The sequence below is a fragment of the Lepisma saccharinum genome, unplaced genomic scaffold (assembly GCF_977018435.1).
Source record: "Lepisma saccharinum unplaced genomic scaffold, izLepSacc3.1 HAP1_SCAFFOLD_459, whole genome shotgun sequence".
Taxonomy (NCBI): Eukaryota; Metazoa; Arthropoda; class Insecta; order Zygentoma; family Lepismatidae; genus Lepisma; species Lepisma saccharinum.
In genome coordinates this window covers 164066-236154 of record NW_028143154.1, presented here as the reverse complement: position 1 = coordinate 236154, position 72089 = coordinate 164066, and the positions used below count along the sequence as shown (strand labels likewise).

At 30.0% G+C, this 72089-nt stretch overlaps 5 pseudogenes; 4 read left to right on the top strand and 1 right to left on the bottom strand.

Annotated features, from left to right (window-relative positions):
* Positions 1–9781: 9781 nt before the first annotated feature.
* LOC145982874 (NADH-ubiquinone oxidoreductase chain 5-like) lies at positions 9782–11141 on the top strand (annotated as a pseudogene).
* Positions 11142–37433: 26292 nt separating this feature from the next.
* On the top strand, positions 37434–38935 carry LOC145982873 (NADH-ubiquinone oxidoreductase chain 5 pseudogene; annotated as a pseudogene).
* A 13736-nt stretch (positions 38936–52671) lies between these two features.
* On the top strand, positions 52672–54172 carry LOC145982872 (NADH-ubiquinone oxidoreductase chain 5 pseudogene; annotated as a pseudogene).
* A 12952-nt stretch (positions 54173–67124) lies between these two features.
* LOC145982871 (NADH-ubiquinone oxidoreductase chain 5 pseudogene) lies at positions 67125–69411 on the top strand (annotated as a pseudogene).
* Positions 69412–70470: 1059 nt separating this feature from the next.
* Positions 70471–71240, bottom strand: LOC145982875 (cytochrome c oxidase subunit 3 pseudogene; annotated as a pseudogene).
* Between the last annotated feature and the right edge of the window lie 849 nt (positions 71241–72089).

The window sequence follows — 72089 nt, the reverse complement described above, 5'->3', positions numbered from 1 at the left end:
TGCGTTCCATACGTGGTGGTTTTGTCACGTTTCTTCGCTTCGTACAACATACACTTTTACAGGAACGGCTTCTTGCATCCTCCTGGGACCTTGCTCTAGCTAAACAAAAAATATATTTGTTTAGCATAATCGATGGTTAATTATTCCTGCCGAACAAGGATTTTATTGCGTCCATACGCTTTCTATTTGTAATATACTAAGTATTGAAATGTTTTCTTACTACACATTTAAAATCTCTTTTGTTGCTCCCGAGCGCCAAGCTTAGAATTTAAAGAAGAAATGTACATTTTCATAGTGCACGGAAGTTCGACATTCAGAAAGAAAGAAGGTCTAGTGGAAAACATTTCAAAACTTCCAAAAGGTACAGCAGTAATGAAAAGAGCACTCTTGTATGGAAGCCAAAAAAACCACAAGGTAGATTTCATAAGATACCTAGCAATCAGTAACACACAAACTGAATTTTTAATATTAATGTCCTCATTATTAACGAACCTTATTTATTCTCACCACGCAATGGGTAAAATATCTGGTGCTTTATCCCACTTTCCGGAAAAAAATATTTTGTGTTTCGAGAAATTCGCGTACCCACTTCAAAACCCATTTTCTATACAGACCAAGCCAGAGATGATTTACTGCAAAATGTTAAATTATTATGCTTTTCAGAGGCTGAAAAGCGTTTTAATTATGACATTTTAACTATGGGATTAATAGTTGATTTTTCGAGAATACGCAAGAACTCGTTCGAAACTCATTTTCTCTACAGAGCTAGTCAGAGATGATTTTCTTTAAAACGTTGAAATATTAAGCTTTACAGAGCCTGAAAAGCGTTTTCATTAATACATTTGGACTATGGAATGAATATTTGATTTTTAGAGAAATAAGCGTTCAATGCTGGTACAGGTTTGAAACTTATTTCCTCTACAGGCCTAGCTAGTGATGATTTTCATTAAAATGTTGAATTATTAAGCTTTTCAGAGCCTGAAAAGCGTTTTAATTCTGACATTTCTACTATAGGATCAAAACTTAATTTTTTGAGAAATTCGCGTTCAATGCTAATACTCACTAAGACTCATTTTCTATACAGACCAAGCCAGAGATGATTTACTTTAAAATGATAAATTATTATGTTTTTCAGATCCTAAAAAGCGTTTTAATTAAGACCATTGGACTATAGGATTAGTATCTGATTTTTCGTGATATACGCGTTCAAAGCTAGTACTCGTTTGAAACTCATTTTCCCTACAGACCTAACCTGAGATGATTTTCTTTAAAATGTTGAATTATTAAGCTTTTCAGAGGCTGAAAAGCGTTATAATTCTGACATTTAGACTATAGGATCAAAACTTGATTTTTCGAGAAATTTGAGTTCAATTTTAAAACTCACGTGAGACTCATTTCTATACAGACCAAGCCAGAAATGATTTTCTTTAAAATGTTGAATTATTATGCTTTTCAGAGGTTGAAAAGCGTTTTAATTAAGACATTTGGACTTTAAAATGAATAGTTGATTTTTCGAGAAATACGCTTTTAATGTTAGTACTCGTTCGAATTTCATTTTCTCTACAGAGCTAGTCAGAGATGATTTTCTTTAAAATGATGAATTATTAAGCTTTATAGAGCCTGAAAAGCGTTTTAATTATGACATTTGGACTATGGAATGAATATTTGATTTTTCGAGAAATTCGCTTTAAATGATAATTTTCGTTTGAAACTCATTTTCTCTTCAGACCATGCCAGAGATGATTTTTTAATAATTTTGAATTATTATGCATTTCATAGTCAGAAAAGCGTTTTAATTCTGACATTTTGTTTATGGGATTATTAGTTGATTTTACCAGAAATACGCGTTCAATGCTACTACTCGTTTAAAACTCATTTTTTCTACAGACCAAGCAAGAGATGATTTTCTTTAAAATGTTGAATTAAAATGCTTTTCAGAGCGTGTAAAGCGTTTTAATTAAGACATTTGGACTATAGAATGAATAGTTGATTTCTGTAGAAATACGCGTACAATGCTGGTACACGTTCGAAACTCATTTTCTCTACAGACCTAGCCAGAAATGATTTTCATTAAAATGTATTATTAAGATTTTCAGAGCCTGAGAAGTCTTTTAATTCTGACATTTCGACTATAGGATCAAAACTTGAGTTTTCGAGAAATTCGCGTACAATGCTATTACTAGTTTGAAACTCTTTTTCTCTACAGACCAAGCCAGAGATGATTTTCTTTCAATTGTTACCTCTTCCCTGAGACACGAAATTTATAAGAAAAGGGCGTGTAACTAGGTAATCTATAAATAAAATCTTCTATATGATTACTTTCTATTAAGCCCTTTTTTTTGTACCGTCACGGAAAACCCGGAAATATATATAAACCTTTACTTCTTGGCTGAGGCTCGAAGTTCAAAATAAATTTTTGGATGAAATCCTATCGACTGCGTGAGGTTTGTATCTAAGCAAACTTTAAATAAAATCTCCTACATGATTATTTTCTCTTAAGCTTATTTTCGATTTAGGACCATCACGGAAAACCCGGGAAATATATTTTAGTTCTTACTTCTTCGCTGAGACACGAAGTTCAAATGAAACTATGGACGAAATCTTATCGAGTATGTAAGGTTTGTATCTAGCGAATTTTTAAATAAAATCATCTATGTGATTACCTTCTATTAAGTCCGTTTTTTTATTTTTGTACCACCAGGGAAAATCCGGGAAATATTTATCAATTCTTACTTATTCTTTGAAAGAAAATTGAAAGAAAATCATCTCTGGCTTGGTCTGTAGAGAAAAAGAATTTCAAACGAGTATTAGCATTGAACGCGAATTTCTCGAAAACTCAAGTTTTGATCCTATAGTCGAAATGTCAGAATTAATGAAAATCATTTCTGGCTAGGTCTGTAGAGAAAATGAGTTTCAATCGTGTACCAGCATTGTACGCGTATTTCTACAAAAATCAACTATTCATTCTATGGTCCAAATGTCATAATTAAAACGCTTTTCACGGTCTGAAAAGCATATTAATTCAACATTTTAAAGAAAATATTCTTTGGCTTGGTCTGTAGAAAAAATGAGTTTCGAACGAGAACTAGCATTGAACGCGTATTTCTTACTTCCTCGCTGAATCACGAAGTTCACACGAAATTATGGACCAAATCTTATCGACTGTGTAAGGGTTGTATCTAGGCAATCCATAAATAAAATCTCCTATATGACTACTTTCTCTTAAGCTCATTTTCAATTTTTGTACCATCACGGAAAACCAGGGAAATATATTTTAAATATATATAGGAGATTTTATTTATGGATTGCCTAGATACAACCCTTACACAGTCGATAAGATTTGGTCCATAATTTCGTGTGAACTTCGTGATTCAGCGAGGAAGTAAGAATTTAAAAATATTTCCAGGGTTTTCCCTGAATGTACGTACAAAAATAAAAAACGGACTTAATAGAAAGTAATCATATAAATGATTATATTTAAAGATTACCTAGATACAAACCTCACACACTCGATATTGGTCCATAGTTTCTTATGAATTCTATGTCTCAGCCAAGAAGTAAGAATTTAAAAAAATTCAAGAGTTTTCCCTGATGTACAAAAATAAAGTACGGGTTTAATAGAAAGTAATCATATAGAAGATTTTATTTAAAGACTAACTAACCCTTAACACTCAACAATATTTTGTCCATAGTTTCTTCTGAACCTCGTGTCTCAGCGAAGAAATAAGAATTAAGAAATATTTCCCGTGTTTTGTTGACGGTACAAAAAAACGGGCTTCATAGTAAGTAATTGTGTAGAAGATTGTATTTAAGTATTACTTAGATACAAACTCCACACATTCGATAATATCTGGTAAATAATTTCTTGTGAACTGCGTATCGTAACGAGGAAGTAAAAGTTAAAAAAACATATTTACCGCATTTTCCGCCACCTTACAAAGATTGAAAATAGGCTTAATATAAAGTAATCATATAGGATACTTTATTTATAGATTACTTATATACGAACCTCGGATACTCGATAAGATTTCGTCCATAGTTTCTTGTGAACTTTGTGTCTCAGCGAAGAAGTGATATTTAAGACATATTTCACGGGTTTTCCGTGATGGTACAAAAATAAAAATCGTGCTTAATAGAAAGTAATCACATAGAAGATTATATTTAAAGATTACTTAGATACAAATCTCTCACACTCGATAATATTTGGTGCATAGTTTCTTGTGAATTTCGTGTATCAACGCGGACGTAAGAATTATAATTTCCCTAGTTTTCCCTGATTTACCAAAATAAAATACGGGCTTAAAAGAAAGTAATCATAGAGAAGATTTTATTCAAAGATTAACTGGATACAAACCCTACACACTAGATAAAATTTGGTTCATAGTTTCTTGTGAAATTCGTGTTTCAGCGAGGAAGTAAGAACAAAAATATATTTCCCGGGTATTCCTTGATGGTACAAAAATTAAAAATGTTCTGAATTGAGACTAACCATATAGGAGATATTATATAATAATTCCTCGATACAAATCTCACACATTCGATAATGTGTTTCTTATGAATTCTATGTCTCAGCCAAGAAGTGAAAATTTAAAAAAAATTCCCGAGTTTTCCCTGATGTACAAAAATAAAGTACGGGTTTAATAGAAAGTAATCATCTAGAAGATTTTATTTAAAGACTAACTGGATACAAACCCTACACACTCAACAATATTTTGTCCATAGTTTCTTGTGAACTTCGTATCTGAGCGAGGACATAAGAATTATAAAATATTTCCCTGAATTTATCTAACGGTACAAAAATAAAAAAACGGGCTCAATAGAAATTAATCACATAGAAGATTTTATTTATAAATTACCTCGTTACAGGTCATACACACTCGATAAGATATGGTCGAGTTTCTTAATATTTTCAAAGAATAAGTAAGAATTGATAAATATTTCCCGGATTTTCCCTGGTGGTACAAAAATAAAAAAACGGACTTAATAGAAGGTAATCACATAGATGATTTTATTTAAAAATTCACTAGATACAAACCTTACATACTCGATAAGATTTCGTCCATAGTTTCATTTGAACTTCGTGTCTCAGCGAAGAAGTAAGAACTAAAATATATTTCCCGGGTTTTCCGTGATGGTCCAAATTCGAAAATAAGCTTAAGAGAAAATAATCATGTAGGAGATTTTATTTAATGTTTGCTTAGATACAAACCTCACGCAGTCGATAGGATTTCATCCTAAATTTCTTTTGAACTTCGAGCCTCGGCCAAGAGGTAAAGGTTTAAATATATTTCCGGGTTTTCCGTGACGGTACAAAAAAACGGGCTTAATAAAAAGTAATCATATAGAAGATTATATTTATAGATTACCTAGTTACAGGCCCTTTTCTTATAAATTTCGTGTCTCAGGGAAGAGGTAACAATTGAAAGAAAATCATCTCTGGCTTGGTCTGTAGAGAAAAAGAATTTCAAACGAGTATTAGCATTGAACGCGAATTTCTCGAAAACTCAAGTTTTGATCCTATAGTCGAAATGTCAGAATTAATGAAAATCATTTCTGGCTAGGTCTGTAGAGAAAATGAGTTTCAAACGTGTACCAGCATTGTACGCGTATTTCTACAAAAATCAACTATTCATTCTATGGTCCAAATGTCATAATTAAAACGCTTTTCACGGTCTGAAAAGCATATTAATTCAACATTTTAAAGAAAATCTTCTTTGGCTTGGTCTGTAGAAAAAATGAGTTTCGAACGAGAACTAGCATTGAACGCGTATTTCTTACTTTCTCGCTGAATCACGAAGTTCACACGAAATTATGGACCAAATCTTATCGACTGTGTAAGGGTTGTATCTAGGCAATCCATAAATAAAATCTCCTATATGACTACTTTCTCTTAAGCTCATTTTCAATTTTTGTACCATCACGGAAAACCAGGGAAATATATTTTAAATATATATAGGAGATTTTATTTATGGATTGCCTAGATACAACCCTTACACAGTCGATAAGATTTGGTCCATAATTTCGTGTGAACTTCGTGATTCAGCGAGGAAGTAAGAATTTAAAAATATTTCCAGGGTTTTCCCTGAATGTACGTACAAAAATAAAAAACGGACTTAATAGAAAGTAATCATATAAATGATTATATTTAAAGATTACCTAGATACAAACCTCACACACTCGATATTGGTCCATAGTTTCTTATGAATTCTATGTCTCAGCCAAGAAGTAAGAATTTTAAAAAAATTCAAGAGTTTTCCCTGATGTACAAAAATAAAGTACGGGTTTAATAGAAAGTAATCATATAGAAGATTTTATTTAAAGACTAACTAACCCTTAACACTCAACAATATTTTGTCCATAGTTTCTTCTGAACCTCGTGTCTCAGCGAAGAAATAAGAATTAAGAAATATTTCCCGTGTTTTGTTGACGGTACAAAAAAACGGGCTTCATAGTAAGTAATTGTGTAGAAGATTTTATTTAAGTATTACTTAGATACAAACTCCACACATTCGATAATATCTGGTAAATAATTTCTTGTGAACTGCGTATCGTAACGAGGAAGTAAAAGTTAAAAAAACATATTTACCGCATTTTCCGCCACCTTACAAAGATTGAAAATAGGCTTAATATAAAGTAATCATATAGGATACTTTATTTATAGATTACTTATATACGAACCTCGGATACTCGATAAGATTTCGTCCATAGTTTCTTGTGAACTTTGTGTCTCAGCGAAGAAGTGATATTTAAGACATATTTCACGGGTTTTCCGTGATGGTACAAAAATAAAAATCGTGCTTAATAGAAAGTAATCACATAGAAGATTATATTTAAAGATTACTTAGATACAAATCTCACACACTCGATAATATTTGGTGCATAGTTTCTTGTGAATTTCGTGTATCAACGCGGACGTAAGAATTATAAAATATTTCATTAGTTTTCCCTGATTTACCAAAATAAAATACGGGCTTAAAAGAAAGTAATCATAGAGAAGATTTTTTTCAAAGATTAACTGGATACAAACGCTACACACTAGATAAAATTTGGTTCATTGTTTCTTGTGAAATTCGTGTTTCAGCGAGGAAGTAAGAACAAAAATATATTTCCCGGGTATTCCTTGATGGTACAAAAATTAAAAATGTTCTGAATTGAGACTAACCATATAGGAGATATTATATAATAATTCCTCGATACAAATCTCACACATTCGATAATGTGTTTCTTATGAATTCTATGTCTCAGCCAAGAAGTGAAAATTTAAAAAAAATTCCCGAGTTTTCCCTGATGTACAAAAATAAAGTACGGGTTTAATAGAAAGTAATCATCTAGAAGATTTTATTTAAAGACTAACTGGATACAAACCCTACACACTCAACAATATTTTGTCCATAGTTTCTTGTGAACTTCGTATCTGAGCGAGGACATAAGAATTATAAAATATTTCCCTGAATTTATCTAACGGTACAAAAATAAAAAAACGGGCTCAATAGAAATTAATCACATAGAAGATTTTATTTATAAATTACCTCGTTACAGGTCATACACACTCGATAAGATATGGTCGAGTTTCTTAATATTTTCAAAGAATAAGTAAGAATTGATAAATATTTCCCGGATTTTCCCTGGTGGTACAAAAATAAAAAAACGGACTTAATAGAAGGTAATCACATAGATGATTTTATTTAAAAATTCACTAGATACAAACCTTACATACTCGATAAGATTTCGTCCATAGTTTCATTTGAACTTCGTGTCTCAGCGAAGAAGTAAGAACTAAAATATATTTCCCGGGTTTTCCGTGATGGTCCAAATTCGAAAATAAGCTTAAGAGAAAATAATCATGTAGGAGATTTATAATATTATTAGTGCTAATAGTAATATAACAGTAATTAGTATTAATTGTATTTTAATATCAAGGGGTAGTTTAATAAAAATATTGGCTTTGGGAGCTAATGATGATGTAATTATATCTTCCTTGATGTTTTTAGAATTATTAATTCATTAATGATTTACAAGACCATTGTTTTTATTAAACTATAAAAACTTATGTTAAGAGTATTATTTATATTATTTATTTTATTTACTAGATTTTTATGCTTTATTTCTCAACGTAGGCACTTATTAGTAACTCTATTAAGACTTGAATTTATTGTGTTATCCTTATATTTATATATAACTTATTATTTTATTAATAATCAGGAAGAAGCTTATTTTTGTTTATTATTTATTTCGTTTTGTGTATGTGAGGGGGCTCTTGGTCTATCTGTTATAGTATCAGTTACACGTACTCATGGTAATGATTATTTTAATTCTTTTGTATTATTGAAATGTTAAAATATATTTTTTTATTTTATATTTTTAATCCTTTTGAGATTTAATAGTTCTTTATGAATGGTGGTTCAAATTTCTATTATTTTTGGTTGTTTTTGTTTTTATTAATAGTATGATTTGGTATCGGAGTATGGGGGGCTGGTTATTTTATTGGCTTAGATGTGATGTCTTACTCTTTAATTTTGCTTAGCATTTGAATTATTTTTTTAATAATAGTGGCTAGAAATAGTATTATATCTATTTATTTTTATCCTTGTAGATTTATATTTTTGTTAATTATTTTATTATTATTGTTAATATTAACTTTTATAAGAATAATTTTTTTTTATTTTATTTGTTTTTTGAGGGATCATTAGTACCTACTTTATTTTTAATTTTAGGGTGAGGGTATCAGCCAGAACGAGTACAAGCGGGGGTATATTGACTTTTTTATACATTACTTGCTTCTTTACCTCTTTTGGTTGGTATTTTTATGTTAAATTATAAGGTGGGGGGTTTATATATATATATATATTTAGATATATTAATATTGATATATTAGAATGGTGTTTGCCTTTTTAGTAAAAATACCTATATTTTTGGTTCATTTGTGATTACCTAGGGCTCATGTTGAGGCTCCAGTTAGTGGGTCTATGATTTTGGCTGGGATTTTATTAAAGCTCGGAGGGTATGGGATTTTGCGAATTATTTCTTGTATTGAGAGATTAGCTGTTAAATATAATATTTTTTGATTTGGTATTAGCATTGTTGGAATTTGAATAATTAGTCTTGTTTGTATACGTCAAATTGATTTAAAGGCTTTGGTTGCATATTCATCTGTAGCACATATAGGTCTTGTTTTGATGGGGATTATAACTATAGGGGCATGAGGAATAAATGGTAGTCTTACTTTAATAGTAGCACATGGTCTTTGTTCTTCTGGAATATTTTGTCTAGTAAATATTACTTATGAACGATTAGGTAGTCGTAGTATATTAATTAATAGGGGGATAATTAGTTATATTCCTAGATTATCTTTATGATGATTTATATTGAGAATTACTAATATAGCTGCCCCCCTTCTATTAATCTGTTGGGTGAAATTAGTCTATTAAATAGAATTATTGGGTGATCCTACTTTAGTTTTGTAGGTGTTGCATTACTCTCCTTTTTAAGTGCTGGTTATACTTTATATTTATATTCTTACACTCAACATGGAATATACTACTCTGGTGTATTTTCTTGCTGAAGAAGTAACATTCGTGAATATTTATTATTATTTTGTCATTTATTTCCATTAAATTTTTTAATTGTTTTTTGTTCTCCAATATTTCATTGAATTTAAATTATTTAAGTAGTTTAAGTAGAATAGTAAGTTGTGGACTTACTGGTAGCTAAAAAGTTCTTAGATCAATGTTTTTTAATTTTTTTATTACAAGTATAGTATCAATTATTTTATAAATTGTAGAATAATTTTATTATTATTAGGGATGATATTTTTAATTAGGGATATTACAATTTTTATTGAGTGAAATATTGTTAATTTGAATAGTTCTAGTATTATCATAACAATATTATTTGATTGAATATCTTTAATTTTTATAGGATTAGTTATATATATCTCTTCTATGGTTATTAATTATAGAGGTTCTTATATAGAAGGGGATTATAATATAAATCGATTTATTATTTTAGTTTTATTATTTGTCGGGTCTATAATGTTTTTAATTATTTCTCCTAATATTATTAGAATTATTTTAGGATGGGATGGTCTAGGACTAGTTTCTTACTGCCTAGTAATTTATTATCAGAATGTTCGTTCCTATTCTGCTGGAATATTAACTGCTTTGTCTAACCGAATTGGTGATGTATTTATTTTATTATCTATTGCTTGAATATTAAATTATGGTAGCTGAAATTATATCTATTATTTATGATTAGTTTCTGACTTTGATATAATATTAATTACTAGATTTATTATTATTGCTGGGATAACAAAGAGTGCACAAATTCCATTTTCTGCATGATTGCCGGCAGCTATGGCTGCACCCACCCCAGTTTCTGCATTAGTTCATTCTTCTACTTTGGTTACTGCTGGAGTTTATTTATTAATTCGTTTTGGAGATATACTGATATATATACTGTTTTTGGTAGGATACTCTTATTACTGTCAGGGTTAACTATATTTATAGCTGGGGTTGGTGCTAATTTTGAATATGATTTGAGGAAAATTATTGCTTTATCTACATTAAGACAACTTGGGTTAATAATGTTAACATTATCTGTGGGGTTAAAGGAGTTATCATTTTTCCATTTATTGACACATGCTATATTTAAGTCTTTATTGTTTTTATGTGCCGGTGTAGTTATTCATGTAATAGGGGATGTTCAGGATATTCGTTGTATGGGGGGTCTAATTAATAAAATACCAATAACTATTTCTTGTATAATAATTTCTAGTCTTGCCTTATGTGGAATACCGTTTTTGGCTGGGTTTTATTCTAAGGATTTAATTTTGGAAATATTAAGTATATCTTCTTTTAATTTAGTAATATTTGTTTTATTATGAGTTTCTACGGGTATAACTATAGCCTATAGTTTTCGATTAAATTATTTTTTAGTTGGTAAATCTTATAGAGGTATATCATTTCAATTCTTTTCAGATGATGGGGGATGAGGCATATTTAAAGGTTATGTTAGGCCTATTATTCTTATCTATTGTAGGTGGTTCTGGGTTAATATGATTAATATTTCCTTCTGTTTTTGTTATTATTATCCCACTTAGTTTGAAAATAGGGGCAATTATATGTATTTTATTGGGAGGGTGAATTGGGTATAATATTACATCTTTCTTGTTCGAAATTTATCCATTTTTTAATAATAAAATAATATATTATTTATTAGGGGGGATATGATTTTTACCTTATTTATCCTCTGGTGGATTAATTGGTAGTTCATTTATTACTGGAGGTCTATATATTAAGGCTGTTGATTATGGATGAAGTGAACTTATGGGGGGACAGGGAGTCTATAAATATATAAGGAGTGGTTCTTTAAATATCCAATTAATACATTCTAATTATTTTAATATTTATTTTATATTTTCATTTTTAATAGTAATTTTATTAATAATTTATATGTGTTTATATAGCTTATAATAAAGCATAATATTGAAGTTATTAGGAAGGATAAAATAATTCTATAGGCATTTCTTGAACTTATTTAAAGTTCAGCTTTATCATGAAAAGATAATGTAATTTTATACTAAAGAAATAGTGTGAGAGTATTAATGGAGTTTCACCACTAAAGATGGAAGTTAGCAGCCCCCACTTAATAATATACCCCTTAACTGAGGAGATAATCCTAATTTTATTATTAACATTAATATGCCGCCTTCCTTTGGCTTCAGTCAAATAAGCAAGGGTAATATATACCAATTTATTCAGGTCGAAGCTGATTGCTTTTGCTTCTTGCTCAATAAAGTAAATTGAACTATTCAATACCTTTTGAATGCAACTCAAATATTATTATTAACTATTACTCTAGCATGCTCATTCTAGTGATCCTTGGGTTCATTCATGATATAAACCTAAAAGCAAGATTAATAGGAATAGGAGTCTAACACATATTCAATATATTAGTTTTGAATTAGTAATAATAACTGTTATTGGTAATAGTAATACAATTTCTACATCAAAAATTAGAAAAATTACTGCAATTAGAAAGAATTTTATAGAGAATGGAATTCGTGCTGAGGATTTTGGGTCAAATCCACACTCAAACGGTGATCTTTTTCTCGGTCTGTAATTATTTTTTTTGATAGTAATGTGGATAATATCATTACAATTGAGGTAATTATTATAATTAATAATGAGGTACTTATGATTATATTAATTATTTACTTTATTTTATTATAATCTTTTTAATTGGAAGTTAAGCGTACTTTAAATATACTAAGTAAATTATCTACCTCATCAGTAAATTGAAATATAAAGGAATAATCATACTACATCTACGAAATGTCAATATCAGGCTGCTGCTTCAAATCCGAAGTGATGTGTTGGTGAAAAATGGCATAAGATGTGTCGAGCTAAACATACCCCTAGGAATGTTGATCCAATAATAACATGTAACCCATGAAATCCTGTTGCTATAAAGAATGTGGATCCATATACTGCATCAGCGATAGTAAAGGGGGATTCATAATATTCATATGCCTGAAGAATAGTAAAATATATTCCTAATATTAGTGTTAATATAAGGGCTTGCGTTGTATGTGAGTGGTTTTTTTCTAATAACCCATGATGGGCTCATGTTACTGTTACTCCTGAGGCTAGTAAAATTGCTGTATTTAATAAAGGTACTTGTATTGGGTTAAATGGAGTAATTCCCCTTGGTGGTCATAATATCCCCAGTTCAATTGTTGGGGATAATCTTCTATGGAAAAATGCTCAAAAGAAGGATACAAAAAATAATACCTTTGAGATAATAAATAGAATTATGCCCCATCGTAGTCCTATTATAACTTGATTTGTATGTAATCCTTGATATGTTCCCTCTCGTGAAATATCTCGTCATCATTGAATTATTGTAAGAAGTATAGTTGTTATTCCTATTGATAATAGAATTATATTTTGTTGGTGAAATCATCTAATTATCCCTGTTGTTAATATTATTGCTCTAATAGCTCCTGTTGCTGGTCATGGGCTTTGATCTACTAGGTGATATGGGTGGTTTTGGTTTGCTGACATTGTTTATTTTGATTCTCTAGAATAAATAGCAATTAATAAGGCAAATACATAAGATTGGATAAATGCTACGGCTGTTTCTATAATAATTAATATAATTTGTGCTAAAATTAATATTGAAAGTCCAATAATTTCTAATATTGTTCCTGTATTTCCAATTATTGATATTATTAAATGTCCAACTATTATGTTTGCTGCTAGTCGCACTGATAGAGTTATTGGACGAATTAGATTTCTAATTATTTCAATACCTACTATAATTGGTATTAATAGTGCTGGCACACCTTCCGGTACTAGGTGTGCTAATATATGTTTTGTATTATTGATTCACCCAAATAATATAAATGATAATCATATTGGTAGGGCCAGGGTTAGGGTAAATACTAAGTGACTTGATCTAGTAAATACATAGGGTAGTAATCCTATTGAATTATTAAATAAGATTATTGAAAATATACTAATAAATATTAGGGTTCTTCCCTGGTGACTAATTATCCCTAAAAATGTTTTAAATTCTTCATGTAACTTTATTATTATTATGTTATATAATATAGAGGTTCGTGATTGTATTAATCAAAATGGGGCTGGGATTATTAATAATCCCAGGAATGTTCTAATTCAATTTAGTGATATATTTATAATTGATGATGTTGGATCGAATGATGAAAATAATCTTGTTATCATTTTCAGTATTTAATTTTTGGTTTTATTTTCTATTTTAAAGTTGTTACTATTTAATAATTTATTATAATTATAATAATTGATGATTATAAATAGAAAATAAATTGATATAAATATTATAAATAGAATAATTCAATTTAATGGGTATATTTGTGGAATAAAAAAGTATCTATAAAGATAATTTAGGTTTGACATTCCTATGTTATAGATTAACTAACTCTTTTCATTAGAAGTAGTTGTTATATTACTATTTTGTGGTTTAAGAGACCATTACTTACTTTTCAGTCATCTAATGATTCTTGTATAATTTTTATTAGTCAATTAATAAAAGATTTGTGAGTTGTAGTTTCAACAATAATTGGTATGAATCTATGATTAGAACCACAAATTTCTGAACATTGTCCGAAAAATAAGCCAATTCGACTAATATTTACTCCTGCCTGGTTAAGTCGTCCTGGGGTGGCATCTATTTTAATCCCTATGGATGGTATGGCTCATGAGTGTAATACATCTGCAGATGTAGTTAGTACTCGGATATCTATGTTAATTGGTAATACTGTTCGATTATCTACATCTAATAATCGAAATGAGTCTATAGATATTTCATTTGTTGGGGATATATATGAGTCAAATTCTGCCCTTATAAAATCGGAGTATTCATAACTTCAATATCATTGATGTCCAATAGTTTTAAGGGTCAATGAAGGTTGATTAATTTCATCTAATAAGTATAATAAACGTAGAGAGGGTAGGGCAATAAAAACTAGGGTAATTGCTGGTATAATTGTTCATATTGTTTCTAATGTTTGTCCTTCTAAAAGTATTCGGTTTGTTAATTTGTTATTAAATAATGATGCTATTAAGTATCCTACTAATACTGTAATTATAATTAAAATTAATATTGTGTGGTCATGGAAAAATATTATTTGTTCTATTAATGGGGAGGATCTATCTTGTAATCCTACTTGATTTCAGGTTGCCACTTTTAAGTAAGGGATATTCCTTATAATTGAAGCTCAAATTCAATGCACTTCTCTGCCACCTTAAAAATTAGTTGTTAGTAAGTAGTATTGGGAGTTCTGAATATGTATGTTCAGAGGGAGGTGACATTTGATACCATTCAATTGATGATGCTTGTAGTAGATTAAATAATGTTGGTCGGGCACTTGTATGTTATCACAGGATAAAAAAAATCAGACAAAGAATACAGTTACTCACGATTCAAGAAATATTCTGACCCTGGCATTACTTACTCTTACTCTACCACTCCAACGTATGTCTGTGCTAAACAATTACAGGCACCTATGGGGTTCGTGGGAAGATGTTCTTCGATTTTGATGTGTTCGAGAAAGAGCGAACCTGTATCCAATGATTGAAGCGTGGCAAATCCTAAATTGCGTTATTTTACGTGCCCGCGATATGTTTTGATTCGAATTTTAAGTGTAATTTGCATTTTAAGGTTCATGTTCAATACATTTCGAAATAATATATCCTCATTAACTTCAAGAGTATCGAAGAAATTCCCTTTGTTAAGGTTTCCTCAGACTCATCATCTCGAAATTCAAGTCCCTGAATAGTAAGAAACCGCGATGAATCCACAACAACTGACATTTAGTGCCGAGTTTTTTCGATCACCTTTGGTCCCAGGTTCGATACCCAGTGGAGGCACTTTAAGCTAAGTCCCGATTGACTTTTCTGTGCATAAAATGGACTTATAACACAAAATCAACCAACCAATCAAATCTTGAATCAACTTTGAATGTATTTTAATAATTAGCGTTGTCACTAACGACCACGATTAGAATAATTTGCGCGTACTACAGATGATGTCTTGTGGTCCTGAAAATATTCGTGATGTTTTAAAACCATCCACATTCAACACTTTTTCCCAGTTCTTAAAACTTTTTAAAACTTAGGTTAATCTCGACGATTATAGGACATAAATGAATGAGAAATCACCTATGCCCAGGTCGGCGCTCGAATCTTGAACGAAAGTCACATACACATAGCTATATATATATATACTAAACAAATTAATATTTGTTAATCAAGTTGGTATTATAAACAGGAAAGTGATATCATGCAGAATACACCACTTTGAAAAGGTGAAAATCGTCATATACTTATAAATGAACTCTCTTTATTATTTGATATTTAATTAACTTCAGTTGGAGGGCCCGGGAGAGGGCGAAGTGGCGCCCCCCTGCCTCCTCTGGCGTCGTCACTGCTTCCAATCCTCTAATAACTTCGCTGCTGATAGCCTCACCTTCGAAATGGAAGCTTGTGTGTCGGCGAATAATACAAAGAACTTGTGTTCACTGTCCCTCTTGCATTCAAAGTTTGCCGTTTTCCTTTTCAGCTTTTCCTGCAAAACTTCCTGTCAGCAAGCAAAGCAAATTACAGAATTTTTATTGCCCCACCCTTGCATCAACTTTCATTCCTACTTTAGGCCTGGATTTATGGCACTTACCCGCTACTGCAGGTTTGGCCCCTGAAGGAAAGGTGTCCATTGTTCAAAGCAAAACCTCTGTCAGTGGGAAGCGGCGAAAAATAGTCTCGGAAAACGCCCTGGCCGTAAACAGACTCCCGCCACCCTAACATTGCTGTCAGCTTCCCTCTGAAGTTTGATAAAACTACTTTGTGAAAATTGTTTAGTAACGATTGAAAATGTAGACAGTAGACACTACATGTATTTTGCTAATAAACTTGAAGGCTAAATTTACAGAATAAAAAGAACAGCTACAACTTTCCTTCATTTGATTCACAGAAAAGCTAATCGGAACTGGCCCCTCACTTTAAAATGGGATTCAAATCACTATGTTCCTTCACCGGTTATCGAACCCGGCACCCCTTGATTACAAGGTGAAGTGCTACCACTGTACCATCGGGGAGTCCCAATAGAACAAAGTTTCCTTCTACGACGATTATACAGAAGTTAGTGCACTTCCTTCATGTGAAATCTATTCTATATCAGGCTCAGTATTTCGTAATTACAATCCAAGGAATAGTATTCAACTTAAATAAGAAATAAATACATAAAAAAGCATTCTAAATAATCTTCAAACAGACGTAAAAAAATCGAATCCAACCACCTGTAGAATGCCTGAGGGAAACAACAAGGATTTTCTCAACAAAGACATTTCCGAAACTTCCATAACATTCTAATAATTTCGCAACACGTGCAAATAATCATGTGGTATAATCTTGTCATGGTTCCATGTAAACACGAAAATCACCAAATTACTTCTTTCCATATTTCCTGTATTTTCTCCTCCTCTTTAGCTCTCAGAAGTTCGGAGTGGGATAATGCAAGATTATTTGTCCTTAATTATCTCCTTCTCTTAGTCTTGCTTATATCTTGGACTCCTTAATAACTTTAACAACAACTCCTTATAAATTTGTACTGCCATGTTTCCTACAATGCTTTTCCTACTTCCTAATAACAATCACTTCTGTACACCCTTTGATGTAAAAATTAATTAATAAAAATAAACCATATCCGCCGGTCCGTTTATCCTTCCAACCTATGGAGCTGAGACTATTTTTACAAGATAAACCTCGGACGCAGACATTCCACGATCTTTTGGCCCCTCCTTCCTCCTTCTCTACCTGCCCTTTTACTTGATGTTATTCAGAATTGTATTAGTATAAGGAGTACTATCGTAACATAATGTTATTAACCTGGAATGAATTGAAAAACAAAAATGGGGAGTAATGCTGTGTTTCGAAAGAGTATTAAAAATAAGTTTAGGTTTTCATTCATTACTCTTTCTAGAATAGTCTTATTTCGACTTAATACACGCTTATCAAAGTTTTTAATTGAAATCCTTTATTCCAAGCAAACAACTATTTGCAACTGATAAAATTTTTGCTCTTATTTTTTTTTTCGAGACATTCGAGACGAGACGAGACTTTACAAAAGCCGTCCCGTCCCGTCTCGTATCTCGTCTCGAAAACGAGACGAGAAAGGCATTCCGTCTGGTCCCGTCTCGAATTTCAAAAGGCTTGTCCCGTCTCATGTCTCGTCTCCTTTTCGAGACGAGACAGGAGACGAGACGGGACATGTCCCGTCCCATGAGCAACACTATTTTCCGTCAAGGTACAAAAATGAAAAACGAGCAAAATAGAAAGTAATCATATAAAATATTTTATTTAAGGATTACTTAGATACAAACCTCTCACATTAGATAATATTTTGTCCATAGGTTCTTGAGAACTTCGTGTCTCAGCAAAGAAATAAGAATTATGAAATTTTTCCGAGTTTTCTGTGACCGCACAAAAAACAAAAACGGGCTTAATACAAGGAAATCGTATAGACGATTTTATTTAAGGATTACTTAGATACAAACCTCACACATTCGATAATATTTTGTCCATAGTTTCTTATGAATTTCGTGTCTCAGCGAAGAAGTAAGAATTAAAATATATTTCCCTGGATTTCCGTGATGGTACAAAAATTGAAAATGAGCTTAAGAGAAAGTAGTCATATAGGAGATTTTATTTATGGATTGCCTAGATACAACCCTTACACAGTCGATAAGATTTGGTCCATAATTTCTTGTGAACTTCGTGATTCAGCGAGGAAGTAAGAATTTAAAAATATTTCCAGGGTTTTCCCTGAATGTACGTACAAAAATAAAAAACGGACTTAATAGAAAGTAATCATATAAATGATTTTATTTAAAGATTACCTAGATACAAACGTCACACACTCGATATTGGTCCATAGTTTCTTATGAATTCTATGTCTCAGCCAAGAAGTAAGAATTTAAAAAAATTTCCCTAGTTTTCCCTGTAGTACAAAAATAAAGTACGGGTTTAATAGAAAGTAATCATATAGAAGATTTTATTTAAAGACTAACTGGATACAAACCCTACACACTCAACAATATTTTGTCCATAGTTTCTTCTGAACCTCGTGTCTCAGCGAAGAAATAAGAATTAAGAAATATTTCCCGTGTTTTTTTGACGGTACAAAAAAACGGGCTTCATAGTAAGTAATTGTGTAGAAGATTTTATTTAAGTATTACTTAGATACAAACTCCACACATTCGATAATATCTGGTAAATAATTTCTTGTGAACAGCGTATCGTAACGAGGAAGTAAAAGTTAAAAAACATATTTACCGCATTTTCCGCAACCTTACAAAGATTGAAAATAGGCTTAATATAAAGTAATCATATAGGATACTTTATTTATAGATTACTTATATACGAACCTCGGATACTCGTTAAGATTTCGTCCATAGTTTCTTGTGAACTTTGTGTCTCAGCGAAGAAGTGATATTTAAGACAGATTTCACGGGTTTTCCGTGATGGTACAAAAATAAAAATCGTGCTTAATAGAAAGTAATCACATAGAAGATTATATTTAAAGATTACTTAGATACAAATCTCTCACACTCGATAATATTTGGTGCATAGTTTCTTGTGAATTTCGTGTATCAACGCGGACGTAAGAATTATAATTTCCCTAGTTTTCCCTGATTTACCAAAATAAAATACGGGCTTAAAAGAAAGTAATCATAGAGAAGATTTTATTCAAAGATTAACTGGATACAAACCCTACACACTAGATAAAATTTGGTTCATAGTTTCTTGTGAAATTCGTGTTTCAGCGAGGAAGTAAGAACAAAAATATATTTCCCGGGTATTCCTTGATGGTACAAAAATTAAAAATGTTCTGAATTGAGACTAACCATATAGGAGATATTATATAATAATTCCTCGATACAAATCTCACACATTCGATAATGTGTTTCTTATGAATTCTATGTCTCAGCCAAGAAGTAAGAATTTAAAAAAAATTCCCAAGTTTTCCCTGATGTACAAAAATAAAGTACGGGTTTAATAGAAAGTAATCATATAGAAGATTTTATTTAAAGACTAACTGGATACAAACCCCACACACTCAACAATATTTTGTCCATAGTTTCTTGTGAACTTTGTATCTGAGCGAGGACGTAAGAATTATAAAATATTTCCCTGAATTTATCTAACGGAACAAAAATAAAAAAACTGGCTCAATAGAAATTAATCACATAGAAGATTTTATTTATAAATTACCTCGTTACAGGTCATACACACTCGATAAGATATGGTCCAGTTTCTTAATATTTTCAAAGAATAAGTAAGAATTGATAAATATTTCAAGGATTTTCCCTGGTGGTACAAAAATAAAAAAACGGACTTAGATGATTTTATTTAAAAATTCGCTAGATACAAACCTTACATAATCGATAAGATTTCGTCCATAGTTTCATTTGAACTTCGTGTCTCAGCGAAGAAGTTAGAACTAAAATATATTTCCCGGGTTTTCCGTGATGGTCCAAAATCGAAAATAAGCTTAAGAGAAAATAATCATGTAGGAGATTTTATTTAAAGTTTGCTTAGATACAAACTTCACACAGTCGATAGGATTTCATCCAAAAATTTCTTTTGAACTTCGAGCCTCAGCCAAGAAGTAAAGGTTTAAATATATTTCCGGGTTTTCCGTGACGGTACAAAAAAACGGGCTTAATAAAAAGTAATCATATAGAAGATTTTATTTATAGATTACCTAGTTACAGGCCCTTTTCTTATAAATTTCGTGTCTCAGGGAAGAGGTAACAATTGAAAGAAAATCATCTCTGGCTTGGTCTGTAGAGAAAAAGAGTTTCAAACGAGTATTAGCATTGAACGCGAATTTCTCGAAAACTCAAGTTTTGATCCTATAGTCGAAATGTCAGAATTAAAACGCTTCTCAGGCGCTGAAAAGCTTAATAAGACAACATTTTAATGAAAATCATTTCTGGCTAGGTCTGTAGAGAAAATGAGTTTCAAACGTGTACCAGCATTGTACGCGTATTTCTACAAAAATCAACTATTCATTCTATAGTCCAAATGTCATAATTAAAACACTTTTCAGGCTCTACGTAGCTTAATATTTCAACATTTTAAAGAAAATCATCTCTGACTAGCTCTGTAGAGAAAATGAGTTTCGAACGAGTACTAACATTAAAAGCGTATTTCTCGAAAAATTAACTATTCATTTTAAAGTCCAAATGTCTTAATTAAAACGCTTTACAACCTCTGAAAAGCATAATACTTCAACATTTTAAAGAAAATCATTTCTGGCTTGGTCTGTATAGAAATGAGTCTCATGTGAGTATTAACATTGAACGCAAACTTCTCGAAAAATCAAATTTTGATCCTTAGTCGAAATGTCAGAATTATAACGCTTTTCAGCCTCTGAAAAACTCAATAATTCAACATTTTAAAAAAAATCATCTCAGGTTAGGCCTGTAGAGAAAATGAGTTTCAAACGAGTACTAGCTTTGAACGAGTATATCTCGAAAAATCAGATATTAATCCTATAGTCCAAATGTCAGAATTAAAACGATTTTCAGGCTCTGAAAAGATTAATAATTCAACATTTTAATGAAAATCATCACTAGCTAGGTCTGTAGAGAAAATAAGTTTCAAACCTGTACCAGCATTGAACGCGTATTTCTCCAAAAATCAAATATTCATTCCATAGTCCAAATGTATTAATTAAAACGCTTTTCAGGCTCTGTAAAGCTTAATAATTCAACGTTTTAGAGAAAATCATCTCTGACTAGCTCTGTAGAGAAAATGAGTTTCGAACGAGTACTTGCATTGAACGCGTATTTCTCGAAAAATCAACTATTAATCCCATAGTTAAAATGTCATAATTAAAACGCTTTTCAGCCTCTGAAAAGCATAATAATTTAACATTTTGAAGTAAATCATCCCTTTTCATCCTCGTTCATAGACTTCCTGCAATATTCTTGTGCATGTGGGTTGCATCCCACCAGGTGCGACACATGTGAGGAGTTATTCTTTCCCTGTACTGCGTTATTTCTTTTCATAACAGTAAGGCTAAATTCTTGTTTTATCTGAACTTTTTTATCTGAAGGAAACAACTCTCAAGTCTCAACAATTATAATTTTTTGCTTAAATTTCCTATAATTTATACAAACAGTACCACATATCAAGTCCTTTGGTGCAACACTGTCAACAGCTAATGTCACTTTCCTCGTCCTAATAAATTTACTTCCAACCAGTGACGGCGCCAGGGAAATGTGACTGGGGGGGGCGAAAGGCTTGCAACAAAATATTGTAAGGGGGTAGTCACAATTAAAACGCCAGAAAACACTACACATTTATATATATATACATATATAATAATACTTATAATAATGACTATTAAAATAATTATAATAATAATAATAATTATTATTATTATTATTATATTCATGTATGGTGTTTTGTGTTTGTCTTTTATTTAGAGTGGACGTTTACTGCCTAAATTTACTTCTTGATTACTAGTTTATCTCCACATGATTCGTTTTAATAAAGACATTAATTCTTTTTTATTGGTAAGTTGCGTTGTCTCCAGTAGCCTATTTCAGTATTAAAAGACATTCATAATTTTATAATTCATCGTCTTTCTTGAGATGAAACTACTGATATAAATATTTAAGTTATAAGATAATAATATAAATGACGAAAAAATGCTTCGAAGAGTTTAATTTTCTTGCAAAATAAACGTGACGTTGGAAGAAATGAATCTTCTTAAGTATTAGAAACAATGTGAGGCACTTAGTGAAGTGTATTTCTCCTGTAGGAGAATTCTGCTCTGTGTGGTTTGGAGAACACATTGCCACCTTTGGTACGTCCAGGACTTGACATTTCTTCTCAATGGCAAAAATAGCCAAATGAGGCAGTTTGCATCCAGCATTCTGTTTCGAGCAAGCCTTTTCAAAGATTTTAAGGACAACCATCTTCGTAATGCTGAAGAGTTTTGGGCAAAATTTGTATTTCACCTTTCAGGGAAATGTTATCACAGGATAAAAAAAATCAGACAAAGATTACAGTTACTCACGATTCAAGAAATATTCTGACCCTGGCATTACTTACTCTTACTCTACCACTCCAACGTATGTCTGTGCTAAACAATTATAGGCACCTATGGGGTTCGTGGGAAGATGTACTTCGATTTTGATGTGTTCGAGAAAGAGCGAACCTGTATCCAATGATTGAAGCGTGGCAAATCCTAAATAGCGTTATTTTACGTGCCCGCGATATGTTTTGATTCGAATTTTAAGTGTAATTTGCATTTTAAGGTTCATGTTCAATACATTTCGAAATAATATATCCTCATTAACTTCAAGAGTATCGAAGAAATTCCCTTTGTTAAGGTTTCCTCAGACTCATCATCTCGAAATTCAAGTCCCTGAATAGTAAGAAACCGCGATGAATCCACAACAACTGACATTTAGTGCCGAGTTTTTTCGATCACCTTTGGTCCCAGGTTCGATACCCAGTGGAGGCACTTTAAGCTAAGTCCCGATTGACTTTTCTGTGCATAAAATGGACTTAAAACACAAAATCAACCAACCAATCAAATCTTGAATCAACTTTGAATGTATTTTAATAATTAGCGTTGTCACTAACGACCACGATTAGAATAATTTGCGCGTACTACAGATGATGTCTTGTGGTCCTGAAAATATTCGTGATGTTTTAAAACCATCCACATTCAACACTTTTTCCCAGTTCTTAAAACTTTTTAAAACTTAGGTTAATCTCGACGATTATAGGACATAAATGAATGAGAAATCACCTATGCCCAGGTCGGCGCTCGAATCTTGAACGAAAGTCACATACACATAGCTATATATATATATACTAAACAAATTAATATTTGTTAATCAAGTTGGTATTATAAACAGGAAAGTGATATCATGCAGAATACACCACTTTGAAAAGGTGAAAATCGTCATATACTTATAAATGAACTCTCTTTATTATTTGATATTTAATTAACTTCAGTTGGAGGGCCCGGGAGAGGGCGAAGTGGCGCCCCCCTGCCTCCTCTGGCGTCGTCACTGCTTCCAATTCTCTAATATCTTCGCTGCTGATAGCCTCACCTTCGAAATGGAAGCTTGTGTGTCGGCGAATAATACAAAGAACTTGTGTTCACTGTCCCTCTTGCATTCAAAGTTTGCCGTTTTCCTTTTCAGCTTTTCCTGCAAAACTTCCTGTCAGCAAGCAAAGCAAATTACAGAATTTTTATTGCCCCACCCTTGCATCAACTTTCATTCCTATTTTAGGTCTGGATTTATGGCACTTACCCGCTACTGCAGGTTTGCCCCCTGAAGGAACGGTGTCCATTGTTCAAAGCAAAACCTCTGTCAGTGGGAAGCGGCGAAAAATAGTCTCGGAAAACGCCCTGGCCGTAAACAGACTACCGCCACCCTAACATTGCTGTCAGCTTCCCTCTGAAGTTTGATAAAACTACTTTGTGAAAATTGTTTAGTAACGAATAAAAAGAACAGAATAAAAAGAACAGCTACAACATTCCTTCATTTGATTCACAGAAAAGCTAATCGGAACTGGACCCAGACTTTAAAATGGGATTCAAATCACTATGTTCCTTCACCGGTTATCGAAACCGGCACCCCTTGATTACAAGGTGAAGTGCTACCACTGTACCATCGGGGAGTCCCAATAGAACAAAGTTTCCTTCTACGACGATTATACAGAAGTTAGTGCACTTCCTTCACGTGAAATCTATTCTATATCAGGTTCAGTATTTCGTTATTACAATCCAAGGAATAGTATTCAACTTAAATAAGAAATAAATACATAAAAAAAGCATTCTAAATAATCTTCAAACAGACGTAAAAAAATCGAATCCAACCACCTGTAGAATGCCTGAGGGAAACAACAAGGATTTTCTCAACAAAGACATTTCCGAAACTTCCATAACATTCTAATAATTTCGCAACACGTGCAAATAATCATGTGGTAAAATCTTGTCATGGTTCCATGTAAACACTAAAATCACCAAATTACTTCTTTCCATATTTCCAGTATTTTCTCCTCCTCTTTAGCTCTCAGCAGTTCGGAGAGGGATAATGCAAGATTATTTGTCCCTAATTATCTCCTTCTCTTAGTCTTGCTTATATCTTGGACTCCTTAATAACTTTCCCAACAACTCCTTATCAATTTGTACTGCCATGTTTCCTTCAATGCTTTTCCTACTTCCTAATAACAATCACTTCTGTACACCCTTTGATGTAAAAATTAATTAATAAAAATAAACCACATCCGTCGGTCCGTTTATCCTTCCAACCTATAGAGTTGAGACTATTTTTACAAGATAAACCTCGGACGCAGACATTCCACGATCTTTTGGCCCCTCCTTCCACCTTCTCTACCTGCCCTTTTACTTGATGTTATTCTGAATTGTATTAGTATCTGGAGTAGTATCGTAACATAAAGTTATTAACCTGTAATGAATTGAAAAACAAAAATGGGGAGTATTAAAAATAAGTTTAGGATTTCATTCATTACTCTCTCTAGAATAGTCTTATTTCGACTTAATACACGCTTATCAAAGTTTCTAATTGAAATACTTTATTCCAAGCAAACAACTATTTGCAACTGATTAAATTTTTGCTTTTATTTTTTTTTTCGAGACATTCGAGACGAGACGAGACTTTTCAAAAGCCGTCCCGTCCCGTTTCGTGTCTCGTCTCGAAAACGAGACGAGAAAGGCATTCCGTCTCGTCCCGTCTCGAATTTCAAAAGGCTTGTCCCGTCTCGTGTCTCGTCTCGTTTTCGAGACGAGACAGGAGATGAGACGGGACATGTCCAGTCCCGTGAGCAACATTATTTTCCGTCAAAGTACAAAAATGAAAAACGAGCAAAATAGAAGGTAATCATATAAAATATTTTATTTAAGGATTACTTAGATACAAACCTCTCACATTAGATAACATTTTGTCCATAGGTTCTTGAGAACTTCGTGTCTCAGCAAAGAAATAAGAATTATGAAATTTTTCCGAGTTTTCTGTGACCGCACAAAAAACAAAAACGGGCTTAATACAATGAAATCGTATAGACGATTTTATTTAAGGATTACTTAGATACAAACCTTCTAAGTACAAATCATTCGATAATATTTTGTCCATAGTTTCTTATGAATTTCGTGTCTCAGCGAAGAAGTAAGAATTAAAATATATTTCCCTGGTTTTCCGTGATGGTACAAAAATTTAAAATGAGCTTAAGAGAAAGTAGTCATATAGGAGATTTTATTTATGGATTGCCTAGATACAACCCTTACACAGTCGATAAGATTTGGTCCATAATTTCTTGTGAACTTCGTGATTCAGCGAGGAAGCAAGAATTTAAAAATATTTCCAGGGTTTTCCCTGAATGTACGTACAAAAATAGAAAACGGACTTAATAGAAAGTAATCATATAAATGATTTTATTTAAAGACTACCTAGATACAAACCTCACACACTCGATATTGGTCCATAGTTTCTTATGAATTCTATGTCTCAGCCAAGAAGTAAGAATTTAAAAAAATTTCCCGAGTTTTCCCTGATGTACAAAAATAAAGTACGGGTTTAATATAAAGTAATCATATAGGATACTTTATTTATAGATTACTTATATACGAACCTCGGATACTCGATAAGATTTCGTCCATAGTTTCTTGTGAACTTTGTGTCTCAGCGAAGAAGTGATATTTAAGACATATTTCACGAGTTTTCTGTGACCGCACAAAAAACAAAAACGGGCATTAAACAAGGAAATCGTATAGACGATTTTATTTAAGGATTACTTAGATACAAACCTCACACATTCGATAATATTTTGTCCATAGTTTCTTATGAATTTCTTGTCTCAGCGAAGAAGTAAGAATTAAAATATATTTCCCTGGTTTTCCGTGATGGTACAAAAATTGAAAATGAGCTTAAGAGAAAGTAGTCATATAGGAGATTTTATTTATGGATTGCCAAGATACAACCCTTACACAGTCGATAAGATTTGGTCCATAATTTGTTGTGAACTTCGTGATTCAGCGAAGAAGTAAGAATTTAAAAATATTTCCAGGGTTTTCCCTGAATGTACGAACAAAAATAAAATACGGACTTAATAGAAAGTAATCATATAAATGATTTTATTTAAAGAATACCTAGATACAAACCTCACACACTCGATATTGGTCCATTGTTTCTTATGAATTCTACATCTCAGCCAGGAAGTAAGAATTTAAAAAAATTTCCCTGATGTACAAAAATAAAGTACGGGTTTAATAGAAAGTAATCATATAGAAGATTTTATTTAAAGACTAACTGGATACAAACCCTACACACTCAACAATATTTTGTCCATAGTTTCTTGTGAACTTCGTATCTGAGCGAGGACGTAAGAATTATAAAATATTTCCCTGAATTTATCTAACGGTATAAAAATAAAAAAAACTGGCTCAATAGAAATTAATCACATAGAAGATTTTATTTATAAATTACCTCGTTACAGGTCATACACACTCGATAAGATATGGTCCATTTTCTTAATATTTTCAAAGAATAAGTAAGAATTGATAAATATTTCCCGGATTTTCCCTGGTGGTACAAAAATAAAAAAACGGACTAAATAGAAGTTAATGACATTGATGATTTTATTTAAAAATTCGCTAGATACAAACCTTACATACTCGATAAGATTTCGTCCATAGTTTCATTAGAACTTCGTGTCTCAGCGAAGAAGTAAGAACTAAAATATATTTCCCGGGTTTTCCGTGATGGTCCAAAATCGAAAATAAGCTTAAGAGAAAATAATCATGTAGGAGATTTTATTTAAAGTTTGCTTAGATACAAACCTCACGCAGTCGATAGGATTTCATCCAAAAATTTCTTTTGAACTTCGAGCCTCAGCCAAGAAGTAAAGGTTTAAATATATTCGGATTTTCCGTGACGGTACGGAAAAACGGGCTTAATAAAAAGTAATCATATAGAAGATTTTATTTATAGATTACCTAGTTACAGGCCCTTTTCTTATAAATTTCGTGTCTCACGGAAGAAGTAACAATAGAAAAAAATCATCTCTGGCTTGGTCTGTAGAGAAAATGAGTTTCAAACGTGTACCAGCATTGTAAGCGTATTTCTACAAAAATCAACTATTCATTCTATAGTCCAAATGTCTTAATTAAAACGCTTTTCACGCTCTGAAAAGCATATTAATTCAACATTTTAAAGAAAATCATCTCTGGCTTGGTCTGTAGAAAAAATGAGTTTTGAACGAGTACTAGCTTTGAACGCGTATTTCTCGAAAAATCAACTAATAAACCCATAGATCAAATGTCACAATTAAAACGCTTTTCTGGCTCTGAAAAGCATAATAATTCAAAATTATTAAGAAAATCATCTCTGGCATAGTCTGAAGAGAAAATGAGTTTCAAACGAAAATTATCATTTAAAGCGAATTTCTCGAAAAATCAAGTTTTGATATTATAGGCGAAATGTCATAATAAAAACGCTTTTCAGGCTCTTATGATCTTAATAATTCAACATTTTAATGAAAATCATTTCTGGCTAGGAAAGTAGAAAAAATGAGTTTCAAACGTTTACCAGCATTGTACGCGTATTTCTCGAAAAATCAAATATTCATTCCATAGTCCAAATGTCATAACTAAAACACGTTTCGGGCTCTACATAGCTTAATAATTCAACATTTTAAAGAAAATCATCTCTGACTAGCTCTGTAGAGAAAGTGAGTTTCGAACGAGTACTAACATTAAAAGCGTATTTCTCGAAAAATCAACTATTCATTTTAAAGTCCAAATGTCTTAATTAAAACGCTTTTCAACCTCTGAAAAGCATAATAATTCAACATTTTAAAGAAAATCATTTCTGGCTTGGTCTGTATAGAAATGCGTCTTAGTGAGTATTAGCATTGAACGCGAATTTCTCAAAACATTAAGTTTTGATCCTATAGTAGAAATGTCAGAATTAAAACGCTTTTCAGGCTCTGTAAAGTTTAATAATTGAACGTTTTAGAGAAAATCATCTCTGACTAGCTCTGTAGAGAAAATGAGTTTCGAACGAGTACTAGCATTGAACGCGTATTTCTCGAAAAATCAACTATTAATCCCATAGTTAAAATGTCATAATTAAAACGATTTTCAGCCTCTGAAAAGCATAATAATTTAACATTTTGAAGTAAATCATCTCTGCCTTGGTCTGTATAGAAAATGGGTTTTGAAGTGGGTATCAGCATCGAACGCGAATTTCTCGAAACACAAAATATTTTTTTCCGGAAAGTGGGATAAAGCTCCAAATATTTTACCCTTTGCGTGGTGAGAATAAATAAGGTTCGTTAATAATGAGGACATTAATATTAAAAATGCAGTTTGTTGGTTACTGATTGCTAGGTATCTTATGAAATCTACCTTGTGGTTTTTCTGGCTTCCATACAAGAGTGCTCTCTTCATTACTGCTATACCTTTTGGAAGTTTTGAAATGTTTTCCACTAGACCTTCTTTCTTTCTGAATGTCGAACTTCCGTGCACTATGAAAATGTACATTTCTTCTTTAAATTCTAAGCTTGGCGCTCGGGAGCAACAAAAGAGATTTTAAATGTGTAGTAAGAAAGCATTTCAATACTTAGTACATTACAAATAGAGAGCGTATGATCGCAATAAAATTCTTGTTCGGCAGGAATAATTAACCATCGATTATGCTAAACAAATATATTTAGCTAGAGCAAGGTCCCAGGAGGATGCAAGAAGCCGTTCCTGCAAAAGTGTATGTTGTACGAAGCGAAGAAACGTGACAAAACCACCACGTATGGAAGGCAAACCTGCATATATTTTATATCGCACATTTACAGAGCCGTGCCTCCTGAAGTTACAAAAATCCCAACTTCAATGATTCTTTTAGACATGATATAGTTGAAAAAAATATGTTTAGATGCACCAGGTGCGACACATGTGAGGAGTTATTCTTTCCCTGTACTGCGTTATTTCTTTTCATAACAGTAAGGCTAAATTCTTGTTTTATCTGAACTTTTTTATCTGAAGGAAACAACTCTCAAGTCTCAACAATTATAATTTTTTTGCTTAAATTTCCTATAATCTATACAAACAGTACCACATTTCACGTCCTTTGGTGCAACACCGTCAACAGCTAAAGTTACTTTCCTCGTCCTAATAAATTTACTTCCAACCAGTGACGGCGCCAGGGAAATGTGACTGGGGGGGGGCGAAAGGTTGGCAACAAAATATTGTAAGGGGGTAGTCACATTAAAAAGCCAGAAACCACTACTCATATATATATATACATATATAATAATACTTATAATAATGACTATTATAATAATTATTTTATTATTATGTTCATGTATGGTGTTTTGTGTTTGTCTTTTATTTAGAGTGGACGTTTACTGCTTAAATTTACTTCTTGATTACTAGTTTATCTCCACATGATTCGTTTTAATAAAGACATTAATTCTTTTTTATTGGTAAGTTGCGTTGTCTCTAGTAGCCTATTTCAGTATTGAAAGACATTCATAATTTTATAATTCATCGTCTTTCTTGAGATGAAACTACTGATATAAATATTTAAGTTATAAGATAATAATATAAATGACGAAAAAATGCTTCGAAGAGTTTAATTTTCTTGCAAAATAAACGTGACGTTGGAAGAAATGAATCTTCTTAAGTATTAGAAACAATGTGAGGCACTTAGTGAAGTGTATTTCTCCTGTAGGAGAATTCTGCTCTGTGTGGTTTGGAGAACACATTGCCACCTTTGGTACGTCCAGGACTTGACATTTCTTCTCAATGGCAAGAACAGCCAAATGAGGCAGTTTGCATCCAGCATCCTGTTTCGAGCAAGCCTTTTCAAAGATTGTAAGGACAACCATCTTCGTAATGCTGAAGAGTTTTGGGCAAAATTTGTATTTCACCTTTCAGGGAAATGTTATCACAGGATAAAAAAAATCAGACAAAGATTACAGTTACTCACGATTCAAGAAATATTCTGACCCTGGCATTACTTACTCTTACTCTACCACTCCAACGTATGTCTGTGCTAAACAATTACAGGCACGTATGTTGTTCGTGGGAAGATGTTCTTCGATGTTGATGTGTTCGAGAAAGAGCGAACCTGTATCCAATGATTGAAGCGTGGCAAATCCTAAATTGCGTTATTTTACGTGCCCGCGATATGTTTTGATTCGAATTTTAAGAGTAATTAGCATTTTAAGGTTCATGTTCAATACATTTCGAAATAATATATCCTCATTAACTTCAAGAGTATCGAAGAAATTCCCTTTGTTTTTTTCGATCACCTTTCGTCCCAGGTTCGATACCCAGTAGAGGCACTTTGAGCTAAGTCCCGATTGACTTTTCTGTGCATAAAATGGACTTAAAACACAAAATCAACCAACCAATCAAATCTTGAATCAACTTTGAATGTAGTTTAATAATTAGCGTTGTCACTAACGACCACGATTAGAATAATTTGCGCGTACTACAGATGATGTCTTGTGGTCCTGAAAATATTCGTGATGTTTTAAAACCATCCACATTCAACACTTTTTCCCAGTTCTGAAAACTTTTTAAAACTTAGGTTAATCTCGACAATTATAGGACATAAATGAATGAGAAATCACCTATGCCCAGGTCGGCGCTCGAATCTTGAACGAAAGTCACATACACATAGCTATATATATACTAAACAAATTAATATTTGTTAATCAAGTTGGTATTATAAACAGGAAAGCGATATCATGCAGAATACACCACTTTGAAAAGGTGAAAATCGTCATATACTTATAAATGAACTCTCTTTATTATTTGATATTTAATTAACTTCAGTTGGAGGGCCCGGGAGAGGGCGAAGTGGCGCCCCCCTGCCTCCTCTGGCGTCGTCACTGCTTACAACCCTCTAATAACTTCGCTGCTGATAGCCTCACCTTCGAAATGGAAGCTTGTGTGTCGGCGAATAATACAAAGAACTTGTGTTCACTGTCCCTCTTGCATTCAAAGTTTGCCGTTTTCCTTTTCAGCTTTTCCTGCAAAACTTCCTGTCAGCAAGCAAAGCAAATTACAGATTTTTTTATTGCCCCTCCCTTGCATCAACTTTCATTCCTACTTTAGGCCTGGATTTATGGCACTTACCCGCTACTGCAGGTTTGCCCCCTGAAAGAACGGTGACCATTGTTCAAAGCAAAACCTCTGTCAGTGGGAAGCGGCGAAAAATAGTCTCGGAAAACGCCCTGGCCGTAAACAGACTCCCGCCACCCTAACATTGCTGTCAGCTTCCCTCTGAAGTTTGATAAAACTACTTTGTGAAATTTGTTTAGTAACGATTGAAAATGTAGACAGTAGATACTACATGTATTTTGCTAATAAACTTGAAGGCTAAATTTACAGAATAAAAAGAACAGCTACAACATTCCTTCATTTGATTCAGAGAAAAGCTAATCGGAAATGGACCCACACTTTAAAATGGGATTCAAATCACTATGTTCCTTCACGGATTATCGAACCCGGCACCCCTTGATTACAAGGTGAAGTGCTACCACTGTACCATCGGGGAGTCCCAATAAAACAAAGTTTCCTTCTACGACGATTATACAGAAGTTAGTGCACTTCCTTCATATGAAATCTATTCTATATCAGGCTCAGAATTTCGTTATTACAATGACATTTTTTTAATGGCCGCGGTATTTTGACCGTGCGAAGGTAGCATAATCATTAGTCTTTTAATTGGGGGCTAGAATGAATGGTTGGACGAGGAATAGACTGTCTTTAGTTAATTAATATATAATTTTACTTTAGAGTGAAAAGGCTTTATTCTTTTAAGGGGACGATAAGACCCTATAGATCTTTATATTATTTTAATGATGTTTTGATTAGTAATATAATTATATATATTATTAAATAGTATTTTGTTGGGGTGATGGGAAGATAATAATTAGCTCTTTTTTATTTAATATTCAATAATTTTTGTTATTTGGATCCATTTTTAGTGATTTAAAGAATAAGTTACCTTAGGGATAACAGCGTAATCTTTCTTGAGAGATCATATCGACAGGAGGGGTTGCGACCTCGATGTTGGATTAAGATATCATTTGGGGGTAGCATTTCATATTTGATGGTCTGTTCGACCTTTAATTTCTTACATGATCTGAGTTCAAACCGGCGTGAGCCAGGTTGGTTTCTATCTCTTAATATTAAAAGTGTTTTAGTACGAAAGGACCAAATACTTATATTATATATATAATATTGATTAATAATAATTACCATTATGGCAAAGAAGTGCATTGAATTTAGAATTCAATAATGAAGATAAATTTCTTTTCATAGTAGATGATATCAGATTTATTTATTGGAGTTATTTCTTTTATTATTTTAGTTGTATGTGTTTTAATTAGAGTTGTTTTTTTTTACTTTATTTGAGCGCAGGGTTTTAGGTTATATTCAAATTCCTAAGGGGCCTAATCGGGTTGGGATTTGTGGTATTTTTCAGCCTTTTGCTGATGCAGTTAAATTATTTACTAAGGAGCAAACATTACCTACTTTGAGAAACTATTATCCATATTATATATCTCCAGTTTTTAGTTTATTTTTGTCTTTGGTTGTTTTTCCATATCACACCTTATTATTTAATTTTTATTTGGGGGTATTTTTCTTTTTATGTTGTATGAGAATAGGAGTGTATAGAGTAATATCTGCTGGGTGGGCATCTAATTCTAATTATGCGTTACTTGGGGGTCTTCGAGCCGTTGCTCAAACTATTTCTTATGAGGTTAGATTAGTATTAATTTTACTATCTTTTATTTTTTTAATTGGTGGCTATAATTTACTTTTATTTAATGTTTTTCAGGATTATTTATGGTTTATCTTTATTGCTTTACCGTTGGCGTTAGCCTGATTGAGTTCTTGTTTAGCTGAAACTAACCGGACTCCTTTTGATTTTGCTGAGGGGGAATCTGAACTTGTTTCTGGGTTTAATGTTGAGTATAGCGCTGGTGGATTTGCTTTAATTTTTATATCTGAATATGCTAGTATTTTATTTATAAGTGTTTTATTTAGAATTTTATTGTTGGGGGGATACCACTTTTCTTATTTTTTTTTACTTAAGGGTTATTTTTTTAGGATTTATTTATATTTGAATTCGAGGGACACTACCACGATTTCGTTATGATAAACTTATATATTTAGCTTGAAAAAGTTTTCTTCCGGTTTCTTTAAATTATTTTTTTTTTTGGTTGGTTTTAGGGGGTTGATTGTATCAATTTATATTTAGTTGCATAATAATTAGAATGTAAGACTTCTAGAATATTTATATTCTATTTTATGTTTTCAAGACATACACTTAAAGTTTCAGTCAAGAAGTCATTTTTTTAAGATTTTATCTCATAGTAGTAGGGTTGCTGGGGATATAATGAAATATATAAAATATATAATTGTTAATACTTGCCCAGTAGTAATGTATGGAGTTTCTACGGGTCGGGCTCCAATTCAGGTTAATAAAATAAAGGTTGCAAATATTAATCAAAATAATACTTGATTTAATGGATAAAATTGTAGTCCACGAAAATTTCTTTTATGGTGTATTGGTATAATAAATAAAATTATAATAGATAATACTAGTGCTACTACTACTCCAAGCTTATTTGGGATTGATTGTAGAATGGCGTATGCAAACAGAAAGTATCACTCTGGTTGAATGTGTACTGGGGTTACTAGTGGATTTGCAGGGGTAAAGTTTTCAGGGTCTCCTAGGGTTGTTGGAAATATTAATGAGAGTTGTATTAGTCTTAAAATTATAAGTATAAACCCTAATATATCTTTTATTGAGAAGTATGGGTGGAATGGAATTTTATCCATGTTGCTATTAATAGATAGTGGATTATTAGACCCAGTTTGATGCAAGAAAAGTAGATGAATTATGGATATTGCTATTAAAATAAATGGTAATAAAAAATGAAAGGCGAAGAATCGAGTTAGTGTAGCACTATCTACTGCAAATCCCCCCCAAATTCATTGGACTAACGTAGTCCCTAAATATGGATGTGTATTACTCTAGAAAAGGCTAAATCTGTTCTTGAAATATAATGTATTGCTAAAAAAAGTCCTGTTAAGATTTGGATTGAAAGACATATTCCTATGAGTGAGCCAAAATTTCATCAATAGGAAATATTTAGTGGGGCTGGCAAGTCTACTAATGCATTATTTGCTAATTTGAGTAGAGGGTGATAAATCCGTGCTGGTTTTGTCATTTGTAATTATTTAATTATTTTTAGAGGCCCATGTGAAAGTCTAGTAATTTTTACAATTGCAATTAATGTAATAAATAGATATACTACTGTTATAGTAGTTATTATTATAATGGATTCATTGTATAATTTTATTCCTGGTGAGGGTGGTGTACTTCTTCAGGTTGTATAAGTATCTATATTTTGTAGTATTGAGGGGGTTAATAATGGGTCTATTATTATTAATATAAATAAACATAATAATATTAAAGTTACACTCATAATTATTATTTTTGTTCTTATTTTAAATATTTCATTTGGTGTAAGTCTTGTTGTATAAATAAATAGAACTAATATTCCTCCTAAAAATACTAGAAATAATACATAGGAAAGTCATGTGGATTTTAAGAATGTGGATATTGTTAGGCATGCAGTAATAGTTTGTATAATTAGTGTGATCCCCATAGACAGTGGATGTTTTATGTATAATATTATTAGTGCTAATAGTAATATAACAGTAATTAGTATTAATTGTATTTTAATATCAAGGGGTAGTTTAATAAAAATATTGGCTTTGGGAGCTAATGATGATGTAATTATATCTTCCTTGATGTTTTTAGAATTATTAATTCATTAATGATTTACAAGACCATTGTTTTCCCGGGTTCGATCCCCGGCCGGTTCAATTCCGGGAACTTTTCTAACGGTGAAAGCGGCCCCGGCGCCTACCCAGCGTCGAATAACATGGGTACCTGGGGGAAACCCTGGGGGGTAAAGGCGGTCAGGGGCGTGATGCTGATCACATCACCCCCACTCACGACCGGATCAAGAAAGTGTGGGGCGTTACCCTCACACCCCCTATACGCCTTTATGGCGTGGTGCTATGCACAGGGGAACACTTTACCTTTACCTTTGTTTTTATTAAACTATAAAAACTTATGTTAAGAGTATTATTTATATTATTTATTTTATTTACTAGATTTTTATGCTTTATTTCTCAACGTAGGCTCTTATTAGTAACTCTATTAAGACTTGAATTTATTGTGTTATCCTTATATTTATATATAACTTATTATTTTATTAATAATCAGGAAGAAACTTATTTTTGTTTATTATTTATTTCGTTTTGTGTATGTGAGGGGGCTCTTGGTCTATCTGTTATAGTATCAGTTACACGTACTCATGGTAATGATTATTTTAATTCTTTTGTATTATTGAAATGTTAAAATATATTTTTTATTTTATATTTTTAATCCTTTTGAGATTTAATAGTTCTTTATGAATGGTGGTTCAAATTTCTATTATTTTTGGTTGTTTTTTGTTTTTATTAATAGTATGATTTGGTATCGGAGTATGGGGGGCTGGTTATTTTATTGGCTTAGATGTGATGTCTTACTCTTTAATTTTGCTTAGCATTTGAATTATTTTTTTAATAATAGTGGCTAGAAATAGTATTATATCTATTTATTTTTATCCTTGTAGATTTATATTTTTGTTAATTATTTTATTATTATTGTTAATATTAACTTTTATAAGAATAATTTTTTTTTATTTTATTTGTTTTTTGAGGGATCATTAGTACCTACTTTATTTTTAATTTTAGGGTGAGGGTATCAGCCAGAACGAGTACAAGCGGGGGTATATTGACTTTTTTATACATTACTTGCTTCTTTACCTCTTTTGGTTGGTATTTTTATGTTAAATTATAAGGTGGGGGGTTTATATATATATATATATTTAGATATATTAATATTGATATATTAGAATGGTGTTTGCCTTTTTAGTAAAAATACCTATATTTTTGGTTCATTTGTGATTACCTAGGGCTCATGTTGAGGCTCCAGTTAGTGGGTCTATGATTTTGGCTGGGATTTTATTAAAGCTCGGAGGGTATGGGATTTTGCGAATTATTTCTTGTATTGAGAGATTAGCTGTTAAATATAATATTTTTTGATTTGGTATTAGCATTGTTGGAATTTGAATAATTAGTCTTGTTTGTATACGTCAAATTGATTTAAAGGCTTTGGTTGCATATTCATCTGTAGCACATATAGGTCTTGTTTAGATGGGGATTATAACTATAGGGGCATGAGGAATAAATGGTAGTCTTACTTTAATAGTAGCACATGGTCTTTGTTCTTCTGGAATATTTTGTCTAGTAAATATTACTTATGAACGATTAGGTAGTCGTAGTATATTAATTAATAGGGGGATAATTAGTTATATTCCTAGATTATCTTTATGATGATTTATATTGAGAATTACTAATATAGCTGCCCCCCCTTCTATTAATCTGTTGGGTGAAATTAGTCTATTAAATAGAATTATTGGGTGATCCTACTTTAGTTTTGTAGGTGTTGCATTACTCTCCTTTTTAAGTGCTGGTTATACTTTATATTTATATTCTTACACTCAACATGGAATATACTACTCTGGTGTATTTTCTTGCTGAAGAAGTAACATTCGTGAATATTTATTATTATTTTGTCATTTATTTCCATTAAATTTTTTAATTGTTTTTTGTTCTCCAATATTTCATTGAATTTAAATTATTTCAGTAGTTTAAGTAGAATAGTAAGTTGTGGACTTACTGGTAGCTAAAAAGTTCTTAGATCAATGGTTTTTAATTTTTTTATTACAAGTATAGTATCAATTATTTTATTAATTAGTAGAATAATTTTATTATTATTAGGGATAATATTTTTAATTAGGGATATTACAATTTTTATTGAGTGAAATATTGTTAATTTGAATAGTTCTAGTATTATCATAACAATATTATTTGATTGAATATCTTTAATTTTTATAGGATTAGTTATATATATCTCTTCTATGGTTATTAATTATAGAGGTTCTTATATAGAAGGGGATTATAATATAAATCGATTTATTATTTTAGTTTTATTATTTGTCGGGTCTATAATGTTTTTAATTATTTCTCCTAATATTATTAGAATTATTTTAGGATGGGATGGTCTAGGACTAGTTTCTTACTGCCTAGTAATTTATTATCAGAATGTTCGTTCCTATTCTGCTGGAATATTAACTGCTTTGTCTAACCGAATTGGTGATGTATTTATTTTATTATCTATTGCTTGAATATTAAATTATGGTAGCTGAAATTATATCTATTATTTATGATTAGTTTCTGACTTTGATATAATATTAATTACTAGATTTATTATTATTGCTGGGATAACAAAGAGTGCACAAATTCCATTTTCTGCATGATTGCCGGCAGCTATGGCTGCACCCACCCCAGTTTCTGCATTAGTTCATTCTTCTACTTTGGTTACTGCTGGAGTTTATTTATTAATTCGTTTTGGAGATATACTGATATATATACTGTTTTTGGTAGGATACTCTTATTACTGTCAGGGTTAACTATATTTATAGCTGGGGTTGGTGCTAATTTTGAATATGATTTGAGGAAAATTATTGCTTTATCTACATTAAGACAACTTGGGTTAATAATGTTAACATTATCTGTGGGGTTAAAGGAATTATCATTTTTCCATTTATTGACACATGCTATATTTAAGTCTTTATTGTTTTTATGTGCCGGTGTAGTTATTCATGTAATAGGGGATGTTCAGGATATTCGTTGTATGGGGGGTCTAATTAATAAAATACCAATAACTATTTCTTGTATAATAATTTCTAGTCTTGCCTTATGTGGAATACCGTTTTTGGCTGGGTTTTATTCTAAGGATTTAATTTTGGAAATATTAAGTATATCTTCTTTTAATTTAGTAATATTTGTTTTATTATGAGTTTCTACGGGTATAACTGTAGCCTATAGTTTTCGATTAAATTATTATTTAGTTGGTAAATCTTATAGAGGTATATCATTTCAATTCTTTTCAGATGATGGGGGATGAGGCATATTTAAAGGTATGTTAGGCCTATTATTCTTATCTATTGTAGGTGGTTCTGGGTTAATATGATTAATATTTCCTTCTGTTTTTGTTATTATTATCCCACTTAGTTTGAAAATAGGGGCAATTATATGTATTTTATTGGGAGGGTGAATTGGGTATAATATTACATCTTTCTTGTTCGAAATTTATCCATTTTTTAATAATAAAATAATATATTATTTATTAGGGGGGATATGATTTTTACCTTATTTATCCTCTGGTGGATTAATTGGTAGTTCATTTATTACTGGAGGTCTATATATTAAGGCTGTTGATTATGGATGAAGTGAACTTATGGGGGGACAGGGAGTCTATAAATATATAAGGAGTGGTTCTTTAAATATCCAATTAATACATTCTAATTATTTTAATATTTATTTTATATTTTCATTTTTAATAGTAATTTTATTAATAATTTATATGTGTTTATATAGCTTATAATAAAGCATAATATTGAAGTTATTAGGAAGGATAAAATAATTCTATAGGCATTTCTTGAACTTATTTAAAGTTCAGCTTTATCATGAAAAGATAATGTAATTTTATACTAAAGAAATAGTGTGAGAGTATTAATGGAGTTTCACCACTAAAGATGGAAGTTAGCAGCCCCCACTTAATAATATACCCCTTAACTGAGGAGATAATCCTAATTTTATTATTAACATTAATATGCCGCCTTCCTTTGGCTTCAGTCAAATAAGCAAGGGTAATATATACCAATTTATTCAGGTCGAAGCTGATTGCTTTTGCTTCTTGCTCAATAAAGTAAATTGAACTATTCAATACCTTTTGAATGCAACTCAAATATTATTATTAACTATTACTCTAGCATGCTCATTCTAGTGATCCTTGGGTTCATTCATGATATAAACCTAAAAGCAAGATTAATAGGAATAGGAGTCTAACACATATTCAATATATTAGTTTTGAATTAGTAATAATAACTGTTATTGGTAATAGTAATACAATTTCTACATCAAAAATTAGACAAATTACTGCAATTAGAAAGAATTTTATAGAGAATGGAATTCGTGCTGAGGATTTTGGGTCAAATCCACACTCAGACGGTGATCTTTTTTCTCGGTCTGTAATTATTTTTTTTGATAGTAATGTGGATAATATTATTACAATTGAGGTAATTATTATAATTAATAATGAGGTACTTATGATTATATTAATTATTTACTTTATTTTATTATAATCTTTTTAATTGGAAGTTAAGCGTACTTTAAATATACTAAGTAAATTATCTACCTCATCAGTAAATTGAAATATAAAGGAATAATCATACTACATCTACGAAATGTCAATATCAGGCTGCTGCTTCAAATCCGAAGTGATGTGTTGGTGAAAAATGGCATAAGATGTGTCGAGCTAAACATACCCCTAGGAATGTTGATCCAATAATAACATGTAACCCATGAAATCCTGTTGCTATAAAGAATGTGGATCCATATACTGCATCAGCGATAGTAAAGGGGGATTCATAATATTCATATGCCTGAAGAATAGTAAAATATATTCCTAATATTAGTGTTAATATAAGGGCTTGCGTTGTATGTGAGTGGTTTTTTTCTAATAACCCATGATGGGCTCATGTTACTGTTACTCCTGAGGCTAGTAAAATTGCTGTATTTAATAAAGGTACTTGTATTGGGTTAAATGGAGTAATTCCCCTTGGTGGTCATAATATCCGCAGTTCAATTGTTGGGGATAATCTTCTATGGAAAAATGCTCAAAAGAAGGATACAAAAAATAATACCTCTGAGATAATAAATAGAATTATGCCCCATCGTAGTCCTATTATAACTTGATTTGTATGTAATCCTTGATATGTTCCCTCTCGTGAAATATCTCGTCATCATTGAATTATTGTAAGAAGTATAGTTGTTATTCCTATTGATAATAGAATTATATTTTGTTGGTGAAATCATCTAATTATCCCTGTTGTTAATATTATTGCTCTAATAGCTCCTGTTGCTGGTCATGGGCTTTGATCTACTAGGTGATATGGGTGGTTTTGGTTTGCTGACATTGGTTATTTTGATTCTCTAGAATAAATAGCAATTAATAAGGCAAATACATAAGATTGGATAAATGCTACGGCTGTTTCTATAATAATTAATATAATTTGTGCTAAAATTAATATTGAAAGTCCAATAATTTCTAATATTGTTCCTGTATTTCCAATTATTGATATTATTAAATGTCCAACTATTATGTTTGCTGCTAGTCGCACTGATAGAGTTATTGGACGAATTAGATTTCTAATTATTTCAATACCTACTATAATTGGTATTAATAGTGCTGGCACACCTTCCGGTACTAGGTGTGCTAATATATGTTTTGTATTATTGATTCACCCAAATAATATAAATGATAATCATATTGGTAGGGCCAGGGTTAGGGTAAATACTAAGTGACTTGATCTAGTAAATACATAGGGTAGTAATCCTATTGAATTATTAAATAAGATTATTGAAAATATACTAATAAATATTAGGGTTCTTCCCTGGTGACTAATTATCCCTAAAAATGTTTTAAATTCTTCATGTAACTTTATTATTATTATGTTATATAATATAGAGGTTCGTGATTGTATTAATCAAAATGGGGCTGGGATTATTAATAATCCCAGGAATGTTCTTATTCAATTTAGTGATATATTTATAATTGATGATGTTGGATCGTATGATGAAAATAATCTTGTTATCATTTTCAGTATTTAATTTTTGGTTTATTTTCTATTTTAAAGTTGTTACTATTTAATAATTTATTATAATTATAATAATTGATGATTATAAATAGAAAATAAATTGATATAAATATTATAAATAGAATAATTCAATTTAATGGGTATATTTGTGGAATAAAAAAGTATCTATAAAGATAATTTAGGTTTGACATTCCTATGTTATAGATTAACTAACTCTTTTCATTAGAAGTAGTTGTTATATTACTATTTTGTGGTTTAAGAGACCATTACTTACTTTTCAGTCATCTAATGATTCTTGTATAATTTTTATTAGTCAATTAATAAAAGATTTGTGAGTTGTAGTTTCAACAATAATTGGTATGAATCTATGATTAGAACCACAAATTTCTGAACATTGTCCGAAAAATAAGCCAATTCGACTAATATTTACTCCTGCCTGGTTAAGTCGTCCTGGGGTGGCATCTATTTTAATCCCTATGGATGGTATGGCTCATGAGTGTAATACATCTGCAGATGTAGTTAGTACTCGGATATCTATGTTAATTGGTAATACTGTTCGATTATCTACATCTAATAATCGAAATGAGTCTATAGATATTTCATTTGTTGGGGATATATATGAGTCAAATTCTGCCCTTATAAAATCGGAGTATTCATAACTTCAATATCATTGATGTCCAATAGTTTTAAGGGTCAATGAAGGTTGATTAATTTCATCTAATAAGTATAATAAACGTAGAGAGGGTAGGGCAATAAAAACTAGGGTAATTGCTGGTATAATTGTTCATATTGTTTCTAATGTTTGTCCTTCTAAAAGTATTCGGTTCGTTAATTTGTTATTAAATAATGATGCTATTAAGTATCCTACTAATACTGTAATTATAATTAAAATTAATATTGTGTGGTCATGGAAAAATATTATTTGTTCTATTAATGGGGAGGATCTATCTTGTAATCCTACTTGATTTCAGGTTGCCACTTTTAAGTAAGGGATATTCCTTATATTTGAAGCTTAAATTCAATGCACTTCTCTGCCACCTTAAAAATTAGTTGTTAGTAAGTAGTATTGGGAGTTCTGAATATGTATGTTCAGAGGGAGGTGACATTTGATACCATTCAATTGATGATGCTTGTTGTAGATTAAATAATGTTGGTCGGGCACTTGTCATACCTTCTCAGGTAATAAAAATTATAATAATTACTGCTGTAAATGATAAGATTGATCCTAATCTTGAAACAACATTTCATATTGTATATGCATCTGGATAATCCGAATATCGTCGCGGTATTCCTCTTAATCCTAGAAAATGTTGTGGGAAGAATGTTAAGTTAACTCCAATAAATATTGAGATAAATTGAATTTTTAATCAATCTGGATTTATTATTACTCCTGTAAATAATGGAAATCAATGTACTAGTCCTGCTATAATAGCAAATACTGCTCCTATAGATAATACATAATGAAAATGTGCTACAACATAGTATGTGTCATGCAGCACAATGTCTAGTGATGAATTTGCTAATACTACTCCTGTTAATCCCCCTATTGTAAATAAGAAAATAAATCCTAATGCTCATAATATTGATGGAGAGTAATTAATTTGTGTTCCATGTAGTGTTGCAATTCATCTAAATACCTTAATTCCTGTTGGTACAGCGATAATTATTGTAGCTGCAGTAAAATATGCTCGAGTATCAACATCTATTCCTACAGTAAATATATGATGTGCTCATACAATAAATCCTAGGAACCCAATTGCTATTATTGCATAAATTATTCCAAGAACTCCAAATGTTTCTTTTTTACCTCTTTCTTGAGTTACAATATGTGAAATTATTCCAAATCCCGGTAGAATTAGAATATATACTTCTGGGTGTCCAAAGAATCAGAATAGGTGTTGATATAAGATTGGGTCTCCACCACCAGATGGGTCAAAAAATGAGGTATTTAAATTTCGATCTGTTAATAGCATTGTAATTGCTCCTGCTAGAACTGGTAGTGATAATAATAGTAGAACTGCAGTGATTACTACTGACCATACGAATAATGGTACTCGTTCTATGGATATTCCTATAGTTCGTATATTAATTACTGTTGTAATAAAATTTACTGCCCCTAGAATAGAGGATACTCCTGCTAAATGTAATGAAAAAATTGATAAATCTACAGAGGCTCCGGCATGTGCAATTCCTGCAGATAGGGGAGGATATACTGTTCAACCAGTTCCTGCACCACTCTCTACAATTCTTCCTGATAATAGTAGAGTTAATGATGGAGGTAGTAATCAAAATCTTATATTATTTAATCGTGGGAAGGCTATGTCTGGGGCTCCAATTATTAAAGGTACTAGTCAGTTTCCAAATCCCCCAATTATAATAGGTATTACTATGAAAAAAATTATAATAAATGCGTGTGCAGTTACAATCACATTGTAGATCTGATCATCTCCAATTAAACTTCCTGGTTGGCCTAATTCTATACGGATTAAGATACTTAATGATGTTCCAACTATTCCTGATCATACTCCGAAAATTAAATATATTGTACCAATATCTTTATGGTTAGTAGAAAATAATCATCGTTGCAAGAATGAGATGACTGAAGTTATAGGTGATAAACTGTAAATTTATTTATGAGTTTAAAACTCTCTCATTAAATTTTGGCTTTATAGTTAAGAATAATAATTTTGAACTGCAATTTCAGGGTGATACATATATGTATTAAGGCCTAAAAGAGTACCCCTTATTTATGACTTTGAAGGTCATTAGTTTAAAATTAACTTAAGACCTTATAAAGATTTTATAGAGATATGTAAATTGGTTGGATTATAGGTAGTCCACATACTGAGAGAAAAATTGTAACTACTGATAATACTTGTTCTTTTAAGTTTAAGTAATGATATTCCATATATTAGTTTTATAATTTATTAAAATTGATGTAAGTGAGGTTCGTAAGTAATAATATAAGGTTAGCAACGATATGCTAATTAGGATTATAATTATAATTAATTGCTTAAAGTTGGTTGTTTGGATAATGACTATCCATTTTGGTAAAAACCCTAGTAGAGGTGGTAGTCCACCAAGAGATAATATTGATATGAATAAAGATATTTTTTTAATGGGCGGAAGTTTTAATATAAACAGTTGATGGACGTAGTATGTTTTGTTTATTGAAAATAACATAATGGTAGAGGTAGTTATAAGGATGTATAGTAGTAAATATGTTAACCAGGTATTATCTTCTGATGTTATTCTTAGAATAATTCATGATATGTGGTTAATTGATGAAAAGGCTATAATTTTTCGTAACGAGGTTTGATTTAATCCTCCAATTGCTCCAATAATTGCTGATGTTCTAATTGTTAAAATTAAAATTATGTTTAAATTGTCAATTACATAACTAAGCAATGTTGATGGAGCAATTTTTTGAATAGTTGTTATTACTAGGCAGTTAATTCATGTTATTCCTTCTATAACTTCTGGTATTCAAATGTGAAATGGAGCAGCTCCTATTTTTATTAATAAAGCTATGGTTAAAAGCTGTATCTGTATATTGAAGTTTGCAGCATTAATTATAATTAATGCTGCAGCCAAAATTATTGATGATGCTAATGCTTGAATTAGGAAGTATTTAAGTGATGCTTCTGTATTTCGTTGATTATTTGGTGTAGAAATTAATGGGATAAAAGATATTAGATTAATTTCTAAGCCTATTCAGGCTGCATATCATGAGGTGGAAGAAATAGAAAGGAGGGTTCCTATTGTGAGGGTCAATAGGAATATTATTTTCTTGGGGGTTGTGAGCATTAAAAAGGGAAGGATTAATTATAGACCTTCATATGTGGGGTATGAGCCCTCTAGCTTAATTAGCTTACCTTTTTATTATATTTTGGTGTATGATGCACTATGGGGTTTGATACCATTGGAGAAAGTTTAATTCTTTCAATTATAAAAATTCATTTTTGTTACAAATAAATTAATAAGAACATGTTAAATTTCATGTATACTTTACCCTATCATGGTAATCCTTTTTCAGACATCTTATTTATATATAAGTTATAATAGTGGGTTAATAATACTATTTATTAGACTTTTATTGTTATGATCAATAAGTAGAACCTATTTATTAAATAATATAAAATACTTCAGAATCCTTTTTAATTTTATCCAATTTTTTTTAAGTTTTTGTAGTCTAACTTAAAGTAATTGACTTAATTAACATGTCATTTTAATACTTATTGAGTCTAGAGAAAAAAGAAGTTAATATATCTATATAGAACACAATTTTGAGGGAAAAAAAAATTGTGTTCTATATAGTATGGGAAAGTGAGTAAAAATAAAAAGGGAGGAAATTTTCGTGAGATAATTTCTAATTATAATTTAATTTAATATAATACATACTATATAATAATAAAGAACCTCTCTTTATATTTTAGAACTAAAGTTTTATTCTAGCTTAAAATTCCCTAGTTAAATTTTACATATGTATTTATTAAAGAGAGGGAAAATTTCCGCAAATTTTTTATGGGTTGAGACGGTGTATTTGAATTTAGTTCGCAGTGTGTGGTTTTGTTTAATTTTAATGTAAATTAGATTACAGGATTTTAAATTTTAATATTTATTTTGTCCGGCTAAATTCGTGCCAGCTGCCGCGGTTAGACGTGGGGACATAAGTGGAGAGTTGTTGGCTTAATTGTAGTAATAATTGATTTTTGGTTGTTTATATTTTATTTATTAGGTGAAATTTTTAATATAATTTGTTCTTTATTTTTATTAATTCTATAAAGGTGATATGTTAAACTAGGATTAGATACCCTATTATTATCATTGTAAATTTGGTTTGAGTAGTATTAGTTATGATCTTGAAACTCAAAGAATTTGGCGGTGCTTTATTCTATTTAGAGGAACCTGTCCCGTAATCGATATTCCGCGTTTTATTTGACCTATTATTGTAAAGTATCAGTTTGTATACCACCGTAATTTGAATATTTAAATATATATATTCTTTTTTTCTGTTGAAATATATTTCAGGTCAAGGTGCAGCTTATTAGTGGGTGGAGATGGGTTACATTATGTTGATTTGGATAATATATTGAAATTATATTTGAAATTGGATTTAATTGTAATTTTGTTTTAGAATAACATTTTGGTTTATTAGCTCTAGGGCATGCACACATCGCCCGTCGCTCTCATTTATATAGGTGAGATAAGTCGTAACATAGTAGGTGTACCGGAAGGTGTACCTAGTTTGAATATAATATCAAAATATTTCTGTTAGTTAGAATATTCATTTACATTGAGTAGTTAGTCGTGCAATTCGACATATTTTGATAGAAATTTTATTACTATTTGAATTTAGTTTATAAGTTGATTTTATATGAAAAGTAATTTTATTGGGGTTGGTTATATACTTAGTGTATATGAATTAGTTTGTTATAGGTTATTAGTACAGTGTTGGGATTTATTAAATATATGAAATATTGATTTTTATTATAGGAGATGTCAATAATCGTACCTTTTGTATCAGGGAGGATTAAATTTTAATTGAATATTCTATTTTCTCGAAGGGTGAGGAGCTAGTAGACTAATTTTAAGGTAAAAGTGTTATATTTTTCTGTTAAAATTGTTATTTGTAATAAAATGTTATTCGACTTACCTTATATCTAGTTATTAGGGAATTATATTTAATATAGCTTTGCATTTTAATATTTTTTATATTAATATATATATATTATAATATTAATGTTTAGTTATGACTAGGGGGATGTGCTTCTGGTTAATATGTTGGTTATAACTTTATATTAAACTATTATATTTATTGGTTTGGAGATTGCTAATTTTTGTAATTTTGTTATAATTTATTTGAAATTTTATTAAAAATTTAGTTTGGTTTTACTTGCTTACTTAATTATATGTTTTAATTGGTTTTATTTTGAAATTATGATTCTATTAGTATATTTACTTAATTAATTAAAGGAATTAGGCAAAATTTATTCTCGCCTGTTTATCAAAAACATCTTTTCATGATTTTTTATATGAAGTATAACCTGCCCAATGACATTTGTTTAATGGCCGCGGTATTTTGACCGTGCGAAGGTAGCATAATCATTAGTCTTTTAATTGGGGGCTAGAATGAATGGTTGGACGAGGAATAGACTGTCTTTAGTTAATTAATATATAATTTTACTTTAGAGTGAAAAGGCTTTATTTTTTTAAGGGGACGATAAGACCCTATAGATCTTTATATTATTTTAATGATGTTTTGATTAGTAATATAATTATATATATTATTAAATAGTATTTTGTTGGGGTGATGGGAAGATAATAATTAGCTCTTTTTTATTTAATATTCAATAATTTTTGTTATTTGGATCCATTTTTAGTGATTTAAAGAATAAGTTACCTTAGGGATAACAGCGTAATCTTTCTTGAGAGATCATATCGACAGGAGGGGTTGCGACCTCGATGTTGGATTAAGATATCATTTGGGGGTAGCATTTCAAATTTGATGGTCTGTTCGACCTTTAATTTCTTACATGATCTGAGTTCAAACCGGCGTGAGCCAGGTTGGTTTCTATCTCTTAATATTAAAAGTGTTTTAGTACGAAAGGACCAAATACTTATATTATATATATAATATTGATTAATAATAATTACTATTATGGCAGAGAAGTGCATTGAATTTAGAATTCAATAATGAAGATAAATTTCTTTTTATAGTAGATGATATCAGATTTATTTATTGGAGTTATTTCTTTTATTATTTTAGTTGTATGTGTTTTAATTAGAGTTGCTTTTTTTACTTTATTTGAGCGCAGGGTTTTAGGTTATATTCAAATTCGTAAGGGGCCTAATCGGGTTGGGATTTGTGGTATTTTTCAGCCTTTTGCTGATGCAGTTAAATTATTTACTAAGGAGCAAACATTACCTACTTTGAGAAACTATTATCCATATTATATATCTCCAGTTTTTAGTTTATTTTTGTCTTTGGTTGTTTTTCCATATCACACCTTATTATTTAATTTTTATTTGGGGGTATTTTTCTTTTTATGTTGTATGAGAATAGGAGTGTATAGAGTAATATCTGCTGGGTGGGCATCTAATTCTAATTATGCGTTACTTGGGGGTCTTCGAGCCGTTGCTCAAACTATTTCTTATGAGGTTAGATTAGTATTAATTTTACTATCTTTTATTTTTTTAATTGGTGGCTATAATTTACTTTTATTTAATGTTTTTCAGGATTATTTATGGTTTATCTTTATTGCTTTACCGTTGGCGTTAGCCTGATTGAGTTCTTGTTTAGCTGAAACTAACCGGACTCCTTTTGATTTTGCTGAGGGGGAATCTGAACTTGTTTCTGGGTTTAATGTTGAGTATAGCGCTGGTGGATTTGCTTTAATTTTTATATCTGAATATGCTAGTATTTTATTTATAAGTGTTTTATTTAGAATTTTATTGTTGGGGGGATACCACTTTTCTTATTTTTTTTACTTAAGGGTTATTTTTTTAGGATTTATTTATATTTGAATTCGAGGGACACTACCACGATTTCGTTATGATAAACTTATATATTTAGCTTGAAAAAGTTTTCTTCCGGTTTCTTTAAATTATTTTTTTTTTGTTGGTTTTAGGGGGTTGATTGTATCAATTTATATTTAGTTGCATAATAATTAGAATGTGAAGACTTCTAGAATATTTATATTCTATTTTATGTTTTCAAGACATACACTTAAAGTTTCAGTCAAGAAGTCATTTTTTTAAGATTTTATCTGATAGTAGTAGGGTTGCTGGGGATATAATGAAATATATAAAATATATAATTGTTAATACTTGCCCAGTAGTAATGTATGGAGTTTCTACGGGTCGGGCTCCAATTCAGGTTAATAAAATAAAGGTTGCAAATATTAATCAAAATAATACTTGATTTAATGGATAAAATTGTAGTCCACGAAAATTTCTTTTATGGTGTATTGGTATAATAAATAAAATTATAATAGATAATACTAGTGCTACTACTCCTCCAAGCTTATTTGGGATTGATCGTAGAATAGCGTATGCAAACAGAAAGTATCACTCTGGTTGAATGTGTACTGGGGTTACTAGTGGATTTGCAGGGGTAAAGTTTTCAGGGTCTCCTAGGGTTGTTGGAAATATTAATGAGAGTTGTATTAGTCTTAAAATTATAAGTATAAACCCTAATATATCTTTTATTGAGAAGTATGGGTGGAATGGAATTTTATCCATGTTGCTATTAATAGATAGTGGATTATTAGACCCAGTTTGATGCAAGAAAAGTAGATGAATTATGGATATTGCTATTAAAATAAATGGTAATAAAAAATGAAAGGCGAAGAATCGAGTTAGTGTAGCACTATCTACTGCAAATCCCCCCCAAATTCATTGGACTAACGTAGTCCCTAAATATGGAATTGCCGAGAGTAAATTAGTAATTACTGTGGCACCTCAAAATTATATTTGCCCTCATGGTAATACATATCCAACAAATGCTGTTGCTATTGTTGCTAATATAATTATAACCCCAATAGATCATGTGTGAAAATATAAGTAGGATCCATAATATATTCCTCGTCCAACATGTATATATATACAAATAAAAAATATGGAGGCCCCATTAGCATGAATAGTTCGTAGTATTCACCCATAATTCACATCTCGGCAGATGTGTATTACTCTAGAAAAGGCTAAATCTGTTCTTGAAATATAATGTATTGCTAAAAAAAGACCTGTTAAGATTTGGATTGAAAGACATATTCCTATGAGTGAGCCAAAATTTCATCAATAGGAAATATTTAGTGGGGCTGGCAAGTCTACTAATGCATTATTTGCTAATTTGAGTAGAGGGTGATAAATCCGTGCTGGTTTTGTCATTTGTAATTATTTAATTATTTTTAGAGGCCCATGTGAAAGTCTAGTAATTTTTACAATTGAAATTAATGTAATAAATAGATATACTACTGTTATAGTAGTTATTATTATAATGGATTCATTGTATAATTTTATTCCTGGTAAGGGTGGTGTACTTCTTCAGGTTGTATAAGTATCTATATTTTGTAGTATTGAGGGGGTTAATAATGGGTCTATTATTATTAATATAAATAAACATAATAATATTAAAGTTACACTCATAATTATTATTTTTGTTCTTATTTTAAATATTTCATTTGGTATAAGTCTTGTTGTATAAATAAATAGAACTAATATTCCTCCTAAAAATACTAGAAATAATACATAGGAAAGTCATGTGGATTTTAAGAATGTGGATATTGTTAGGCATGCAGTAATAGTTTGTATAATTAGTGTGATCCCCATAGACAGTGGATGTTTTATGTATAATATTATTAGTGCTAATAGTAATATAACAGTAATTAGTATTAATTGTATTTTAATATCAAGGGGTAGTTTAATAAAAATATTGGCTTTGGGAGCTAATGATGATGTAATTATATCTTCCTTGATGTTTTTAGAATTATTAATTCATTAATGATTTACAAGACCATTGTTTTTATTAAACTATAAAAACTTATGTTAAGAGTATTATTTATATTATTTATTTTATTTACTAGATTTTTATGCTTTATTTCTCAACGTAGGCACTTATTAGTAACTCTATTAAGACTTGAATTTATTGTGTTATCCTTATATTTATATATAACTTATTATTTTATTAATAATCAGGAAGAAACTTATTTTTGTTTATTATTTATTTCGTTTTGTGTATATGAGGGGGCTCTTGTTCTATCTGTTATAGTATCAGTTACACGTACTCATGGTAATGATTATTTTAATTCTTTTGTATTATTGAAATGTTAAAATATATTTTTTATTTTATATTTTTAATCCTTTTGAGATTTAATAGTTCTTTATGAATGGTGGTTCAAATTTCTATTATTTTTGGTTGTTTTTTGTTTTTATTAATAGTATGATTTGGTATCGGAGTATGGGGGGCTGGTTATTTTATTGGCTTAGATGTGATGTCTTACTCTTTAATTTTGCTTAGCATTTGAATTATTTTTTTAATAATAGTGGCTAGAAATAGTATTATATCTATTTATTTTTATCCTTGTAGATTTATATTTTTGTTAATTATTTTATTATTATTGTTAATATTAACTTTTATAAGAATAATTTTTTTTTATTTTATTTGTTTTTTGAGGGATCATTAGTACCTACTTTATTTTTAATTTTAGGGTGAGGGTATCAGCCAGAACGAGTACAAGCGGGGGTATATTTACTTTTTTATACATTACTTGCTTCTTTACCTCTTTTGGTTGGTATTTTTATGTTAAATTATAAGGTGGGGGGTTTACATATATATATATTTAGATATATTAATATTGATATATTAGAATGGTGTTTGCCTTTTTAGTAAAAATACCTATATTTTTGGTTCATTTGTGATTACCTAGGGCTCATGTTGAGGCTCCAGTTAGTGGGTCTATGATTTTGGCTGGGATTTTATTAAAGCTCGGAGGGTATGGGATTTTGCGAATTATTTCTTGTATTGAGAGATTAGCTGTTAAATATAATATTTTTTGATTTGGTATTAGCATTGTTGGAATTTGAATAATTAGTCTTGTTTGTATACGTCAAATTGATTTAAAGGCTTTGGTTGCATATTCATCTGTAGCACATATAGGTCTTGTTTTGATGGGGATTATAACTATAGGGGCATGAGGAATAAATGGTAGTCTTACTTTAATAGTAGCACATGGTCTTTGTTCTTCTGGAATATTTTGTCTAGTAAATATTACTTATGAACGATTAGGTAGTCGTAGTATATTAATTAATAGGGGGATAATTAGTTATATTCCTAGATTATCTTTATGATGATTTATATTGAGAATTACTAATATAGCTGCCCCCCTTCTATTAATCTGTTGGGTGAAATTAGTCTATTAAATAGAATTATTGGGTGATCCTACTTTAGTTTTGTAGGTGTTGCATTACTCTCCTTTTTAAGTGCTGGTTATACTTTATATTTATATTCTTACACTCGACATGGAATATACAACTCTGGTGTATTTTCTTGCTGAAGAAGTAACATTCGTGAATATTTATTATTATTTTGTCATTTATTTCCATTAAATTTTTTAATTGTTTTTTGTTCTCCAATATTTCATTGAATTTAAATTATTTAAGTAGTTTAAGTAGAATAGTAAGTTGTGGACTTACTGGTAGCTAAAAAGTTCTTAGATCAATGGTTTTTAATTTTTTTATTACAAGTATAGTATCAATTATTTTATTAATTAGTAGAATAATTTTATTATTATTAGGGATAATATTTTTAATTAGGGATATTACAATTTTTATTGAGTGAAATATTGTTAATTTGAATAGTTCTAGTATTATCATAACAATATTATTTGATTGAATATCTTTAATTTTTATAGGATTAGTTATATATATCTCTTCTATGGTTATTAATTATAGAGGTTCTTATATAGAAGGGGATTATAATATAAATCGATTTATTATTTTAGTTTTATTATTTGTCGGGTCTATAATGTTTTTAATTATTTCTCCTAATATTATTAGAATTATTTTAGGATGGGATGGTCTAGGACTAGTTTCTTACTGCCTAGTAATTTATTATCAGAATGTTCGTTCCTATTCTGCTGGAATATTAACTGCTTTGTCTAACCGAATTGGTGATGTATTTATTTTATTATCTATTGCTTGAATATTAAATTATGGTAGCTGAAATTATATCTATTATTTATGATTAGTTTCTGACTTTGATATAATATTAATTACTAGATTTATTATTATTGCTGGGATAACAAAGAGTGCACAAATTCCATTTTCTGCATGATTGCCGGCAGCTATGGCTGCACCCACCCCAGTTTCTGCATTAGTTCATTCTTCTACTTTGGTTACTGCTGGAGTTTATTTATTAATTCGTTTTGGAGATATACTGATATATATACTGTTTTTGGTAGGATACTCTTATTACTGTCAGGGTTAACTATATTTATAGCTGGGGTTGGTGCTAATTTTGAATATGATTTGAGGAAAATTATTGCTTTATCTACATTAAGACAACTTGGGTTAATAATGTTAACATTATCTGTGGGGTTAAAGGAGTTATCATTTTTCCATTTATTGACACATGCTATATTTAAGTCTTTATTGTTTTTATGTGCCGGTGTAGTTATTCATGTAATAGGGGATGTTCAGGATATTCGTTAATTAATTAATTAATTAATAAAATACCAATAACTATTTCTTGTATAATAATTTCTAGTCTTGCCTTATGTGGAATACCGTTTTTGGCTGGGTTTTATTCTAAGGATTTAATTTTGGAAATATTAAGTATATCTTCTTTTAATTTAGTAATATTTGTTTTATTATGAGTTTCTACGGGTATAACTATAGCCTATAGTTTTCGATTAAATTATTATTTAGTTGGTAAATCTTATAGAGGTATATCATTTCAATTCTTTTCAGATGATGGGGGATGAGGCATATTTAAAGGTATGTTAGGCCTATTATTCTTATCTATTGTAGGTGGTTCTGGGTTAATATGATTAATATTTCCTTCTGTTTTTGTTATTATTATCCCACTTAGTTTGAAAATAGGGGCAATTATATGTATTTTATTGGGAGGGTGAATTGGGTATAATATTACATCTTTCTTGTTCGAAATTTATCCATTTTTTAATAATAAAATAATATATTATTTATTAGGGGGGATATGATTTTTACCTTATTTATCCTCTGGTGGATTAATTGGTAGTTCATTTATTACTGGAGGTCTATATATTAAGGCTGTTGATTATGGATGAAGTGAACTTATGGGGGGACAGGGAGTCTATAAATATATAAGGAGTGGTTCTTTAAATATCCAATTAATACATTCTAATTATTTTAATATTTATTTTATATTTTCATTTTTAATAGTAATTTTATTAATAATTTATATGTGTTTATATAGCTTATAATAAAGCATAATATTGAAGTTATTAGGAAGGATAAAATAATTCTATAGGCATTTCTTGAACTTATTTAAAGTTCAGCTTTATCATGAAAAGATAATGTAATTTTATACTAAAGAAATAGTGTGAGAGTATTAATGGAGTTTCACCACTAAAGATGGAAGTTAGCAGCCCCCACTTAATAATATACCCCTTAACTGAGGAGATAATCCTAATTTTATTATTAACATTAATATGCCGCCTTCCTTTGGCTTCAGTCAAATAAGCAAGGGTAATATATACCAATTTATTCAGGTCGAAGCTGATTGCTTTTGCTTCTTGCTCAATAAAGTAAATTGAACTATTCAATACCTTTTGAATGCAACTCAAATATTATTATTAACTATTACTCTAGCATGCTCATTCTAGTGATCCTTGGGTTCATTCATGATATAAACCTAAAAGCAAGATTAATAGGAATAGGAGTCTAACACATATTCAATATATTAGTTTTGAATTAGTAATAATAACTGTCATTGGTAATAGTAATACAATTTCTACTTCAAAAATTAGAAAAATTACTGCAATTAGAAAGAATTTTATAGAGAATGGAATTCGTGCTGAGGATTTTGGGTCAAATCCACACTCAAACGGTGATCTTTTTTCTCGGTCTGTAATTATTTTTTTTGATAGTAATGTGGATAATAATATTACAATTGAGGTAATTATTATAATTAATAATGAGGTACTTATGATTATATTAATTATTTACTTTATTTTATTATAATCTTTTTAATTGGAAGTTAAGCGTACTTTAAATATACTAAGTAAATTATCTACCTCATCAGTAAATTGAAATATAAAGGAATAATCATACTACATCTACGAAATGTCAATATCAGGCTGCTGCTTCAAATCCGAAGTGATGTGTTGGTGAAAAAAAGGCATAAGATGTGTCGAGCTAAACATACCCCTAGGAATGTTGATCCAATAATAACATGTAACCCATGAAATCCTGTTGCTATAAAGAATGTGGATCCACATACTGCATCAGCGATAGTAAAGGGGGATTCATAATATTCATATGCCTGAAGAATAGTAAAATATATTCCTAATATTAGTGTTAATATAAGGGCTTGCGTTGTATGTGAGTGATTTTTTTCTAATAACCCATGATGGGCTCATGTTACTGTTACTCCTGAGGCTAGTAAAATTGCTGTATTTAATAAAGGTACTTGTATTGGGTTAAATGGAGTAATTCCCCTTGGTGGTCATAATATCCCCAGTTCAATTGTTGGGGATAATCTTCTACGGAAAAATGCTCAAAAGAAGGATACAAAAAATAATACCTCTGAGATAATAAATAGAATTATGCCCCATCGTAGTCCTATTATAACTTGATTTGTATGTAATCCTTGATATGTTCCCTCTCGTGAAATATCTCGTCATCATTGAATTATTGTAAGAAGTATAGTTGTTATTCCTATTGATAATAGAATTATATTTTGTTGGTGAAATCATCTAATTATCCCTGTTGTTAATATTATTGCTCTAATAGCTCCTGTTGCTGGTCATGGGCTTTGATCTACTAGGTGATATGGGTGGTTTTGGTTTGCTGACATTGTTTATTTTGATTCTCTAGAATAAATAGCAATTAATAAGGCAAATACATAAGATTGGATAAATGCTACGGCTGTTTCTATAATAATTAATATAATTTGTGCTAAAATTAATATTGAAAGTCCAATAATTTCTAATATTGTTCCTGTATTTCCAATTATTGATATTATTAAATGTACAACTATTATGTTTGCTGCTAGTCGCACTGATAGAGTTATTGGACGAATTAGATTTCTAATTATTTCAATACCTACTATAATTGGTATTAATAGTGCTGGCACACCTTCCGGTACTAGGTGTGCTAATATATGTTTTGTATTATTGATTCACCCAAATAATATAAATGATAATCATATTGGTAGGGCCAGGGTTAGGGTAAATACTAAGTGACTTGATCTAGTAAAAACATAGGGTAGTAATCCTATTGAATTATTAAATAAGATTATTGAAAATATACTAATAAATATTAGGGTTCTTCCCTGGTGACTAATTATCCCTAAAAATGTTTTAAATTCTTCATTTAACTTTATTATTATTATGTTATATAATATAGAGGTTCGTGATTGTATTAATCAAAATGGGGCTGGGATTATTAATAATCCCAGGAATGTTCTTATTCAATTTAGTGATATATTTATAATTGATGATGTTGGATCGAATGATGAAAATAATCTTGTTATCATTTTCAGTATTTAATTTTTGGTTTATTTTCTATTTTAAAGTTGTTACTATTTAATAATTTATTATAATTATAATAATTGATGATTATAAATAGAAAATAAATTGACATAAATATTATAAATAGAATAATTCAATTTAATGGGTATATTTGTGGAATAAAAAAGTATCTATAAAGATAATTTAGGTTTGACATTCCTATGTTATAGATTAACTAACTCTTTTCATTAGAAGTAGTTGTTATATTACTATTTTGTGGTTTAAGAGACCATTACTTACTTTTCAGTCATCTAATGATTCTTGAATAATTTTTATTAGTCAATTAATAAAAGATTTGTGAGTTGTAGTTTCAACAATAATTGGTATGAATCTATGATTAGAACCACAAATTTCTGAACATTGTCCGAAAAATAAGCCAATTCGACTAATATTTACTCCTGCCTGGTTAAGTCGTCCTGGGGTGGCATCTATTTTAATCCCTATGGATGGTATGGCTCATGAGTGTAATACATCTGCAGATGTAGTTAGTACTCGGATATCTATGTTAATTGGTAATACTGTTCGATTATCTACATCTAATAATCGAAATGAGTCTATAGATATTTCATTTGTTGGGGATATATATGAGTCAAATTCTGCCCTTATAAAATCGGAGTATTCATAACTTCAATATCATTGATGTCCAATAGTTTTAAGGGTCAATGAAGGTTGATTAATTTTATCTAATAAGTATAATAAACGTAGAGAGGGTAGGGCAATAAAAACTAGGGTAATTGCTGGTATAATTGTTCATATTGTTTCTAATGTTTGTCCTTCTAAAAGTATTCGGTTTGTTAATTTGTTATTAAATAATGATGCTATTAAGTATCCTACTAATACTGTAATTATAATCAAAATTAATATTGAGTGGTCATGGAAAAATATTATTTGTTCTATTAATGGGGAGGATCTATCTTGTAATCCTACTTGATTTCAGGTTGCCACTTTTAAGTAAGGGATATTCCTTATATTTGAAGCTTAAATTCAATGCACTTCTCTGCCACCTTAAAAATTAGTTGTTAGTAAGTAGTATTGGGAGTTCTGAATATGTATGTTCAGAGGGAGGTGACATTTGATACCATTCAATTGATGATGCTTGTTGTAGATTAAATAATGTTGGTCGGGCACTTGTCATACCTTCTCAGGTAATAAAAATTATAATAATTACTGCTGTAAATGATAAGATTGATCCTAATCTTGAAACAACATTTCATATTGTGTATGCATCTGGATAATCCGAATATCGTCGCGGTATTCCTCTTAATCCTAGAAAATGTTGTGGGAAGAATGTTAAGTTAACTCCAATAAATATTGAGATAAATTGAATTTTTAATCAATCTGGATTTATTATTACTCCTGTAAATAATGGAAATCAATGTACTAGTCCTGCTATAATAGCAAATACTGCTCCTATAGATAATACATAATGAAAATGTGCTACAACATAGTATGTGTCATGCAGCACAATGTCTAGTGATGAATTTGCTAATACTACTCCTGTTAATCCCCCTATTGTAAATAAGAAAATAAATCCTAATGCTCATAATATTGATGGAGAGTAATTAATTTGTGTTCCATGTAGTGTTGCAATTCATCTAAATACCTTAATTCCTGTTGGTACAGCGATAATTATTGTAGCTGCAGTAAAATATGCTCGAGTATCAACATCTATTCCTACAGTAAATATATGATGTGCTCATACAATAAATCCTAGGAACCCAATTGCTATTATTGCATAAATTATTCCAAGAACTCCAAATGTTTCTTTTTTACCTCTTTCTTGAGTTACAATATGTGAAATTATTCCAAATCCCGGTAGAATTAGAATATATACTTCTGGGTGTCCAAAGAATCAGAATAGGTGTTGATATAAGATTGGGTCTCCACCACCAGATGGGTCAAAAAATGAGGTATTTAAATTTCGATCTGTTAATAGCATTGTAATTGCTCCTGCTAGAACTGGTAGTGATAATAATAGTAGAACTGCAGTGATTACTACTGACCATACGAAAAATGGTACTCGTTCTATGGATATTCCTATAGTTCGTATATTAATTACTGTTGTAATAAAATTTACTGCCCCTAGAATAGAGGATACTCCTGCTAAATGTAATGAAAAAATTGATAAATCTACAGAGGCTCCGGCATGTGCAATTCATGCAGATAGGGGAGGATATACTGTTCAACCAGTTCCTGCACCACTCTCTACAATTCTTCCTGATAATAGTAGAGTTAATGATGGAGGTAGTAATCAAAATCTTATATTATTTAATCGTGGGAAGGCTATGTCTGGGGCTCCAATTATTAAAGGTACTAGTCAGTTTCCAAATCCCCCAATTATAATAGGTATTACTATGAAAAAAATTATAATAAATGCGTGTGCAGTTACAATCACATTGTAGATCTGATCATCTCCAATTAAACTTCCTGGTTGGCCTAATTCTATACGGATTAAGATACTTAATGATGTTCCAACTATTCCTGATCATACTCCGAAAATTAAATATATTGTATCAATATCTTTATGGTTAGTAGAAAATAATCATCGTTGCAAGAATGAGATGACTGAAGTTATAGGTGATAAACTGTAAATTTATGTATGAGTTTAAAACTCTCTCATTAAATTTTGGCTTTATAGTTAAGAATAATAATTTTGAACTGCAATTTCAGGGTGATACATATATGTATTAAGGCCTAAAAGAGTACCCCTTATTTATGACTTTGAAGGTCATTAGTTTAAAATTAACTTAAGACCTTATAAAGATTTTATAGAGATATGTAAATTGGTTGGATTATAGGTAGTCCACATACTGAGAGAAAAATTGTAACTACTGATAATACTTGTTCTTTTAAGTTTAAGTAATGATATTCCATATATTAGTTTTATAATTTATTAAAATTGATGTAAGTGAGGTTCGTAAGTAATAATATAAGGTTAGCAACGATATGCTAATTAGGATTATAATTATAATTAATTGCTTAAAGTTGGTTGTTTGGATAATGACTATCCATTTTGGTAAAAACCCTAGTAGAGGTGGTAGTCCACCAAGAGATAATATTGATATGAATAAAGATATTTTTTTAATGGGCGGAAGTTTTAATATAAACAGTTGATGGACGTAGTATGTTTTGTTTATTGAAAATAACATAATGGTAGAGGTAGTTATAAGGATGTATAGTAGTAAATATGTTAACCAGGTATTATCTTCTGATGTTATTCTTAGAATAATTCATGATATGTGGTTAATTGATGAAAAGGCTATAATTTTTCGTAACGAGGTTTGATTTAATCCTCCAATTGCTCCAATAATTGCTGATGTTCTAATTGTTAAAATTAAAATTATGTTTAAATTGTCAATTACATAACTAAGCAATGTTGATGGAGCAATTTTTTGAATAGTTGTTATTACTAGGCAGTTAATTCATGTTATTCCTTCTATAACTTCTGGTATTCAAATGTGAAATGGAGCAGCTCCTATTTTTATTAATAAAGCTATGGTTAAAAGCTGTATCTGTATATTGAAGTTTGCAGCATTAATTATAATTAATGCTGCAGCCAAAATTATTGATGATGCTAATGCTTGAATTAGGAAGTATTTAAGTGATGCTTCTGTATTTCGTTGATTATTTGGTGTAGAAATTAATGGGATAAAAGATATTAGATTAATTTCTAAGCCTATTCAGGCTGCATATCATGAGGTGGAAGAAATAGAAAGGAGGGTTCCTATTGTGAGGGTCAATAGGAATATTATTTTCTTGGGGGTTGTGAGCATTAAAAAGGGAAGGATTAATTATAGACCTTCATATGTGGGGTATGAGCCCTCTAGCTTAATTAGCTTACCTTTTTATTATATTTTGGTGTATGATGCACTATGGGGTTTGATACCATTGGAGAAAGTTTAATTCTTTCAATTATAAAAATTCATTTTTGTTACAAATAAATTAATAAGAACATGTTAAATTTCATGTATACTTTACCCTATCATGGTAATCCTTTTTCAGACATCTTATTTATATATAAGTTATAATAGTGGGTTAATAATACTATTTATTAGACTTTTATTGTTATGATCAATAAGTAGAACCTATTTATTAAATAATATAAAATACTTCAGAATCCTTTTTAATTTTATCCAATTTTTTTTAAGTTTTTGTAGTCTAACTTAAAGTAATTGACTTAATTAACATGTCATTTTAATACTTATTGAGTCTAGAGAAAAAAGAAGTTAATATATCTATATAGAACACAATTTTGAGGGAAAAAAAAAATTGTGTTCTATATAGTATGGGAAAGTGAGTAAAAATAAAAAGGGAGGAAATTTTCGTGAGATAATTTCTAATTATAATTTAATTTAATATAATACATACTATATAATAATAAAGAACCTCTCTTTATATTTTAGAACTAAAGTTTTATTCTAGCTTAAAATTCCCTAGTTAAATTTTACATATGTATTTATTAAAGAGAGGGAAAATTTCCGCAAATTTTTTATGGGTTGAGACGGTGTATTTGAATTTAGTTCGCAGTGTGTGGTTTTGTTTAATTTTAATGTAAATTAGATTACAGGATTTTAAATTTTAATATTTATTTTGTCCGGCTAAATTCGTGCCAGCTGCCGCGGTTAGACGTGGGGACATAAGTGGAGAGTTGTTGGCTTAATTGTAGTAATAATTGATTTTTGGTTGTTTATATTTTATTTATTAGGTGAAATTTTTAATATAATTTGTTCTTTATTTTTATTAATTCTATAAAGGCGATATGTTAAACTAGGATTAGATACCCTATTATTATCATTGTAAATTTGGTTTGAGTAGTATTAGTTATGATCTTGAAACTCAAAGAATTTGGCGGTGCTTTATTCTATTTAGAGGAACCTGTCCCGTAATCGATATTCCGCGTTTTATTTGACCTATTATTGTAAAGTATCAGTTTGCATACCACCGTAATTTGAATATTTAAATATATATATTCTTTTTTTCTGTTGAAATATATTTCAGGTCAAGGTGCAGCTTATTAGTGGGTGGAGATGGGTTACATTATGTTGATTTGGATAATATATTGAAATTATATTTGAAATTGGATTTAATTGTAATTTTGTTTTAGAATAACATTTTGGTTTATTAGCTCTAGGGCATGCACACATCGCCCGTCGCTCTCATTTATATAGGTGAGATAAGTCGTAACATAGTAGGTGTACCGGAAGGTGTACCTAGTTTGAATATAATATCAAAATATTTCTGTTAGTTAGAATATTCATTTACATTGAGTAGTTAGTCGTGCAATTCGACATATTTTGATAGAAATTTTATTACTATTTGAATTTAGTTTATAAGTTGATTTTATATGAAAAGTAATTTTATTGGGGTTGGTTATATACTTAGTGTATATGAATTAGTTTGTTATAGGTTATTAGTACAGTGTTGGGATTTATTAAATATATGAAATATTGATTTTTATTATAGGAGATGTCAATAATCGTACCTTTTGTATCAGGGAGGATTAAATTTTAATTGAATATTCTATTTTCTCGAAGGGTGAGGAGCTAGTAGACTAATTTTAAGGTAAAAGTGTTATATTTTTCTGTTAAAATTGTTATTTGTAATAAAATGTTATTCGACTTACCTTATATCTAGTTATTAGGGAATTATATTTAATATAGCTTTGCATTTTAATATTTTTTATATTAATATATATATATTATAATATTAATGTTTAGTTATGACTAGGGGGATGTGCTTCTGGTTAATATGTTGGTTATAACTTTATATTAAACTATTATATTTATTGGTTTGGAGATTGCTAATTTTTGTAATTTTGTTATAATTTATTTGAAATTTTATTAAAAATTTAGTTTGGTTTTACTTGCTTACTTAATTATATGTTTTAATTGGTTTTATTTTGAAATTATGATTCTATTAGTATATTTACTTAATTAATTAAAGGAATTAGGCAAAATTTATTCTCGCCTGTTTATCAAAAACATCTTTTCATGATTTTTTATATGAAGTATAACCTGCCCAATGACATTTGTTTAATGGCCGTGGTATTTTGACCGTGCGAAGGTAGCATAATCATTAGTCTTTTAATTGGGGGCTAGAATGAATGGTTGGACGAGGAATAGACTGTCTTTAGTTAATTAATATATAATTTTACTTTAGAGTGAAAAGGCTTTATTTTTTTAAGGGGACGATAAGAACCTATAGATCTTTATATTATTTTAATGATGTTTTGATTAGTAATATAATTATATATATTATTAAATAGTATTTTGTTGGGGTGATGGGAAGATAATAATTAGCTCTTTTTTATTTAATATTCAATAATTTTTGTTATTTGGATCCATTTTTAGTGATTTAAAGAATAAGTTACCTTAGGGATAACAGCGTAATCTTTCTTGAGAGATCATATCGACAGGAGGGGTTGCGACCTCGATGTTGGATTAAGATATCATTTGGGGGTAGCATTTCAAATTTGATGGTCTGTTCGACCTTTAATTTCTTACATGATCTGAGTTCAAACCGGCGTGAGCCAGGTTGGTTTCTATCTCTTAATATTAAAAGTGTTTTAGTACGAAAGGACCAAATACTTATATTATATATATAATATTGATTAATAATAATTACTATTATGGCAGAGAAGTGCATTGAATTTAGAATTCAATAATGAAGATAAATTTCTTTTTATAGTAGATGATATCAGATTTATTTATTGGAGTTATTTCTTTTATTATTTTAGTTGTATGTGTTTTAATTAGAGTTGCTTTTTTTACTTTATTTGAGCGCAGGGTTTTAGGTTATATTCAAATTCGTAAGGGGCCTAATCGGGTTGGGATTTGTGGTATTTTTCAGCCTTTTGCTGATGCAGTTAAATTATTTACTAAGGAGCAAACATTACCTACTTTGAGAAACTATTATCCATATTATATATCTCCAGTTTTTAGTTTATTTTTGTCTTTGGTTGTTTTTCCATATCACACCTTATTATTTAATTTTTATTTGGGGGTATTTTTCTTTTTATGTTGTATGAGAATAGGAGTGTATAGAGTAATATCTGCTGGGTGGGCATCTAATTCTAATTATGCGTTACTTGGGGGTCTTCGAGCCGTTGCTCAAACTATTTCTTATGAGGTTAGATTAGTATTAATTTTACTATCTTTTATTTTTTTAATTGGTGGCTATAATTTACTTTTATTTAATGTTTTTCAGGATTATTTATGGTTTATCTTTATTGCTTTACCGTTGGCGTTAGCCTGATTGAGTTCTTGTTTAGCTGAAACTAACCGGACTCCTTTTGATTTTGCTGAGGGGGAATCTGAACTTGTTTCTGGGTTTAATGTTGAGTATAGCGCTGGTGGATTTGCTTTAATTTTTATATCTGAATATGCTAGTATTTTATTTATAAGTGTTTTATTTAGAATTTTATTGTTGGGGGGATACCACTTTTCTTATTTTTTTTACTTAAGGGTTATTTTTTTAGGATTTATTTATATTTGAATTCGAGGGACACTACCACGATTTCGTTATGATAAACTTATATATTTAGCTTGAAAAAGTTTTCTTCCGGTTTCTTTAAATTATTTTTTTTTTGTTGGTTTTAGGGGGTTGATTGTATCAATTTATATTTAGTTGCATAATAATTAGAATGTGAAGACTTCTAGAATATTTATATTCTATTTTATGTTTTCAAGACATACACTTAAAGTTTCAGTCAAGAAGTCATTTTTTTAAGATTTTATCTCATAGTAGTAGGGTTGCTGGGGATATAATGAAATATGTAAAATATATAATTGTTAATACTTGCCCAGTAGTAATGTATGGAGTTTCTACGGGTCGGGCTCCAATTCAGGTTAATAAAATAAAGGTTGCAAATATTAATCAAAATAATACTTGATTTAATGGATAAAATTGTAGTCCACGAAAATTTCTTTTATGGTGTATTGGTATAATAAATAAAATTATAATAGATAATACTAGTGCTACTACTCCTCCAAGCTTATTTGGGATTGATCGTAGAATGGCGTATGCAAACAGAAAGTATCACTCTGGTTGAATGTGTACTGGGGTTACTAGTGGATTTGCAGGGGTAAAGTTTTCAGGGTCTCCTAGGGTTGTTGGAAATATTAATGAGAGTTGTATTAGTCTTAAAATTATAAGTATAAACCCTAATATATCTTTTATTGAGAAGTATGGGTGGAATGGAATTTTATCCATGTTGCTATTAATAGATAGTGGATTATTAGACCCAGTTTGATGCAAGAAAAGTAGATGAATTATGGATATTGCTATTAAAATAAATGGTAATAAAAAATGAAAGGCGAAGAATCGAGTTAGTGTAGCACTATCTACTGCAAATCCCCCCCAAATTCATTGGACTAACGTAGTCCCTAAATATGGAATTGCCGAGAGTAAATTAATAATTACTGTGGCACCTCAAAATTATATTTGCCCTCATGGTAATACATATCCAACAAATGCTGTTGCTATTGTTGCTAATATAATTATAACCCCAATAGATCATGTGTGAAAATATAAGTAGGATCCATAATATATTCCTCGTCCAACATGTATATATATACAAATAAAAAATATGGAGGCCCCATTAGCATGAATAGTTCGTAGTATTCACCCATAATTCACATCTCGGCAGATGTGTATTACTCTAGAAAAGGCTAAATCTGTTCTTGAAATATAATGTATTGCTAAAAAAAGACCTGTTAAGATTTGGATTGAAAGACATATTCCTATGAGTGAGCCAAAATTTCATCAATAGGAAATATTTAGTGGGGCTGGCAAGTCTACTAATGCATTATTTGCTAATTTGAGTAGAGGGTGATAAATCCGTGCTGGTTTTGTCATTTGTAATTATTTAATTATTTTTAGAGGCCCATGTGAAAGTCTAGTAATTTTTACAATTGCAATTAATGTAATAAATAGATATACTACTGTTATAGTAGTTATTATTATAATGGATTCATTGTATAATTTTATTCCTGGTAAGGGTGGTGTACTTCTTCAGGTTGTATAAGTATCTATATTTTGTAGTATTGAGGGGGTTAATAATGGGTCTATTATTATTAATATAAATAAACATAATAATATTAAAGTTACACTCATAATTATTATTTTTGTTCTTATTTTAAATATTTCATTTGGTGTAAGTCTTGTTGTATAAATAAATAGAACTAATATTCCTCCTAAAAATACTAGAAATAATACATAGGAAAGTCATGTGGATTTTAAGAATGTGGATATTGTTAGGCATGCAGTAATAGTTTGTATAATTAGTGTGATCCCCATAGACAGTGGATGTTTTATGTATAATATTATTAGTGCTAATAGTAATATAACAGTAATTAGTATTAATTTTATTTTAATATCAAGGGGTAGTTTAATAAAAATATTGGCTTTGGGAGCTAATGATGATGTAATTATATCTTCCTTGATGTTTTTAGAATTATTAATTCATTAATGATTTACAAGACCATTGTTTTTATTAAACTATAAAAACTTATGTTAAGAGTATTATTTATATTATTTATTTTATTTACTAGATTTTTATGCTATATTTCTCATCGTAGGCACTTATTAGTAACTCTATTAAGACTTGAATTTATTGTGTTATCCTTATATTTATATATAACTTATTATTTTATTAATAATCAGGAAGAAGCTTATTTTTGTTTATTATTTATTTCGTTTTGTGTATGTGAGGGGGCTCTTGGTCTATCTGTTATAGTATGAGTTACACGTACTCATGGTAATGATTATTTTAATTCTTTTGTATTATTGAAATGTTAAAATATATTTTTTATTTTATATTTTTAATCCTTTTGAGATTTAATAGTTCTTTATGAATGGTGGTTCAAATTTCTATTATTTTTGGTTGTTTTTTGTTTTTATTAATAGTATGATTTGGTATCGGAGTATGGGGGGCTGGTTATTTTATTGGCTTAGATGTGATGTCTTACTCTTTAATTTTGCTTAGCATTTGAATTATTTTTTTAATAATAGTGGCTAGAAATAGTATTATATCTTTTTATTTTTATCCTTGTAGATTTATATTTTTGTTAATTATTTTATTATTATTGTTAATATTAACTTTTATAAGAATAATTTTTTTTTAATTTTATTTGTTTTTGAGGGATCATTAGTACCTACTTTATTTTTAATTTTAGGGTGAGGGTATCAGCCAGAACGAGTACAAGCGGGGGTATATTTACTTTTTTATACATTACTTGCTTCTTTACCTCTTTTGGTTGGTATTTTTATGTTAAATTATAAGGTGGGGGGTTTACATATATATATATTTAGATATATTAATATTGATATATTAGAATGGTGTTTGCCTTTTTAGTAAAAATACCTATATTTTTGGTTCATTTGTGATTACCTAGGGCTCATGTTGAGGCTCCAGTTAGTGGGTCTATGATTTTGGCTGGGATTTTATTAAAGCTCGGAGGGTATGGGATTTTGCGAATTATTTCTTGTATTGAGAGATTAGCTGTTAAATATAATATTTTTTGATTTGGTATTAGCATTGTTGGAATTTGAATAATTAGTCTTGTTTGTATACGTCAAATTGATTTAAAGGCTTTGGTTGCATATTCATCTGTAGCACATATAGGTCTTGTTTAGATGGGGATTATAACTATAGGGGCATGAGGAATAAATGGTAGTCTTACTTTAATAGTAGCACATGGTCTTTGTTCTTCTGGAATATTTTGTCTAGTAAATATTACTTATGAACGATTAGGTAGTCGTAGTATATTAATTAATAGGGGGATAATTAGTTATATTCCTAGATTATCTTTATGATGATTTATATTGAGAATTACTAATATAGCTGCCCCCCCTTCTATTAATCTGTTGGGTGAAATTAGTCTATTAAATAGAATTATTGGGTGATCCTACTTTAGTTTTGTAGGTGTTGCATTACTCTCCTTTTTAAGTGCTGGTTATACTTTATATTTATATTCTTACACTCAACATGGAATATACTACTCTGGTGTATTTTCTTGCTGAAGAAGTAACATTCGTGAATATTTATTATTATTTTGTCATTTATTTCCATTAAATTTTTTAATTGTTTTTTGTTCTCCAATATTTCATTGAATTTAAATTATTTAAGTAGTTTAAGTAGAATAGTAAGTTGTGGACTTACTGGTAGCTAAAAAGTTCTTAGATCAATGTTTTTTAATTTTTTTATTACAAGTATAGTATCAATTATTTTATAAATTGTAGAATAATTTTATTATTATTAGGGATGATATTTTTAATTAGGGATATTACAATTTTTATTGAGTGAAATATTGTTAATTTGAATAGTTCTAGTATTATCATAACAATATTATTTGATTGAATATCTTTAATTTTTATAGGATTAGTTATATATATCTCTTCTATGGTTATTAATTATAGAGGTTCTTATATAGAAGGGGATTATAATATAAATCGATTTATTATTTTAGTTTTATTATTTGTCGGGTCTATAATGTTTTTAATTATTTCTCCTAATATTATTAGAATTATTTTAGGATGGGATGGTCTAGGACTAGTTTCTTACTGCCTAGTAATTTATTATCAGAATGTTCGTTCCTATTCTGCTGGAATATTAATTGCTTTGTCTAACCGAATTGGTGATATATTTATTTTATTATCTATTGCTTGAATATTAAATTATGGTAGCTGAAATTATATCTATTATTTATGATTAGTTTCTGACTTTGATATAATATTAATTACTAGATTTATTATTATTGCTGGGATAACAAAGAGTGCACAAATTCCATTTTCTGCATGATTGCCGGCAGCTATGGCTGCACCCACCCCAGTTTCTGCATTAGTTCATTCTTCTACTTTGGTTACTGCTGGAGTTTATTTATTAATTCGTTTTGGAGATATACTGATATATATACTGTTTTTGGTAGGATACTCTTATTACTGTCAGGGTTAACTATATTTATAGCTGGGGTTGGTGCTAATTTTGAATATGATTTGAGGAAAATTATTGCTTTATCTACATTAAGACAACTTGGGTTAATAATGTTAACATTATCTGTGGGGTTAAAGGAGTTATCATTTTTCCATTTATTGACACATGCTATATTTAAGTCTTTATTGTTTTTATGTGCCGGTGTAGTTATTCATGTAATAGGGGATGTTCAGGATATTCGTTAATTAATTAATTAATTAATAAAATACCAATAACTATTTCTTGTATAATAATTTCTAGTCTTGCCTTATGTGGAATACCGTTTTTGGCTGGGTTTTATTCTAAGGATTTAATTTTGGAAATATTAAGTATATCTTCTTTTAATTTAGTAATATTTGTTTTATTATGAGTTTCTACGGGTATAACTATAGCCTATAGTTTTTGATTAAATTATTTTTTAGTTGGTAAATCTTATAGAGGTATATCATTTCAATTCTTTTCAGATGATGGGGGATGAGGCATATTTAAAGGTATGTTAGGCCTATTATTCTTATCTATTGTAGGTGGTTCTGGGTTAATATGATTAATATTTCCTTCTGTTTTTGTTATTATTATCCCACTTAGTTTGAAAATAGGGGCAATTATATGTATTTTATTGGGAGGGTGAATTGGGTATAATATTACATCTTTCTTGTTCGAAATTTATCCATTTTTTAATAATAAAATAATATATTATTTATTAGGGGGGATATGATTTTTACCTTATTTATCCTCTGGTGGATTAATTGGTAGTTCATTTATTACTGGAGGTCTATATATTAAGGCTGTTGATTATGGATGAAGTGAACTTATGTGGGGACAGGGAGTCTATAAATATATAAGGAGTGGTTCTTTAAATATCCAATTAATACATTCTAATTATTTTAATATTTATTTTATATTTTCATTTTTAATAGTAATTTTATTAATAATTTATATGTGTTTATATAGCTTATAATAAAGCATAATATTGAAGTTATTAGGAAGGATAAAATAATTCTATAGGCATTTCTTGAACTTATTTAAAGTTCAGCTTTATCATGAAAAGATAATGTAATTTTATACTAAAGAAATAGTGTGAGAGTATTAATGGAGTTTCACCACTAAAGATGGAAGTTAGCAGCCCCCACTTAATAATATACCCCTTAACTGAGGAGATAATCCTAATTTTATTATTAACATTAATATGCCGCCTTCCTTTGGCTTCAGTCAAATAAGCAAGGGTAATATATACCAATTTATTCAGGTCGAAGCTGATTGCTTTTGCTTCTTGCTCAATAAAGTAAATTGAACTATTCAATACCTTTTGAATGCAACTCAAATATTATTATTAACTATTACTCTAGCATGCTCATTCTAGTGATCCTTGGGTTCATTCATGATATAAACCTAAAAGCAAGATTAATAGGAATAGGAGTCTAACACATATTCAATATATTAGTTTTGAATTAGTAATAATAACTGTCATTGGTAATAGTAATACAATTTCTACATCAAAAATTAGAAAAATTACTGCAATTAGAAAGAATTTTATAGAGAATGGAATTCGTGCTGAGGATTTTGGGTCAAATCCACACTCAAACGGTGATCTTTTTTCTCGGTCTGTAATTATTTTTTTGATAGTAATGTGGATAATATTATTACAATTGAGGTAATTATTATAATTAATAATGAGGTACTTATGATTATATTAATTATTTACTTTATTTTATTATAATCTTTTTAATTGGAAGTTAAGCGTACTTTAAATATACTAAGTAAATTATCTACCTCATCAGTAAATTGAAATATAAAGGAATAATCATACTACATCTACGAAATGTAGGCTGCTGCTTCAAATCCGAAGTGCTGTGTTGGTGAAAAATGGCATAAGATGTGTCGAGCTAAACATACCCCTAGGAATGTTGATCCAATAATAACATGTAACCCATGAAATCCTGTTGCTATAAAGAATGTGGATCCATATACTGCATCAGCGATAGTAAAGGGGGATTCATAATATTCATATGCCTGAAGAATAGTAAAATATATTCCTAATATTAGTGTTAATATAAGGGCTTGCGTTGTATGTGAGTGGTTTTTTTCTAATAACCCATGATGGGCTCATGTTACTGTTACTCCTGAGGCTAGTAAAATTGCTGTATTTAATAAAGGTACTTGTATTGGGTTAAATGGAGTAATTCCCCTTGGTGGTCATAATATCCCCAGTTCAATTGTTGGGGATAATCTTCTATGGAAAAATGCTCAAAAGAAGGATACAAAAAATAATACCTCTGAGATAATAAATAGAATTATGCCCCATCGTAGTCCTATTATAACTTGATTTGTATGTAATCCTTGATATGTTCCCTCTCGTGAAATATCTCGTCATCATTGAATTATTGTAAGAAGTATAGTTGTTATTCCTATTGATAATAGAATTATATTTTGTTGGTGAAATCATCTAATTATCCCTGTTGTTAATATTATTGCTCTAATAGCTCCTGTTGCTGGTCATGGGCTTTGATCTACTAGGTGATATGGGTGGTTTTGGTTTGCTGACATTGTTTATTTTGATTCTCTAGAATAAATAACAATTAATAAGGCAAATACATAAGATTGGATAAATGCTACGGCTGTTTCTATAATAATTAATATAATTTGTGCTAAAATTAATATTGAAAGTCCAATAATTTCTAATATTGTTCCTGTATTTCCAATTATTGATATTATTAAATGTCCAACTATTATGTTTGCTGCTAGTCGCACTGATAGAGTTATTGGACGAATTAGATTTCTAATTATTTCAATACCTACTATAATTGGTATTAATAGTGCTGGCACACCTTCCGGTACTAGGTGTGCTAATATATGTTTTGTATTATTGATTCACCCAAATAATATAAATGATAATCATATTGGTAGGGCCAGGGTTATAGTAAATACTAAGTGACTTGATCTAGTAAATACATAGGGTAGTAATCCTATTGAATTATTAAATAAGATTATTGAAAATATACTAATAAATATTAGGGTTCTTCCCTGGTGACTAATTATCCCTAAAAATGTTTTAAATTCTTCATGTAACTTTATTATTATTATGTTATATAATATAGAGGTTCGTGATTGTATTAATCAAAATGGGGCTGGGATTATTAATAATCCCAGGAATGTTCTAATTCAATTTAGTGATATATTTATAATTGATGATGTTGGATCGAATGATGAAAATAATCTTGTTATCATTTTCAGTATTTAATTTTTGGTTTTATTTTCTATTTTAAAGTTATTACTATTTAATAATTTATTATAATTATAATAATTGATGATTATAAATAGAAAATAAATTGATATAAATATTATAAATAGAATAATTCAATTTAATGGGTATATTTGTGGAATAAAAAAGTATCT